Genomic DNA, 65191 nt, shown 5'->3' with positions numbered 1-65191 from the left:
CAAATAGGTCCGTATGAATTGAATGAAAGAACTTGATGGTAAAAAGCAAACAATATCGTGTGTAAAATTAAGACTCACATTTTTGTGTCACTATAAACCAGCACCACACAGAGAATATTCTGGATAGGATGACTCGTATGCACCGGGTGTTAAATTAGTCTTTTTCACATGTTTTGTGGTGATCTGTTTCTCTCATCCAGCATGCCCCGCTGTGGGCAGCTCAGCCGTAAATACTTAAAAACAACTGAGTCATCCTCACAGTAATTTTACACTTGAATTAGTTTTACAGTTTGTTAACACGATATGCTGCATACTTCATACATCATGTTAATATCTCTGTAAAAGCTTTATTTACATAAAGTGTTTTAAAGCTACAATTTATAGAATTATTAATGATTCAATTATTTACTAGCGCTTTATAGATCTGTCATAATCCATGAAATAACTTCTGGGGTTGCCAGTTTATGGAAAATCCTCCTGCAGTAAGATACCCGTCTTGTCTTTACATGTTTAATTTGTTCGAGACCTGTCCAATGTACTGTTTGTCTATCTTCTGGAAAGTGGTGCAGGACATTTGGGCCAAAATCTGTTTGATTAATATAATTTACGACCGTAGCCTAAATATAGTAACCACTTATTAACTTATACACAGTTTGCGTTTGACTAGCTGTTGATGTTGATATGTGTGTGGAACTTAAAGTAGTGAAAATGTAAAAGTAAGAACAATACAGCCAATGTGAAATTCTGGTGTTGTGTTTTTTTTTTTTGGTTTTAGGAGTCTCTCCTTATTCCTCCCTAAAAAAAAATTAAAAGTCAAACTAATAAGACAAGTAACGTGTACCATTGGAATGACACTGATAAAATTTTCACCTAAACAAACTCACAGCATTGTATCTGTGGTACGGTTTCCCTGCTTGTTTTAACACATTATTGAATCTGTATCAAACTGAGTGAAATATAAATATGAAAATGCTTTTTAATTGACGCCGCTTTATGGGAAGTCAGATACAAACTGTAGATATGTTGTGCATTGATTTATACATCGTGTACAGTGTGTAATGTTGTTCCAAACAGGACTCCTATTTTTTTATTTTAGAGAAACCTGAAGACAAATTATACTTACAGAAAATCACAAACATGAAAATGACTCACTCAAAACATCATCAACTGGCCCACACATATATGATCATACTACATAGAATGTCCCAAATTGCATTAGAAATATAAACTTGTAAAACTTTGAAATGTCTTCATTAAACTCACAGAGGTGACTGCAAAACCCGTCATTGATGAAGTGAATGGTGCTGTGGTAGACACAATCCAGATGTTGAAGGGAAGTGGAAACAAGCTCGGTTTTGGTCTAAGAATCCAATAAAATGTTTGGATTTCAAGGAGACCAACATGGGTTTTATTCTATTTAGCCAGATTCTTTAGTATTCTCAAAGCTGGACTGTATCGGTTAGATTTCCATTTAGTGCCTATTTAGAAATGGGAACATCAATGTGGCCTTGTACAATTTAGTATTTTTGGAGTTTAGATTTTGAAACTGAACCGAAAAGTCAAAGTTTTTAAAAGCAGCCTATAATCTGGAAAAGACCTGGTTTGGGGTGATGTGACAGTAAATATTATTTATGTACAGAGTAACAGTGGGCTTATAATATTAATTTGGACGATCTGTACGAGTCATGTTGGTCCTGATTTCAACCTACTCGAACCAGTTTGAAATAACAGGTAGATAAGCGAGTTTTCACCCGATTAAAAACAACACAGCAGTTGCAGCAGTTATTATGTTATGGCCAAGTCTGAAACCTGACTGCTGAAGGACATTATTATCCTCCAGGAAGCCGTGTAGATGAGTTGACAAAAAATTTGGACAGAGAGGACAAGCTTAGACATAGACTGATAGTCATTCAAGTCAGTGACCAGTCGACCATTTTTAACATTTGATATTACAGAAAGTATAATACATTTATACATGACATATTTTGCTTGCAGTCTCAGTCAAAACTGGTATCACCTTAGAAGGTGAACATTTTAACCTCAATCTATTGGCGTATAATGGAAGGTGAAATGAGAGATGGCTTGTCTAGCATCTTTCCACGGTGTCCTGACAGACAGAGAGACCTGAGTTGGCTTAAACACAGACAGGATACATCTTTTTTTGGACTAGGTACAGTTACAACACATGTTGGAGAAGGGTGGAGAGAAGTGTGATTGGAAGAAGGAAAATTTGTACAAGCAATGTGCGACACTAGACAGAAATCAAGTCATTGATCTGTGGATTTAGTGTTATGATTATATCATGATTGAGTGAAAGATTGAAATCTATTTTACAGATTAATTATCTGATATTGGCAGCTAAGAATTCACTTTTTATTTCTCACTTTTTAAAATTATATCTTGAACTTCTCCAGTTTCTTAAATAATTTTTGAGATATCATTTGAGGCTCAATAGTCATTTTAAGATGCCTTAGTTTGGTATGGTGGTTGCTTCCAGTGTAGATTGTGTTATTCCAGTATAGAAGCAAACAAATTTTACCCATGTGTACATTTGCTCTTTTATCATTCACTGAACTTTACAAGTCTGTTGTGACACTTTTATTGTTTAAGTAGGTTGATTGAGCAGATATTTGAGATCTTGGAGGACTATCTGAGATCGTTTAAATTTCCTCGCACTATAACCATTCCGTCAATGTACACGGCTTGATTTGATTTGATTTTTAACATATTAGTGCGTATTTTCTTTGGTAAACATCTAATTTTATTGAGTTATCATTAGAGAAATTAACAAATCATCCCATCAAATTTACCTGAAACCACAGTATCTTTTTCTTAAGATTTTCTGATGATATAATTCAATTCAAACTAATGCAATAAAATGAAATTACTTCGATGTATTTTAAAAAAGTGTGAGACGGTGAGTAAAATAGATTTGGATTTGGATCATTAAATCCAAAGTTTCACTTTTGCTATATTTAAGTGCAATTTAATTACTCTGTGGTTTGCCCTCTGTGCTCTTTCTCTCCTCTCTGTCTCTCCCAGCATGTGGTGATGGGCTCTGCAGTGGGACAGTACAGCACCATCACCATATCTGTGACTCTGGGTCTGATGCCAGCTCCCTCTTGCTCCCTCTACCCATTCTGATTATTCCTCTCTGACCTTTTCTTATGTGCATAGATGCGGTTGTTGAAGCATTTTGCTGACCTGATTTGTCCTTTTGTGTACATTATATATATTATACATAGTGAGGGCATGTTCCCAAGGTAGTTGATGCCATATCATTTTCTGTCCTTGTAGTACAAGGTTATGTGAGAACAAGATAGAGGAATGTACAAAAAAAATGTATACGTATACAGTAAAACACTTTAAATACTGCAGTGTGTTGAATTAATGCTGCGGCAGAGGTTGCACATAATGTTATTATTTGGTCACCAGCCAACGTAAAAAAAGTACAACATCAGTATTCTCTTTGAATGCAAAATTGTTGTGTTATGTCTTGAGTAAATCTGTTGATAGGTGATGGCACTTTCAGGACCTATCCCCTTAGTCTCTCTGCATCTTATTTTATTGAGTGTTTTGTGCTATGGCGTCCTCTAGTGTGGAAGTGGCACATAGTCCTGTGGTTGGTCTTGCAACTCAGGACATTGCTAGTCATACTGGGCCAAACTGCAGACTGGGCTTTTGGATCATGATTGATAACGATAACTAAACTATGGTCTTTAGAGCATGTTTTTAAATGGCACATGATTAGTCCTCTTTGAAGATTCATGTTTGTAGCCATTTCTTTAGTTGCTACAGCTCTGTGGTGGCGTTACTCCATGTGTCTTACTCATACTATACACTTTGTGCAGCAATGTTGTCTGGGATGATCCAACAGTTCCCTGTCCCAGAAGTGTCCTTAAAGTGATGAACTATTGCTGTATTTAGCTGACTTGTCACGTTCACATAATAACCGAGCATACAATAGATCCCCCTGTGATCACTAATTAGTTAAAGTGCCATAGTGGGGAAACAAATTAGCTTGCTTCTATCTGAGTTCTGTGTTGTTTTTTTTTTTCGTTTTTTTTTTCATGTTGCTGTCCTAATTATTTGTGTTCCCCTATGAATGACTAATTAATTTTTTGAATATAAAATGCTTGCCTATAATTCTCAAAAATGTGTGTAGTGCAACAAACATTTGTGCAAATAAGTACTTAAGTTCTTGTACTTTACTTGAGGACTTTGATTTGATTTTAGTTCTTTTTCTCTACAATCCCGGTGGATAATGTACTCCACTACATTTATTACACAGCTGTAGTTACTTTTAAAGATTTTACGTACAAAAACAGTTGATATTGTTTTTTTTTAAATGATATTGTGTTCTTGCAACTCGACCATATATGAAGCAGTTAAATCAGCTACCTGGACCAACTAGGGCTTCTTATACTGGTGCATCATAATTCGCTGACATAATGAACGGACAGCTGCCGAGCAGGAAGGACACTGAGGTGGCCACTGTTGACACCTGGTCTTTCATAACGCAATGACTGAGTCATAAACTTTCTGCTACTATCACACGCATTGAGAAAACAACGTTGACTTCAAAGCGGTGGGCTGCAGCTGACGTAGGCTCTGCGTTGTCCGCTTGTTCCCAATGGATTTGCGGGGCAAAAACGGAAGAGAAAAGACAAACTATTGGTCCTTGGCTCCCAACATCTGTGCAGCTGGCGTCGGACCTTGCAGCCCTTGTTGCATTAACTGTCAGCTCCGCATTACCTCACTCGTGGCCGGCCTGCCACTTACCCCTGCAGTTTAACTTTGGCGTGCATGCTCTCTCCCTCCCTCTCCCACAATCTCTCCACTCTCTCTCCCTTACCCTCTCCTTTCCTGCTATTACGTCCGCTGCTGGTAAAGACGCGGAGGCAAGGGAGGGGGTGGGGTGGAGGGTGAGGGTGGGAGTGGGTGGGGGGTGGGGTGGGGGTGTACAATTAAGAGCACATTGTAACGTCCTTGCGTTGCCTCCTGTGGCGGAAGAGGAGTGTGCCGTGAGCGCGAATGACCGTCGGTGGACGAGAAGAGGATAGACGGAGAAAGATAGGGCTAGAGAAAGAGAGAAAGAGAGGGGGAATCACTCAAGATGCCTCGTTTTAGCGTAATTTGTCCTGCAGACTGTGCCCTTCCGGCGTTTTGAGGGCTGCTGTGAGCCTGTAGAGAGAGGCTGGCTGGCAACGCTATGCTGCCTGACCCTGCTGTGTTGTGATAGCGTTGTCCGATTGTTTGGATTGAGGAAGGCTCCCATCAACCCAAATCAATGAGGATTCTGAGGCCATTCCTTCAGAAAGGAGCGCATATGCTGCAGTGTTTCTGTGGACAACGATCGAAGTCGACCACTATCACCAACGGTGAGAGACAAACATAGCACCATAGCTCTATAGCTGCCTTTGCCTTGCATGCTTTCTCTCTTGAGTGATGAAAAAGGAAAGGGGGGGATATATAGAGAGAGGGGAGGAAGAGGAGCGGGTGAGTGATTTAAAAAAAAAAAAAAAAAAAAAAAAAAAAACCCCGAGTGTGTGAGTATCATCTTCCGAGTCTGCAGTGGAGAGCCTCTCCTTGTGCTCCGCTCATCTGTCCCGAGTTTTGTGTGCAGTCTTCGCCCGCCGCCGATAGCTGCTTGCAGTCAGCGTCAAGCCGCACTACTCCGGAGAGGAGAGGAGAGGACAGGGCTCCGGATACTTTACCAGACCGAGCCAGATTTGCAGACGAGTGTGTTCCAGTGCTGCATCTGGAGCGGGCCAAAAAATGGACAATGCAGGGATCAAGTCATTAAACTTCAGGGGCCTGGAGAGGTAGCGCTCCTTTAGGGCCCGAAACAAGCGGCGTGTTTCAGCACCACGGATAGCGCCATAGCAGAAGCACGTCAGGGCAGGGGCACAAACTTTTCACGCCAGGGCGTCTTTTAATAGCTTTACATCAAACTCGATTGATTGATTACATCCTGTCCAAGTAATCCCTCTTGGCAGGACGCAGTAAAACTCACTTTAAAACTATCTAACTGCTTTAGTGGATCATTTGGATATCATTTGAAAAAATGGTTTCTCTTTTCTCCTAAGACCTCCAAGTAAAAGACCCTCGAAAGTCCCCAAACTTCACTTTGGCTTAAATGCACATCATAATACAGGCAGTGTGAGTGTATATCTCCATAAAGACAGCATTTCTCCTCTCCAGGGAAATAAAACATTCCCTTTTAACAGGACTTACTTTGTAATGGTTTCACAACAAAACATACTGACATAAAATCTGAACGACATGCACACACACAGGCCCATACACAGCCACCACACACCAGTGTGTGGCAACAATCCTAAGATCCCTGCCATGTCCTCTACTCATGTCTCAGGTAATTCCCTGCATTGCTGCTGTTGTTCACTCATAACATAACTCTTCTATCTCCAAAGACATTTAGAAATTCTTCAGTATTTCCAGAGCAAAACAGAAAGCTGTTTTGCCAGGAGACACATGCAACACCTTCTCCTGCCTCCTCCCATCACTTGCAATGCATAAGAATCTCAGCTGGGGCGGCTCTCAAATTCAGGACAGACAATTAGGAACTCCATCAAGCACAGTTGATTCCTCTGAGGTAGTTGGACCAAAAGCAGCATGCACACTGGGATCTGTAGGACTCGGATATAAAGTACTGTCAGGCCTTATCCTGCATCTCTGTTCACTGTTATATGAACCCTATGACCTCAATCAAAACTTTATGAGTCAGCTCGCAGGTGTTGACAGAAATGGATGCAAATTGTGAATGCAGGAGTTTGGTTAAAGCTTGACATGGCATTAAAGCTGTCAGCTAAAGCGTCTGTTCAAAGTTTGTTTTTTTTACAAACATGCCAGCGCTTTTACAATTCTAATCTTTGATTTAAATGTTTTTTTTTTTAAATGTATTTATTTATTTTTATGGTTGTTTATTTGGAACACCTACAGAGGAGTTTGGCATTAATGTTTCAAATTAGAGCTAAATTATGATGACCTCATACTTTTTGGATTTCAAGCAGACATTGCCCTGCCAGGCAGCAGTTGCTCACTCTCTGATACTTTAAGAAAACTCCATAATATTCTCCATAACTGAGCACCTTTCAAACAGACAGAGTAAATCACTGGTAAAACAATGAAGGATGACTCTTAACTTTAAAGAAGAATTGGCCAATACCCGCATTCGCTATCATTCTCTGCTCCAGTATACTTTGGCCGGCACAAGATCATGGAAAGCAGGAGGAGCAAAAAGTGTTTTGCTCTTTAGTTTCAGGCTCTGTGCCAAAATGACCTCCAACGTGTTTCCAGGTGAAAGATGTCTTTGAGAATAGGCTTAAATGTTTGCACCTGCTTCCCTTTGTAGTGTCAGATTTGCACCTGGCTCTTCTTGGATTACAGTTAACCCTCTAGGGGCTCCCCAGTCATGGAAATGTGCTGCCTTGAGCTACAACTTTGAAAAAAAAAAAAAAAAACGCAGTTGTTACAAATTCTGTTTTCACCTTTTAACAGCTTATATTATTATGTGACATTGCAGTAGCATACATATTCAAACAGCCCAGGTTATGAGGGCTGAAAATATGATATCAGTTACTTGCTTATATCTTTCTGAATGTATATATTTTTGGGGTTTTAAGGCACCAGTGTAATGAAACCAGTAGCCACAGAGGGTCCTAATATCATAGTTAAGATGTCTGAATGGTGGGCAGCATAAAAGATACAACCTTGTCATGAGTAGTTATACATGTTTCTTTTAATGACACCGTGAGGCTTTATAGTTCTCGTTTTCTCCGTCTTTTTGTCTGTGACTGACAAGTGATATAATATCAAGCTTCATTTTAAGAACTTTTGGGACAACTTGTAGTTCTTATATGGCTTCTTTTTAACACATCAGGGTGCGTTGTTTTGTAAAATTAGCTTTGATACACAAAAGGAGTTGCTTGGTTTGTGGCTTTCGTGTTCATAAGTAGGCCCAATAACATTTGTTTGGAATGCATGGATCTAGTCTTCGCCTCACATTTTGTTGCCTAAATTTTACTTTGTTTTGTTCATTCATACAGCTTGGTCTTTATGTATTACTAGCATATAGGCCCACCTGTCTTGTTTGCATGATGATTTGTGCTGGTAGTAGAAGTGTGATGAGCATCGTGAGCCACAAAATTGCTCATATTCTCTCACATTCCTGCTCCTTTGCCTCCTGCAGACTTGGCAAGAGAGTTTAGCAGACATTACACAATGAGAACTAGTTCCAGCTATTGTGAGTCAACAAATCTGTGAGGTATTTTAAGAACACACAGAAGTGACAAACTTCAGAGATTGGAAACATCCCCGAGTTTCTCTCTGAGCAGCTGTGGTTCATTCATTCTCCACAAAGGGGCGGCAGAGATAAAGAAGTTGCTCTGAACAAGTTACTGCTGTAGTGGTTGCACCGGATAGCAGGGTCACAGGGATGCTTCGGTTTATCTCAGATAATTTAGTGGTTATGCTATAGTATAACATTTTTAGATTTAACGTGAAAACCTTTTAGAAAACGTTGAAATTAAACTGTTTCTGTGAGTGAGCCAGCCAACCTCCAGAGTCAAAATCATTTCAACTGACAATCGAAATAATTGCTTGATGCTATCTGCAGTGCATTTCATAGCAGCAGTGTTTTATTGCTTGTGCACATATCTCTTCTGTAATGAAGTGAACATCAATTGTCTTGGGTAGAAGGAGGAAGCCTAGCAGATGCTCATTAGGGAATACTTTATCTTTTCCTGACAAAGATATATGTCCACGTCTGAACGCCACAAGGCCTCCTCCCTTTTCGGAGAAAACTCTCTTGATACACCAAACCACGAGCTGTTTTTTTTCCTGAGAAGTGTACAGTATATCACTCTCCTGCATGTCGTTTGGAGTGATGAATGTTCTATTGATATTATTATTGATATTTCTTTATGCTGCAGTGCACTCACTGGCAAATCAATAGGAATACAAAGCTAGATGAAAGGTTTTGATTTAGAATCTGACAGACTCCAACTTTTTTTTTTCCCAGTCCATCTTACTCTGGGAAAAAATAGTTTTATCTGCCCTCCATCTCTCTTCCTCTTTCTGTCCTCCTCTTTCACACACACACACACACACACACACACACACACACACACACACACACACACACACACACACACACACACACACACACACACACACACACACACACACACACACACACACACACACACACACACACACACGTAAGAAAGACACAAAGGACTAACCAGTGTATCAGCGCTTCACATTCAACTCCTCCATCTATCATATCCAAATCTTACATAAGGGGCACAGACAGCAGCAGTCAAAAGAAAATATCTCTCTCTCTCACTCTCTTTTACTTTGTCTCTCTGCCCCTCTCTTGCCATCCCTACAAATTCGGTTTGGAGAGCGAGTGTCAAACCAAGTCCTAGAAAAAGCCTCTAAATGTTTCATGCTGTTTCATCATGGGGGACGAGATAGGTTTGCTGTGCTGCTAAAGACTCATGTGTTCTTCTTCCCACAGTGTGTGTCTGTGTGTGTGTGTGTGTGTGTGTGTGTGTGCGTGCGTGCGTGTGTGTGTGTGTGTGTGTGTGATAGACATGAAGCCTGAGGCATGCTAATGTGACCTCAGACACATGTTGGTGCATACAAACCCGTGTTGCAGGTTATTTTCTAGGGTGCATTTTACATTGATTTACATGTACTCTGATGGTTTATCCTTAACCAGAAGTGATAGTCCCCTTAAGTAGAATGATGATTAATAAAATGCTGAAGTGTTGAAGACAGCTGCTGTGAAAACAATCCATTTTTGTATTGGACAGGTGACAAATTGAAGGTAAAACCAACATACCGCATTTAACAGCTTTAATGGGGCTTGGCATTGATTCAAGAAGTCTCTGGAACTCTACTGGAGCGATTTAACATCATAATTATAGCTAAAGATATTCCCTTATTTGGTGTTTTGATGATGTTGGTGGCGAGCCACATGCCCAACATGTTGATCCAAAATCTCCCATTTGGGTTGAGTTGACTGTGAAGGCCATAATAAATGACTTATGAAACCATTCAGTGAGCCCTCGTGCTCTACGGCTGGACGAGACCACTCCCATCAAGACAGAAATGTTTCATTATAAGATAAAGGTGCATCACTCAGAATAACTTTTGAATTGATTTGCAGTGACCCTCTCCTCAAATGGAGCCTCATCATGCCAGCACAATGCCCCCCTATACGAGCCACCATCTCCTTACTGTAGGCTTCGAGCATTCAGGTTTTTCCTTTAATTTATCACCCGTCTGTATATGATAGAAACACATGCAGAATACACTGTGCTCTCATGTTGTGTGCAGATGAACCAAGAGGTGTTTTAAAGGTGGTTTCTAAGGTTTAATGTTACAGTCTTGTTGATGGTGTTATTTGTAATGTTTCGTTGTATGGTGTCTATTTCATCTCCATTAGCCTTAAATCACATCAGTCCATGCGTCGTGTCACTGTCCGACTCTTCGGTTTGCCGTTTTGTGCTCATAGCGCCTTCGTGCTAAAAACCTGTTGTAATCCTTTTAGCCAGACTATATATGCTCTTCATGGCACCTGTGGCCATGGGGTTTTTACAAAATATAATGTCCCTTTAGTAGAAGCTGTGAGGGTAAGAGCCAAAGCTGATTAGGATTTATCATTTTATGCACAGTGCTTTCTTAAAAGTTTAATGCAGCCTTCTTGAAGTGGAATATTTGAATAGTGGTTTTGCAACTTCGGATTTGAGGTGTAATTAAGAGACGATTGTGAGATGACCTGATTTTGGATGCGCATGTTATCCCAAAGGACCAAGACTTACGTGCGCACGCACGCATTTCCCCCTCCAAAATACCTATTCCCTGCATTTACCCCCTTCCCTATTTTTGTGCTTTACATATTGTATAGGCTGTTCACAACCTTTCATCACAGAGACTGTCTATCTTTCCCTGTACCACTCCTGATCATTCCTAATACGAACCTCAATCACGTATGATTGCGTTAAAAGAGTTGGAGAGGGAGAGGGTGTGTGTGTGTGAGAGAGAGTGAGAGAGAGAGAGAGAGACAGAGACACAGAAAGAGAAGAGAGAGAGACAGAGAGAGAGAATGAGAGAGAGACAGAGAGGGAGAGAGACACACGGAGAGAGACACAGAGAGAGAGAGAGAGAATGAGAGCGAGCGAGAGAGAGAGAGAGAGAGAAAGCTGTGGACCGCGACCATTCACTCGCTGTCTGCGATGTAACACACCGACAGCATTCATTCGGGACGCGCTGGAAATAATGCTTAGGCCACTTTATTATTTGATGCGCTACAACAAAAAGCACTTTGGCGTTTGTGCGCCTCAACTAATTGTTGCTTTCCATAGAAGAATCGCTCCCTGCAGGTTTAAATTGCATCTCTGCAGCATCCTTGCAGAGTAGCCTCTGCCGCCGATTCCATTTTTTCCGACCGCATTTAGAGGTGCCATCGACGGAACCAGAGGAGACTGGGCTCACATATCTGGGCTCCTGCACCGCATTCCTGGACTAACGGGCGGACGGTCTCGCTCATCAACGTGCACGGAGTAAATAATAACGCAAAAAAAAAAAAAAAAAAGTTAGGATCCTCTCTCCAGCCACGCACGAGCGCTTTGCGCTTGGTTTTTAAGGTTGATGCGATTTTTTTTTTTAAAAGGCGTGAGGAATCCAGAAGAGAGGCTGGTGTGCAGATGAGGAATACGAACTCGTGCTCGTCAGACGCGGCGCTGTTCACCTGGAATACCTGAAGCTCTCCAATGACACGCAGCTGCTGCTGCATCAACTTATAAACACTGTTGCATGTTTTCACGGCTGATATTTCGGCCCCTGTGGCCGAGTCCCTTGATTTTATGTTTAATATAAGATCGGTCGCTGTTGATTCGAAGCCCTGAGTGCGATCAAAACTCGCAGCAGCTGAATTACATGCTACACTGTCCCCTCAAGAGGATGCTGCCTGAAGCGTAATGATGCCCGGGACTCGAAGGATTTTCTGATCAGGATGACATTTGGTTGAAACACTCGTGGACCCGAAGCACAGAATTAACTCTGTTCTTTTTTTTTTTTTTTTTTAATTTTTAAATTTATTTTTTGCACCAAGAAGCTGCATCAAGATCCGACCTCTGCCGAACTAGACTCTCGGTTCTTTAGACTCGGTTCGGGGAGATGGCCGCGATTGCCAGCTCCCTGATCCGGCAGAAACGCCAGGCGAGGGAGTCCAACAGCGACCGAGTCTCTACTTCGAAACGTCGTCCGAGCCCCAGCAAAGACCCCCGCTCTCTTTGCGAGAGACATTTCTTGGGGGTCTTCAGCAAAGTCCGTTTCTGCAGCGGCAAGAAAAGACCCGTTCGGCGGCGACCAGGTCAGTGCTGTAGATTTTTTTTTTTTTAAACCGATGTGTGTTATGTGTGTGTGTGGAAGTGGTTTTCCCCAACCCCCCACCGCACCCCGCCCCTCTTTGGAGCAGCAGAGGCATTACACTGCAGTCAAGGGCTTCAATCTGAACAGTAGGAGAAGGTAGATTTTCTCCGCGGTGCGAAAAATCCACCTGTTCCATTAGGTCTTCTTGTTGTCTGTCGATCCACTGCACGACACACACGACCCTACATACCGATCAGGAGCAGCCTCAATGTAGAGGGAACGATGTGACGTTACCCCTTTATTTGCTGTGACAGATTTCTGATCAGAATAATCAATTACCCTGAAACAAAACTGATGCCACTATTCCCCAGTCAAAGCTTGAGCAGCTTTTGTTCCAGCAACCATAAAGCCCATATTTAAGCCTTTGATTTTGCACACTTAATTTTTCACCCTCTCCTCCCACCCTGCCTTCACCCCTCCCTCCAAACATAAATACACATGCAACTTAAATGCACTCAAAAAGGCTGCTTTAAATTGCCCAATTTAATATTAATGCAGATTGGGGTACAGAGGGGAGATAAGTTGCACCGCAGTGCACCAAGGCTCTTTTCAGATTAAATGTTTTAATGGTAAATGTTTATTGCAGAGAGGGAGCTTTACTGCAGTGAAGGGAGGTATAGCTGTAGTGATTAAGAGCTACTCTGGCTGTATTGATATACTGTACATAGGCTCTGTTCCTACTACACTTCATGGTATTATACCCCCCCCCCCTTTATTTTTTTTATTCTGCTGTTTCTATCCTGGTGCACTGATAACAAGCCAGCGGTGCAAGTCACCCCCCTCGCCCCATCCAGATAGTTCTGTCGTGTGATGCACAAGAGTCAAGTCCACTCAGAGTCCAGCAGACAGACTGATGAGGAAGGAGGTAGGCGGACATCAATTTTTAAGGCAGAAAGGGAGGACAACGGAGTCACTCAGACAGACAGAGAGAATAAATTAAACCCTTGTTGTCTTGCAGACTGATCAAACAAACAATCTGAGTGCCAAAACTACCACACATTGCTTAAATAGAACCATAAGCAGACAGACAGACAGACAACAAAGCAGTCAGGCCTCCAGACACTGTTGGGCAGGTAGGTAACTTATTTCAGCTGACACATAACCAGACAGAAAGCAGGCGGATGCTGTATGTCCTCTAATTGATTCTCCTTATATTTCCACTGATGCCTTGCCATATATTTGCTTATAAACAGCTGATGCGCTGGAGAATTTATGAATTCTGCCTGTTTAAAAGACTGTTGTTTTTCCTTCTATCCTCCCCCCTTCGTAAGATGCACCCTCGAAACCTCCACAGGTGTCCCATAAGGGCTGCAGGCTAGGTCAGTAGCTCAGCCTCCATCCGTGTGTGCTGTGTTTCTTCTCGTCTCCACCCCATCTCGCGCCCATGTCGACTCCCCCTCGGCCAGGGAGGGGGGGAGGTGGGGAGGGACAGACAGAGAGGGAGGGAGGGCCTGGGGGCTTTCAACACCTGTCTGACAGCCGACGACCCTCTCCCTTGCTGATTCTCTTGTTTTTTTCTTTCATCCCTCCTTCTGTGTGGCTTTCTAGGACTTTTTAAGCTTAATTTCGTCACTGTTTCCTCTGCGAGCTAAAACATAGCCAGTCGTCTGTTGCTCCTGTGTCTCTTTTCTCTCTGCCTTCTTTCATTTTGTTTCTGCCTCATTCTCTTTGTCAGTCAATGTCGGATCAGTCTTTATCCTCGCTCCTCGTTCTATGTCTGTAAATATGTGTAGTAGCGGTTCTTATTGTAGTGTATTTTGTTGTACATGGATATGATGTGTTTCTCCCTGTCAAACACTATATCAGAACAGGCGATCATTCACCATCTCATGGTCATGACGCCATTTGTCAACGTACCTAAATGTTGTTGTCCTTCTGTATTGGTATGAAGTAAATCTATTGACGTTCTAATGGCCCATACACTTACAGGCTGATCTTGCGTATGTTGCAACATGTTTCATGCACCAACACAAGTTGCAAGCTCTGGAGTTTACCTGCACGCACACTACACGCTCTCTGCTAAATGATTGGAACTGATGAGCCGTCAGCAATTGCTCAGGCCCGTGCCGAAGCCTTAATTTACGGAAGTGTAGTTATCACATGTGATTTACTGATGTGTACACTCCCATGTGCTTTCACGCACACCTAAGCACACGCACAAGCAGGCGCACACCCACATTCTCTTCACCCAGCCCATGATGGATGATGAAGGGCCTGTCCCAGGAATTGATGGCTCTAACCAATGGGTAGGTGAGTTGGGGATTGATGGTCAGGGTGATGTACAGTTGAGTACAACGTGAACCCACTCTCACCGGGGTTCACTTAGCTTAGTCCTTCTCTGAGCTCTCTTCTCCGTGCACTTGTCTTGGTACAATATAAATAGAGCTCCTGCACTGTTAATTTTTGCAGTGATCAGCTTTCGAGCAAAGACTTAATCTGTTATTACTGCTGAAGACAGATCTGACTAAAACTATCTTTCTCTCTTGATACCAAAGTTTGGCAATGTTTCTTTCTCCCAAATCATTTGGTTGTTTTTTTTTGTGCCTGGCTGGACTGAAAGGAATTGCATGTCCTCCAAGTCTTGTTCTGACCTTGGAGGACTGTCAGGCTCACTCATATTCCTTTATTCCAGTCACATACATGATTTATCAGAACATGTATGCCTGCAAAGCAATCCACTGAAGGTTTATTCAGGCCCATAAATGGAAACTAATCACCAATTTAAATGTGACAAAATGCACAATTTGTTCCTTTTGTCAGACAGATTAAACTAAGGATTAGCATCTACATTACTGTCTGTTTTCACTGGAGCTTCTCTCAAAATCTCAGCCTTTGCAAAAAAAAAAAAAAAAATAGCACATTACTGCTCAGCTGTAGAGTTTAATTATTCACTGTGAAACTTAAGAAGAATATGACTATATTTCTTTCTCTTATCGGCACCGAAAATGAGTTTCATTGATCTCAAAGTGGTTTTCAAGACACAACATAGAAAACAACAGAGAAGCCAAAATACACAATCCAAGTCTGGCTTACACTGATGTTGCCATTCAACTGTCTTCTGTATGCTTTTTACACAAAATCAAAAGACCTGCTGGACATTCAACAAACCTTGGAGACTGAATGTACATTTTCCCTCAGATAAACATAGTTTCGTACACATCAACTTGTCCCTGGCACTGCCTGAGGCCGAGAGGCTTTCTTTGCCCTGAGCTAATCCTCGTTTCCACCTGCTCCCCTGAAGTGTGGAGCGCTTTGAGCAGCACTCTGGCAAGCTGACAAAAGTCATACCCTCCAAACTAGGAGGTCGGTTCAGGGTTACTGTAATGAATAAAAAATAAAAAATAAACTTTAGATCAGTTTGCTTTCGGTTAAGAAACCAGTTGGAGAGAAGCAGTTGCGTGTCAAAACCTGCCTGTCAAAGAGAGGGATTTTATTGAATGTCAATCACATTATCTCCGAAATGCACAGTTGCTTCATACCAAATAAAGAAACCACTGGCATGTCAGTGTGCATTAAGTGTGGTTTTTAAAAGGGTTTCCAAATGATTCAAACTCAGTCACTTTTCTGTTCTAGATGCAGTTAGTCACGATGAGAAAGTAACAACGTTCTCATTGATTTTCTGTTATGGTGCTTCGTTGTAAGGGCCTTCTAGTCGAACAGCCATCGTTTACCCTTTTATGGGATTATGTGGTGTCACAGATGATTCATGACAAACTGTCCATCACAGTATTATTGATATCCAACAGCTGGCAAGAGTTAAGCAAAAGACAGAAGTGTCTAGTCCTGTATATATATATTTTTTATTTGCAGGTAAATGTGGAGTCTGGATTGTGCCACAAGAATACAGATTCATATTATTTAATATAGTTAGAGATATATTTCATGATGTAATTTTTGGATTGTGTATACATTTTACAGTCAAAAAATCTGTTTTAAAGCCTTTAATCTCTATGACAAGAGTGCACACCAGTAAATGTTTGTAAATGCATTTGAAGACTAAATAAGTCTGCCGTTGTTCTGCTGGCACACTCCATTTTCCACAGCCAACTTGCTGTATTTTAATCAATTATACACTACATTTTATGTTTGTGACACATTTTCTTTGTGATGATTTCAGCATTTGAAATAGCTTGTGTGAAAACACTTAGCTGCAAGCAGAGGTACCAACTAAATTGTATCTTTTGGTCACGACTATGACACTGTTGTTCTGACATAATCTTGGTGGGGATGGGGCTGTCGCTTGGCCGACATTTTGTGTGTGCGTGCGTGTGTTGTGTGTGTGTGTGTGTGTGTGCGTTTCAGAGCCACAGCTGAAAGGCATCGTGACACGACTGTTCAGCCAGCAGGGCTTCTACCTGCAGATGCAGCCGGATGGAACCATCGATGGCAGCAAGGACGAGAACAGTGACAACAGTGAGTGGAGCATTATGGAGGCTACAGCTTCCAGCATAAAGCATTTAATGGCTATGAATCAGTGGGTTACGTAATATATGATCACATTTAAAATGCTTTATTATTTTTAATTCTTATGTAACATGTTATTTGGGCAACCTAAAGCACTCCAAAATTAGTGTATGACACCCTCACCAAATTGGATTTCCTGTACAAAAATGTACAGTTTTAAAGGGAACTGTTCAACAAATTTTACACAGCAGAATGCCCTCTTTTCTGCATCTGGTTATGCAATCGTAAGCATAGATATAAATGTGTCAAAACCTACTCAGATGGATTATGTATTCTTAGTCGGTTCTCTCAACATTATACCTTTCACGGTGTGTAAATAAAATATTTATGGAGCTTCTGGTTTTAAGATTTTGATACCAAAGTCAAATTAATTTCAGTATCCCTACCAAGGGCTAACTAAGTAAACCATTTCTACTGTATACACTTCATGATTGTAAGTGTCACATTGTGTTGATTGATATAGCTCCGCAGACTGCGTGTGATTATCGCAGCAGAATTTTCTTCCTGGAAAAAGCCATTGCCTGAAACAACTGTAGCCCCACCGCTTCACTCCTTGCCTCAAAGATCCCTCCCCGAGCCACTTTTTTGCAATATTTCACCACCGATCGACTTTCCATAGTGGACTACCAGTAGATAAATAGCCTCCAGGGTATAGGCCCCTAAAGCTTTCGCACCCCGTCCACCTCCACATAAAAGGAAACAGAGGAAAATCAGATGACTCTGGAGAGAGTCTTTTATATTAAAACATATAGGCGTTTGTAAGAGATTCCTATGAAGAATCAAAGAAGAGATATATGTCAACAGAGAATGGTCGTCAAAGCGATAATGATGACACTCCCAGTCTGGAGTGAAGCCGGACAGGAAACCAATCATGACCTTTCTTCTCTAAAACATCCTGCCAATCTTAAAGGAAGCCAGAGCCAAAGCTGCTGGACTGTAGCAGTCATGCGGTGAAAAGAACGGTCTCTCCCTGACACTCGTCGCTTTATATTTTACGAGAGGATAGATCTTCATTGAGGAGTACTTACAGCATAAAGGAAAAGGGCAAAAGGGATCACCGGAAGAAGTAAGAAACCCACATTCACATAATGCATTTCATTTGTGCTCCTTGAACCCATTGCTCTTTTTTGGAGGGCCTCTATTGTGTTGTAAAGGCTTTGGCTGGTGAGGTTTTGTTGAATGTGAGGGCTTCCCCACCTCTAGGTAATCCTCTAGTTAAGCAGTCTCACTGGCCCAGGGATGGAGAAATGCAGTGAATAATTCAGCCATAGCAAACTAAAAATACCACCTTCTCCGTTTGTACCCAATGAATAATTCTCTATATGAGATGCCTCATATGAGAGAGAAGAGGAGAGCAGGAGGTGCTGCAAGAGGAATTTGGAGGAGAGTTAAAAGAAAAAAGGCGGAGTGATTAAGAGGGATAGAAATGGACGAAGAGGTTTTGGTATTCAGCTCTTGCACTGAACTATTGATTGCCTGGCTGGATTATTAGAATAATAAATTCCCTCCACCCTTGAACCACGCCACCTTCTGACGTGCGGCATCCTCAGCAGTGGCAGACGGAATACAGTAATTTATTTTCAGAGGATGGTTCAGTGGAACCAATGGGATTGTGGAGCATGATGCCACCTGCATATACTAGGTGTGACCTGAGCTCAGAGTGCACTTCAATTCTATTTGTTATTATTTGTGATATTTCTGCATGGAATGACAACAAGTGCCGAGACAAGGACACAACTGGACAGAAAGTAGTTTTATTGGGAAAAATGCATGGAAAAGAAAATTAAATTCGGCTTTGATCAAATCATAGTTTTCAAATAGTCCAACCTAGGTGTAAAGTGAGAAGTGCTTGATAGAATAGAAAGTTGCTGCTTCCGGCCTCGATGTACAGTACAAGCACTGTACGTAAAATTACTTTAAGCATGACTGACTGGAAGAGCTACGCTTCTTTAACTGCCAGGGCTGCGTAACAGCGCTCCATTAAAATCAACATTCATGTTCAAATTTGAACAGTTATTAATTTGACTGTCATCAGTTGATCACCTGCAGTAATTACCTGCTCTCGCTGAGGCTTTAGGAAAAGACATCTGGTTTTGAGACACCTGCAGTATAAGGCACTCACCCTCCATCCATCCCTGATTCTCTGGGTCTGATTGATGGGATTAAGAGAGGCTTTTTTTCTTAGCTGAAGACTGAGTCATTAATTTACAGTTTATGGACAGGAGCAAAGGAAAAAAATTATCTTAAGACACTAATAAACCCCGTATAGAAGCACACGTACGAACACATATATGGCACAGTTTTTACCATCTCTCCCATCTATGGATTTGCGTTTCTCACTGGATTTGGAGACGTGCCTTTGGCATTTGAAGTTTGGCTCTGTGTCTTCGTAAACCTTTCCTGCAGGGTTTATGTCATGCTGCGCCAGTATTCTTCACATAAAATGCACTTCCCTTCGCCTACCTGCAGGATTTGCTTGTAGCCGATTACAGCTCCGCTGCAAGACTTGCCGTTGCAAGGATTTTGCTTTATTGGGCTGTTTGAAAACATGTTGTCAGGCCCTTTGATGATAGCAGATCCCCAGAAATCTCTTAACTCTCCCTGCACCAGCCCAGCTTTTCTCTTTTCTTGGTGAGAGAAAGGATTTAGGTTATTAAGGGGAGAGAAATCGCCTTCAGAATAGCCATCAGGTACTTTAACGCCAGTCAGTGCAGCTGTAATTATGGGATCCATCAACTGTTGGAGCTGAAAATAGAAATGCTGGACATTTAGAAGATAGCTGAATGACAGCTCCTGTCAGTTCTCAGATTTTTCTGGCAGGCAGATGAGAGTAGGGAGAGCATATTGTAATTATAGCAAAATAGTGTAGTAGCACATCATATTTTATGGCTTTTTTCCTCCCAATTTTCAAGCCAGGCTGAACTGTGGATGGTGCCTCTGACAGACATTGCCAGTCATCGGCGAGACAAAAGAAACAGCCATGAAAGGCTGAAGTGGAGAGAGGGAACAGACGCAGGAGAGAGAGAGATGACAGAAAATACAGAGAAGACAACAGATTGGAAAGCCTGAGAAAACAAATTGAAGGTGTTAATGGACTCATAATCTTCTTTTATATCCTAAATATCAGGTCATCAAGGGTATACATACTTGCTGGAGTGGTCAGTGTGTGTAACCTGCACCAGTGGCCTGAGGGCATATTTAAACCATTGGCAGGCGAAAGCAGCACGTCGATATTTATTGAGTGAAAATGAATCTGCTCGGAGGACAGACCCGTGTTGGCACGTCTCTTCTTGTCTCTGCCAGCTTTATCTGATAGTCCCCATCGGCACTTGCAGAACAATCATTCCAACAATACAGGGAATGCGCAGTATGTAAAGAGTGTCCTCACACTCTCACCAAACCAAAGCCAATGAAAGTCACAGTTCAGTCCTCAGATTCAGAAGAAACCGCCTGCTGAAAAATAGCATGGTATCCTAAATCAAAACACACTTTTCTCCAATGGTTTTGTCTGTTTCCCCATCAGAGATTTCTGTGTGTGATGTTTTAATGGTGCTCTCTTCACTGCTTCAAAGGTGATTCTATGTACTTTCATGCACTCGTCAGCATCCAATAATAATTGAATGAAAATGTGGCAACAACTGTGGGTACGTGTAGTTATATTACACAGCAACCTGCAGTGATATCCAATCAAACCGCACTCACACAGTGGTGATGTGGGAGATTGCTGACTTAAACTCTTAATGAATATTGTCTAAAAGTCTTCTGAACTTTAACATCAATTAGTATTTAGTTATGCATATTTGATGTTGCTGAGAAGACTTGAAAGCAAATTTCAGAGGCTTTAAAACTGGCTACTGTTGAGTTTACTGTTTACGCACTGCTATTATGTCTTTTCATATAAAGTCATAAATGTAAGTTTGTGTGTAATTACTTTGATTTGACAAAATATACATCATCAAGGACACTTTCATTCATCTAGCTAGATAGCTGTACAAAGATGCACAGATGCTCTGTCATCTCTTTTGCCATCATTTCTGTTAGCTGTCACCAGAAACTTTTGGATTTCTGCTTTAACATTAATGCCTCACGGTGAGGTGTGTCAGCGTTCCCGTTGTCCGCGTCCTGTGCTGTTCACTTTACTGCTGACAGATAGCCAAAGTACAGCGATCAGAGGCTGTCGTGTCTACAAGAGTTAAGTGAAAACTCAATTGTCCTATCCTGTCCTCTCTGTCCAGTGTCTCTCTTTTGTCTCGGCCTCTTTGTAACTGCCTGTCTCTCCCTTTCCTCCCCTCCCCACCTGTCCCTCACTCTGTCTGCTCTGCAGCCCTGTTTAATCTTATTCCTGTGGGTCTGAGAGTGGTGGCCATCCAGGGGGTGAAGAGTGGCTTCTACATTGCCATGAATGGCGAGGGCATGCTCTACAGCTCGGTAAGATAAAAGCCCTTGCTCCAGTGACGCCATTAGTTTGTGAGTGTTTGTGTGTTACCAGCATTTGTTCATTTACATGTGTTGTGTTTTGTTCTGTTTGTTGTCTGTTTTAATATCCCACTGCAGCAGAGAGTCAGCCCTTCCAAACCCTTTCATCTCTGCTCAATTCGAGAGCTCTTCAGTTGTGCCTTTGTGTTGCAGTGCAGCACTATCCCCCCCTTTGTTGTTGAAGCAGCACCGCACATGTTTTACATTTAATTTGACATCAAGTTCAGTTCTCAGCCCTTTTGAAAACTGCTTTTACTTCTTTTACAGGCTACTGACGGAAGCTCGTTATGTGGCAGCTATAAACGGAAACCGCCTCTGAGTTTCGTTGTCTTTTGATTTGGATGATGTTGCTTTGTTCAACTTTCGTCCTGATTTCTAGGAAGGATTCCTGCTGTCTTAAATGGATCCTACACTTCAAAAACATCCATTTTAAATTAGTGCAAGACAAGCTGAGAAATTATTTCACTTTTTTCACATTTAATAAATGTAGTGCATTACTATAAAAGTCCTACACTGGCAAAATGAAATCACCACATTAGCAGAAACTTCAAACTTGCAAGTATACATTGCAAAGATGGATATTTTATTTGCAGCGTGATATATGGGAAACATATAGGCCAGTGTGGGGAACACATGTACATGTCGGGGTGGACCTGTTTACGGATGTCAGCTGGAGAAAAGTCATGGCTGTTGCACTGAGGATGAAGATGTGTTTCGGGACCACGTCTGAGGAAAATGAGCTGTAGAGGGAGAGAGTATTTGCAAGAGAAATGGGGTGGGGGCATACACAGAGATATAGAGGCAGGAAGATTTCCCAGTTGGCATAGTTATATAACCTCTGGTGTTACTGAAGAAAAAGGATCGGAGGGCTGTGTTACCCACAAAGCTCTACTGTGGGTCTTGGTGATGGCCATCTGATTGCCAGGCAGCCATGATGAATGACTTGCAGGAGCTGGAATTCACAGACTGCCCATCAAAGTTTTTCTCTCTTAAAATACTCATAAAATACTTGAAGGGCCCAGTGAAGCCAGTGTCTGCTCTGTGGCAACTTACATTTATTGGTAAGGGGGCACTTTACAGCAAAGCAGACAAGAGAACAGTTTGAAGAAGAGATAAATGGTGTACATGATGCTCTTTCTAAACGTCCACTTGAATAGTTGTCCATCGTCTCATTTGGTGAATTCAGTGTCATTTTATCCGAACAACAGGCATTTTTACTCGGGACAACTTGATCACAACTCAGTGCCTCGACAAATGTATGAACCACTCATAAGTTCAGAGAAGGAAGTACAGTCAATGCGCAGAATGTTATGACTCACCTCAGTAGACGGAATCATTCATAACCAAAGGCTCATAAACAAGTGCGCAATTCACAGTCCCACTATGAGGCTTCTAATAACCCTCCACCCACGGATCTACGTATAATTAAAGTTAAATCGAGCCCAGACAGAATCTTTTAATTTATCAGAAATGACCCCCACACATACCGACCCTTCATGAAACCATAATTTGCATCAGAGTACATGATTCTTATTAATTACAAGTGATTCAGTACCTCAGTGTCAGACAGCAGCTTTCAGCATGACAAACATGACTTATCATTTTCACCATCATTTTTATGGGCGTAGGAGGAACAACTTTAACCTTTCTATCACATGGAGAGAGAGAGTGTTCATCAGAGGGCAATACATTTCTGCAGTAACAGTTGAAAGACCATTTTAATTAAAGGCAAAGAATGAGTGCACTCTCTGGCCATATGGAGGAGGTCCAGTTTCTCTGCTGTGAAGCAAGGGAAATTAGCAATGGTAAGCAGAATTGCGGGTGGTAGGCTGGATCACAGGGAGGCTTATAGACATTTGAGAGGCGCCGAATGCTCATAAACAGGCTAAATTAACATGCAAACTGTTTGGATGAAGGTACAGATCGTCTCTGTTTCCCTCTAATTCCAATTATTTACCTGTTTAATTTACCAACAAAGATTATGTGCATGATAGGCAATATGATAGGCACTCTTGAAAGTGTTTCAGGAAGACTCGTAAAGGGAAAATTTCTGTACTATATTCACACTTTTATGAGAGCTCTGGTGGTGCAATCACAGCTATAAAATAAGTCCTTCACTTTCATTCCTCATACTTACTCACATTTACTTTTATTATTATTTGTGCAGGTCTCTTATCGTTTTTTCCTCACCTCCCTCTCTTATACAGTACACTCTTCCTTCCCTCGCTCTCCTTCAAGGTTTCCATTACACTTGTCTGCCTCTTCCAAACTCTAAACTTTCTCACTGCTTGTTTGGTTGTCTTGTTTTGTCTTCCTTACATCTGAGAGCAGAGATGCATAGCTCTCTCCCTCGCCCCCCTGGGAGATAATTACTGAGGGATATCCTCCTACCTCTGTAACACTCCCTCCCTTTTCTTTTCCTCTCCATGCTTCTTTGCACAGTCTTGTTAGTGAGGGAATGCGACAAGCTTTATCATGTGTGTGTGTTTGAGATGATGCTGAGGAGTTGTATTGCAGCTTTGCGAAGCCTCAGTCTTTTATCTAGGTGTCAAGTGTCTTACCATTTTTTAGTTGTCAGTTTACTAATGCTGTTGATCAGCTACGACATACATTACAGACTACACATATTCTGGTTGCTGGTTGGCTCTTCTTGCTTGGCGTGCTCACCATTGAGGCTGTTGCTGATTGGAAGCTGATGTAGCTGAGGGTGAGCAGGGTGATAATGCTTATGTGGAGTGTTTAGCAATAAAGTGCGTGGGGGCTGAGCATCTACAATGAAGAGTTTCCTTCCATTATTTATAACACTCATTATGACCTACTTTACTACACAGCAGTAACCACTGTTTTCTCTCCGTTTCTATCTATCTATCTATCTATCTATCTATCTATCTATCTATCTATCTATCTATCTATCTATCTATCTATCTATCTATCTATCTATCTATCTATCTATCTATCTATCTATCTATCTATCTATCTATCTATCTATCTATCTATCTATCTATCTATCTATCTATCACGCACGCACGCACACACACAAACACACACAGGCATCTAAACTGTTCTGACTCTTTCTTTCAGTCGGCTACAAATTTTACTTTTTATTTATGTCACCGAAAAGAATGATAAGTTGCAGTAAAACCATCACTAGGGTCCCTGAGAGAGGAGTGAGAGAGAGAGAGAGAGAGAGAGAGAGAGAGAGTGAGTTTGGAAGGTCAGGGAGAGGTTCAGAATTTGTTTGAGTGACAAATGATAATGGACATTTGTAAGTAGGCTCTGCCTCTCTCCTGGGTCTTGCTCCTTTTCTGTCACCAGAACAAAAACGGCTCATCGACGTTTGCATGTGTTTTTGGGTGCGTTAGGACTGCAGCTAATTTGTAGCTATTATTTATATTTCTCATTGCTTGATTGCAACATAATACAAAAGACATTTTTTAGAAATACTTTTTTTAAGACCATTTCTGAATTTTCAGATTGTTTTTGAGGGGCTGGTAACAGTCTGTGTTTGGTGTTTTTGCTTGATAAATGGCTCAATACCTGTGAAAGTTTGGTGAATAATTGTTTATCACTTGACTGATGGATTACTTGAGCAGCTGCTTCCGTAATGGTGTGCATGCATATTGTGTAGTTGCATATATATGTTGACCAAATACTAATGAATGATGAGAAAAAAAGAGGAAGGTAAGGACATAAGGGAAATGAGTAGAGTACATTTTCTTTTCTCTTTGACCATTGGATCTATGTGTTTGGGATTTGAGACATTAACCATCAGTGTCTTCTTTGGAAGAAGATAAGGAAGGACAGAAAAACCCTTTTTGAAAAGTGATTGATTTTCTGATTGAGACAGAGAAAAAGATAAACAGGCAGAGGAGGGCAGGGATAGAAAAAGTGAGAAAGGTAGTTTTTCAGTTTAAGTAATGTCTAGACAATCCCGACCAGAATCTCTCCAAGAATAATAATAAGCTCCCTGGGAGTTCCATGGCAGGCCTGGGATTGTCACCAAAGCCAAAATCTCTAAGATACAATAGTGTTTCATGACCAAATTTAAATTGAGGACCTCCCCATATCCTATACATCTTTATCCAAAGTCAAAGGATGCCTGTCAGCAGCAGCTCCTGAGTGTGCAGCAGCTCCTGAGTGTACAGCAGGAGAGCTACCTCCCTCCTCAGATGGAGTCAGTAGCTGATTTGGATTCAGGATGCGTTCAGCTCAGTTCTGCTGTGGCAACCCAGTTTCATATCCATTACATCTTGTTATCCTTCTGCATGTTTCATTTTACATTTCAAATACTTGCACCCACACTTTCCACAATCCCCCAACACACACACACACACACACACACACACACACACACACACACACACACACACACACACACACACACACACACACACACACACACACACACACACACACACACACACACACACACACACACACACACATCTACCTGAATCACCACAGACTTTTATTGTTGTTTTGTCTGCGATTGACATTTTGTTGCAACTGGCTTTAAAATTAAGATGAGCTGAAATCCAGAAAAATGTTTGACAGCCACTATTACAAAAAGACAGCTGACATGAAAATATCTCATGGTGGAACAGCACTGCAGTGAGTTAAAGGTTCTCTGTGGAGTTTCTGAGCTCCAGTGGTGCAGTAGAGCTGTTCTTCGATGAGTGGGGGCTCCATTTTGTTTATTTCGAGCAGACATGCTAGGACACATATGCACGTGCAAATGCATGTGGATGATGCGATGCACACTCCTACCAATGATGCCACATTTTTCCCCCAATCAAGAAAGGGAGGCTACAGGCAAAAGCTATGCACAAATGCACTACCAAAGGCATGGAAGAAGAGGACTGTAAATTGCCATGTACATAATGCTGGATTTAAAAAAACTGAACTCAAGTTTGCAAATATCAAATGTAGACTAAAATGCAGTGCCTCCCTTTTATAGATATGGACATTTGTTGAGTTAACTAGTTATTAACATCGTGTTTGATTTAATGTGCAAGTTTAGTGAGTGTAATGTTAAAATTTGTCACTTGGTTCAGCATTGTTTTTACTCTTGTTTCACTATAAATTTGCATATCTAACCTATACCTTCAACATATCTGTGTATTGCATTCCCTGAATGCTTATAAAGCAGGAAATACAAACAAAATTGGGACCTGCTCATCAAATCATTGCAACACAGTGTTAAAGAAACTCCAAGAAACTCCTTTGAATTATTTATAAATATCATTGAAGATCTGTACCTATACAATGACATTTGCCTCTTTCAAACAGAAGAGGCTGTAAATTTAGATGACATTAAACCATTAAAAAAAATAAGGTATTACATTTTTGTGTGCTAAAACTGCCTAAACATTTATATTCAGTCTGCAGTTTCGTGGTGTTTGTCCGCTGGGTCTCAGGAGAACCTCCTTGTTTGTTTATCTTTAGCTCCACTCAGACCCCCTAATGGTTTCGTGTGAGCAGTCTCGCGTGCCGAGTTTCACTAACAAGCTTTTCTCCCTCAAATCACCACGGAATATAAATAAGCATCCCTGTAATTGGTTTACTGTCACCAAGCACAGCCTGTTAGCCCTGAAAATGTGGCACGTCTCTTTTAAAATTTTCCTTGTATTGTGGCAGTACCAACTTTGATTGATTATGTATTTCTGGCAGAGAAAGTGACAGGGACAACTTGTTGGTGTGCATTTTAATGTGTGTCCGCATTGGTGTTGCACCGAGTTTGTGTGCATGTGTGCACGTTTGCTAATGTGTGTTATTGTGCTTTGCCTTGGCTGTGTGGTTCTGTGGTTCATGTCCATTAAGGAGATCTCATTAATCACAAGAGACTCTGACCCCGTCTCTTCACCGCATATTTCCACTCAGTCATCCACAAACAAGGTACTCTGTCACAGATTTCAAAGTCACTTACATTCCACCCCTATCATTCCCAAGCCACAGCCAGGGGGCTTTCTAAATTGCCCCAAGACTTTTCATAGACAGTAACAGAGCGTCGTCCTTGTGGAGACATCTGGAGGGGGAATCTACAGCGTGTCAGCAAAGCAAAGTGGTTTATCGTGAAGGGTAGGATATTGGCGTGCACATATGTTTTTTCTGAAGGTGTGTACATGAGTGTGCTCGGCCTGATTTGAGCTCCAAACTAATGAAGAAGGGACAAACCCTGCTGGTGTGTAATGTATCACTGTCTGCCCCCTACCCACTCAAACACATATGTTCACTCACAAACACACACTCTGCCAGACAGCCACTACGTGACCCCCAGTGCCCCAACAGCGAGAGAGATGTCTGCTGTTTGACAGTGTGTCAGCAGGCCCAGATAAACTCAGCTGCCAGCTCTCCACAGAGCTTCGCCTCCCTCCCGCTGACCAGTGAGACGTTTCCACACCGCCGACCATATGACCTCACCTTCCCCGAGTCCTTTACACAGCCTGCTAAGCACTGCTGTGTCTTATAAATCAGCGGTCACACACACTGACTAATTTTGCTGAACTGCGCCGTGCCAAGCGAGCAAAAACATAGCTTCACATACCCTTACAACTGCCCTGATTTTAAATGGAGTGAATTTAAAGCTGCTCAAATATATATTTAAAGGACCAATGGATCAAATGACTGTGAGTAATGTAAAGATTTTGCTTATAGAAACAAACCCACAGTTTGACCATGTAGGATCTGCAGTTCCCCTCGACTTACCTGCTGAGCCCTAAACTGCACACATACAATATGTTCCTCAGCTATTTAGCAGTATAGAAGCCTGGTGTTTTTTTTAAAGAGCTGTTGTAAAGCAAAACAGACCTAAAAAGAAGAGTGAATATTAGACATGCGAGTTGCATGTGTAAATACGCTTGTTTATATATATATATATATATATATATCTATGTGTAATATGTAATTATTTTGTTTTACAGCTTAAACCCAAAAAGTGGCTGAAAAAGTGGCAGAAAATTTCATTAACACTTAACTTAGAGTTGTTTTCTGCGTAATGTGGGTTCCTGTGACTTTAAAGGGTCATTTCACCTGAAGTACAAAACCTCATATTTACTCATTATTGTGAAGAAATACATGTTTTAATTTGTCCAACTGAATCCTACACTGAAACTTCTGCCTCCAGTCGAATACAGTGTAGGTGAGGGGATTAAATTGGCACAAAAAAAAAAATCAGCTGCAACATTTCTGTGTAAGTGCCACTCTGACTTTGGTCAATCCACAGATATCACTGTAAACATATTTAATGACTTCTGATTCTTCAGTGCATGTTACCTGAAAACTACCTGGAGCAGTCATTTAATATAAAATCCCTTGTGTTGCCTTCATTCTTTATTCTTCTCTCCATCTATCTCTCTTTCTCTCTCTCTCTCACACACACACACACACACACACACACACACACACACACACACACACACACACACACACACACACACACACACACACACACACACATGCACACAAACACACACAAGCACACACAGTCACCTCCAGCGGGAAGCAGAATTGGGCTGTCAGTCAAATAGACAAACTTAAAAAGGCCACACAGAACCCTGGAGGTGATATTAATGAATGAAATACAGCACTGACACAAAGACACACACACACACACACACACACACACACACACACACACACACACACACACACACACACACACACACACACACACACACACACACACACACACACACGGTACAAAGTCTACCCAAACCGAGAACGGCCCAACATCCACCAAACCAGCTGTTCTGCATCATCTACATCTATTTTGGACACACACGACTTCCCCGCCCTTCAAACTGACTGGCGTTAGTTTTTAATTTAGCTTCATGCACTCAGGAAGCATTGAGACAAGGAGGAGAGCAGGGACGAGGAGTAAGGTTGATGAGGTTGGCGTCCACCTTGTCAGCACATGTTAATCAGCCCACCTGCTTCAATAAGTATAGATTTTGTTTCAGAAAAGTAAAGCTACACATTTTCCTACCTGTTTTAATCACAGTGCGACACATTATCCTCATTAAAAGTGAACAAATTACCAAAAAATTACTGCAGTTTAGGTCTGTTATGGATTAGAGAGTCAGGAGTATTGTTTCCTCTCCTCCGCTGTCATGGCAATAATCTGGCACCCTACTCAGTCCTGACAGTGTATCCAATATCTGGCTCTTTCCATTTTTTCCTTTCATTACTCTCCTCTTCCTGTGTGTCCCCTTGACTTTCTCCTTGACTTACTGGTCTGATGATGAGGCTGAGATAAAAATCTTCCATTGTTCACCGCTATTCTAATAAGACTATCATTTTCAGTACTTGGATTTTGTGTGTGTGTGTGTGTGTGTGTACAATATGTTTATTGACCTTGGCACCGTCTACATGCTAGTCATGAGAGCCAATATTGGCAGAGTGAAACGGACACAGCTTTCCTTTTTTTTTTTTTTTTTTCTCAAGCAAGACTTAATAAAAATCCTCCATCTGTTATGTTGCTGTTTATTTCTGTATGTGGCTTTTATATTGTTGTGAATACAAAGCAGTTGTAAATGTAGTGTGCACTGATAAATGCATTCCATAATATTGATAGCTATGTCCTTCACTCAAACCTTTTGCAGGAGATGTTCACACCAGAGTGTAAGTTCAAGGAGTCTGTTTTCGAGAACTACTACGTGATCTACTCGTCCACTGTGTACCGGCAGCAGGAGTCAGGCCGTGCCTGGTTCCTTGGCCTCACCAAGGAGGGACAAGTCATGAAAGGCAACCGGGTCAAGAAGACTAAGCCCTCATCGCACTTTGTGCCCAGGCCCATTGAAGGTATGAGACAACTTATAGAAAAAAATTTTGGGGAAAAAAAAAAGAGAACTTTTTAATGTTTTGTTTGTTCCCTTTCTTTGGTTATGCATGTGTAATTACATTCTAAAGCAATCTGAGAAATTTCTGGTTTATAACATATTTCTTTTCTGGTTTTCAAAGAGCTTTCCAAAGTTATAAAAAAAACCTAACATTTCAAACTTTTGAATCTTGGCTTGGCCTAAGACCTGAAGCCTACATTAACAACTGGGTGTGTGCGGTTTGAAATAAGTGGCCATCGAGGAGACACGGAAGGTCTGATGAAAAATATTATTGAGTGGCATTATGGGAAATCTTGGCTTATGTGGTTTTGGAGCTTGACCAATATCCAGTCGTCTACGTTTTGAGTTTCATTCGTTTTCAAATGTGTCTCTTGTGAGACTTTCAGCTTTATGAAGGTGCAATGCTAAATCACAGGAGTGCCTCTTTAAAAAGCTTGTGCAGTCTCAGGTACAAGAGAGAGGTGGGTAATGTAAAGCATTACACTCACCAGCTGTATGATATACAGTATTCATTAAACCAACCCCGGTTTTATAGTATCACACATAGGAAGGATCTTTGTTGTTGTGGGTACAGGCTTCTTTTTTAATGTCTTCTCTTGCATGTTGAGTGAGAGCAGTCCTCTGATATCTGATAGATAGTATCATGAAAATTTCTCAAGCAATATGATAAAAAATAAAAAGTGCTAACATGACCTAATTCCACTGTTTTATCCCTCTCAGCCTGGTGTAATTGTCCCAGCTTCACACCTGACCTTGTCTCTGTCTGCACATCCATCGCTTCAATCTGCTTCATTGTCCCCTTTCTGAGCTTCTCCTATCTTTGTCCTCTCCTCCTTTCTCCTTCCTCCTCTTTCCTTCCCTTTACATCTCTGCCACAGTTTGTATGTACAGGGAGCCATCACTGCATGAGATAGAGGACAAGCATCGCTCCCGGAAGAGCTCAGGGACTCCCACCATGAACGGAGGGAAAGCTGTCAATCAGGACTCCACATAGCACCTGGGGGAGGGGCTTCCAGCAGGGGGGAGTGGCCTCATCCTGACTCAGGGGAAGGGGCCATAGGAAAACTCACCGCCCCCCCCGCCCCCAAAATACGCACCACCATAACCTCTGAAAAAAAAAGAGTGTGTTGCGACGACGAGGAGCTATTACTGTACACCCAAGACAACAAAAACAAAAACTGAACTCTTGCCTGTGAAAACCTTTTAGATGAATTATGAAACCAGAAGATATATACATACATACACATATATACATACATATGTATATATATATGTATATTTATATGAAAAAAAAATAATTTTCAATCAGGACTTGACCAACATTTTATGCAAAAAAGAGAAAAAGCTGTGACAAACAAACAAAGGAATGGTGGTCTCCCTTCACACAAATACAATTATCTGTCATTTCCAATTTATGCTGTGAAAAACAAGCTTTAATACATGTTAAATTTTCATACATTGAGTTGATTTTCTAAAATGCTATTGCACTCTCATGCTTTATTGTGTTATTGTTGTCAATAATAACAATACCATTATCATTATAATCATTACTAATCTGTTGATTTTATCATGCCAGTTACTATCATGGTTATTCTGGCTTTTTTTTTTTTTTTTTTTGAGACTAAAGGAAGTATTTTCTGTTGTTGTTGTTGTTGTTGTTGTTGTTGCTGTTGTTGTTGCTGCTGCTGTTGTTGTTGTTGTTGTTGCTGCTGCTGCTTTTATGTTTTTTCTTTCAGTTTGATCTTGAATGCACTGTCACACCACTTGCTCTGGTGTGAGGGCAAGACTGACAGTACTGATAGTTCTCTGTGTTGTACTCCAATGGAAACAGAGTGGGATGTAATTTACTCAGGTGTGTACCGTAAGTTAGACTAATGTGACTGATAGGACACAAACTCCCCCATGTTGCCCTGCTGCGGCAGGACAGGACTGATACAAGCAATATAATAGAGAGCAGTCTACTATGTGTCGAAATGATACTAATGACAAGCTGACAACACTTCGCCATGGTTGGTGCGTTTGTTAGTAGAAAAAACTGACAAAGAAAGTTGTGTAAGTAGGTAAAGGTCAGAATCAAAGAAATCCTCTTTTGATATAGCTTCAATATAATCTTACAATTTGCTAGGATTATTATATTAGGTTATAAGCAAAGAGATGTCCAAACTTGTCAATAATGACAAAGAATAGTATCCTCTCCAAAAGCTGAGAGCAAGAGAATGACCAGCATCAGCACTACGAGCCATGGCCAAAAATGGTCACTTCACATTTGCACCTCAAAAACACAGACCCCTTTCACTGCTGTTACCTAACACAACGACTCTCAAAATATGATTATATACCTGTATTCATGCTCTTGAACTATATGGACAAATTATGAAATATTTGTTTAAAGACCTGCTGTTCTTTTTTTTAAGCAAGAGAAATAAATGGAAATTATTTTGGCAGGCCTGGCAGTGAGGGGTTGTGTTGACTAATTTTCAAAAAGTTGTACTATTTCTGTTACTTTTATCCTGAAATCCTTTGAGCTTTTTCAACATTGGTGGACAGGGTGCCTGACTGTTTAATAAACCACTGACCTGACATGTTGATATTTTCAATATAAGGTCACAATCATTAAGACTTTCCCACCACAATGGAAGCAGAATGTTTAATTGAGGAACCAGTTCATCTGGACTTAGTCGGGTTAGTGGAGAATGTCATATCATCTCGGTGAGGTTATCTTTTATTTTTTTATTTTTTCTGAAATGATAACGCATCCATCCTTCCTGGCTTTGCGACCCATCAAATGATCCTTTTTGCTGCATTGTGGGGGAAAGCGTCTCTTTCATAAATCAAGGTACTGACTGTAAAAAAGGCGAATTGACTGGTACACCACATACGCTGTGTACATGGCTGAGTTCATTCCTAATCCCCAATTAATTTGTCTAACTCAGGAAGTCCGACAGTTGTTCCGTGAATCGGGCCAGACATTAAGGCTGGCCGCTCATTGTCCAGCACTCGTTGCACAAAGGCTGGCACCGGTGTGGTGTGTAAGGCTTGGGGTCGAGGGTGTTTTTATCACTAAAGATAATATACAGCGAAGCTTAGCCATCTTAAGAAGGCCGATGAAGGAAATAGGCAAAAGAAAGCATGACCCGCATGAGTGTAGAAGTTGATGTAAGTTTGGTTTGAGGTGAGATCTAATAAAAGATTCTTTTAAATTTGGGGAGAATAGGTCCAAAACTTTTTTATGCAACGTTTGATCAGTATTTTAGCGAGAGTTTATACCTCTCTCCTATAACTGGTTGGAAACCATTTGCTAGATTGGTGGTATGTACTGTAAATAGCACACATTCAGTTGCACAGATCAAACCACAGCGATATATCATCATGGACCTGGGAGGGTCTTCTACCTGGGACCTGGGTCTACAGCTGATGCAAGTTACCTGCAAGAGCTAACGGTAGATTAGTTCAACTTCCACAGCACCTACAGCATAATGGTGATACATACAGTACATTAGACATGACATTGAAAGTCAACAGGCAAGACCAGCATATATAAGTATCTTTTTACAGAGGTTTATATTGGTGCAAATGAGATATGTGTGGACCTAAAGCAATGCATGAAATTGGATGTACTTCATGTCAACTGTTGATGGCAGAATGAAAGGATTTGAGGAAGGAATGTATAAGGCACGGAGGTAAAAATAGCTGATGTGAGAAAGCAGTAAAGCAAAGCACTTTTTTTGTGGGTTTATTGATGTATGAAAGGGTGAGCCAAGACTTTGGTTGTATGAGATGTTAACATACTTTAATATTTTTTATTTTTGCAGATGATTTCACTGCATTGGAACACGCTCATATATGCATTATGAATTGTGAGATGACATAAAAAATATGCATTGATAATAAAAATCAGAATGAAGTTAGTGATTGTTTAAGAATAAAGACTATGTTATGAAAAACAATCAACCTACGCCGTGATTGATTCAATGTGTTGTTGATCATGGCTGATTGTACCTATTTTTGCTGTTGTTGTAATGTAATGTCACTCTTTGCAGCAACAAGAGAAGCAGCAGAATAAGCAGACAAACTAAATCCATCAACATGGGTTTTTATGTGCTTCAAATTCACAAAATCCAATCCGTTCCCTCTATCATTCTCCAGGAGTGATTTATCTTCTCACTAGCCCCTAAATCCGATGTGTCATTTTGGGATGGCGCTCCTTCGCCCTTAATTCTCCCGTTGTCATGGAAACAGACCTTCCGTGCCGTCTGCAAGGAGAATGAGGAGGAGGAAGAGGAGGAGGAGGAGGATGATGAAGGTTCCCCTGACTTTCAGGATGTGGCTTCTATTCTCTCCTGCATGATGGCTGCAGCACAGAGCAGCAGGCTATTTTGTTCTCTTCTATTTTGGTGTTTCCTTCAGTTGCAGTAAACGGCTGAGAAGAGCTCAGGCCTGTAACCTGGGGGACAAGATGTATTCACAATGAAAAAGAGATCAAGAGACAAAAATAGAACGAAAGATAGAGAGAAGTTGAAGGCAAAAAAAAAAACTACAGCTCTCTCCATCTCCAGCATTCAAATGAGAATGTTATTTATTTTATTTTTTTTCCCTCAAAACTGCTGTAATTCACTCAAAACACACCAAATATGTTTTGTTTTTTTCATGCACTTCTTGCCGTTTGTGATTTCTCTACTGTTATTTATTGTTCATTTGTATTCACTTTAGAGCATTCGTTATCACGAAGAAAGCTTCGGCTTAATTGAAAACTCAGAAAAAAAGTCCACAGCTGTGCTCGTGGTTCCAAGAGGTTGTACTTACGCCCAGCAGTGCTTCAGTTAAGTGCTGATGCTTTTAGCTTATTCTTAGCATGTATCGTGCTTACCATGCTCACTATCTTAGTTTACCATGGTAGTATGCTAGCCGATAGTGACTTGCACTGAACACAAAATACAGCAGAGGCTGAATGCCAAGTTTTACAAGTATTGGATGAATTAAAATTTTGACCAGATGATGGAGCAAGATAAAAAGTCAAGGGCTTACCAAAGTTATTACATTTTATCCTGAGGGAGACATACATTGACGTCAGAACCAAATTTCAAAGTAATCCAATAGTTGTTGAAAAAGCATGTGTGACCTGATTATGGAATAGACAGATATCATCTAACATGTGTCCCAAATAAATGGGATAGTAAGGGGCTACTTAACTTACTGGCCAAACTGCAGCTTCTGCCACCTCTGGTGGCTGTAGTAAGTATTATTGCAGGAGCACTCAGGTGACAACTTTTAGCCAGGAGACCATTGTTTGTCCTTGTGTTAGTGTTGATTTATTTTATGTTAAGGTATGTAAGTCCCGAAACATTTTTAAGGAATGTGATGTTTGTATTGGCTTTGACTGCGTCACAATATTAATCATGCTTTTACTATTGTTACTGTCATCCCTGGTACTGTCCAATGTTCATAGAAAGACTGCTCCTGTTGCGCGCAAACGGAGTGAAGCACCATGATGCGCAAGGAGCCGTGGGAAGCAATTACCTTTGTGAGTAAGTTACGTTACTTAAAATCAAAATCAGCACCTGGGTGACCTAGGTGTCAAACACAGCGAGCAGGGGAGGTGGAGGGGAGGAACGATTTTTTACTCATTGTACTTTTCTTCGGTCTCAGACGTTTCGCCCCTTATGAAAGGAAATGCCAATCACAACGCGTCGCTCGGCTCCTACTTCATTGCAGTAGCTTCCAGAAGCATTTTAAGAGTCTCTGTTGCTAATTTATTGAGTTTGACGCAACATTTGATGTGTGCTGTCTGCTCAAGTCCATGGTGAAATCACAAATGAGCACGAACCACTGCTCACAAAAACATTCAGGTTTAACTTGGAACACTTAATCACAAAGGTTTAAATCACTTGAGAAAAAACATCTCAATAGAATGTGTTGTCCTGATCATGGCCTCTACCTTTCAAGTTAATTTTCACTATGGGCAAAAACAAGTCAAGGTCAAATATTTTAGACATCTGTGAGAGTTCGTCCAAAGCAGCCTCATCTGTTTGGATACACATTGGAAGGCCAAGAGGAGTGAACAGCTTGAAGGCTGCTCCTTTCAAGCTGACCTCTACTCCTTTTACACAACAGGTCTTCCACCGTCTTCCCTCCTTTCCTCTTGTGTGGAAGAGGCCACCTTCAACACATAATCCTACAAACTAGGGCAAGAACATATAAAATAATAAAATGAAAATGACTGAACGGTCGCATTTATATCACTTTTAAACTTTTGTCCAAACAAGGCCACAACAACCTCCAAATATGATTTGTGAGGTTAAGCTAGACAATGCAAAGGTTGCACAGGATACATGCCTCAAAACAATTTTGTTTTCAAAGACAAATATCTGATCGAACAGCCAGGAATCATTTTAGCCAACAAACTGGCCTCTGCCCAAAGCTTCACAGCAAAAGGGGCATACAGGATAACCGAGGGAACAAAATGTTGAGGAAACGGTTGGTTGATCTTGTCAGCAAACATTTCTTAATCTCTCCACAAGACAAAACAAATGCACATTACGAGGTATGTTAACAGTATGTCAGTAAAGACAACAGTTGGTTGGACATTGACGCAGAGCAAACATAATGAATTTATATTGCAGAGGTAATTTTCTGTCTTTGGTTGTGTTAAGTGTATGTTTACTGATTAAATGGTTATTTTGGCCCTTATACTGTTTTCCGTTTCAACAGAATTGGAACATTTCCATTATGTGCCAGCAGGATGGCAATGTTGGACCTCAGCAATATGATCCATGTTGTGATTCAATACAATTTATCTAGCAACAGTGCTAGCATTTGAGTTGGCATGTACATATGGATGTAGCTTCTGGAAAGTGAAGCCATATACTCAAGTGCCATAAAGTGCAATACCACTCAGTGCCCCTGGGGGCTGGCTCCAAAGGCCTCTGGTGTCATACACTAAATTCACTTGTTCTAATTAGTTTTTTCGAGGCCCATCTGAAAATAATCGGATAATAATTGAGATATTAGGCCTCAAAAAGCCTGCTTTAATTGACATGCCTGGAGGTCAGGTTTCCAGGAGGTGGGTGGTTCCTTGGTTTTCCATTTAGATCATTTCAAATCCGCTACTCACTCCTCAGTTCCTCCAAATATTCAAGATATTTCACTGAAAACAAACCTAAACATGTCAGTTTTAAACTTCTCCATCCATGATACCCATCAGAACACTATTTTCAAAAATTAAGAAAGTACAAAATATAGCCTATACCAATTGCTCTTTCTGCAGACTTAGTGAAACAACCCAACACTGTTTTTTTTTTAACAGTCCTTATGCATTGCAAAATTTCATATAAATTCTATAAAATATATATATATATATATTTTTTTATAAATTAAATGTTACAATATATACAAACTATTCCACACTCCACAAACCCCAAAGCCCTAACTGCTCTTAATATATCAAACTCTTTAATTCTTTGAACTGCTGAGCTCCTTTTTTTTTTTTTTCCTTCTTCTTCCAAATATGGTCACTTCTGGCTCCAAAAAACACAAAGATGGAAACGGCTGAAAACAGCAGTTCAAAGTGGCAAGGTAGGTTGCCATTTGGTTCTCTGTACGGCTTCCCTGTATCCACTCCGGCAAGCTGTTCTTTTATCTACATTTCTGCTATGAACGTGAGTTTTAAGTCAAGTGTTTGAAACTCTGGTGAGTTGAAAGCACGGTTTCTTTCTGCGAGTCTCTAGCCAGCCATAGTGAGGAGAGACCCTATTGTTGTTGAAGTTGGGAGTAATGGGAATGTTGTGCAGTGTTTCTAACGTACTTTGGTGCATATTGTGTGATTATATCGATGTTCTTTAAGGAACTCTTGTGCCGATAGGTAATTAATGCTCATCGATAAGCTAATCGCGGGCTTCTGTCACTGGTATGGAACAGCTGATAGCGTGGCGAAGCATTAAAGGTGTATTACGCGCAGTCTGTTGACATTAAAGCCATTTAGTTTCAGTGCGGTTAACGGACTAATGGTTGCAGTGAAACTGATTTTGCTTGATGAAATGTTCATGTTATGAAAGTTGGCTGTGATAATTCGATTCAAATTCAATGTTAGGGTAGAATATATTAAAGTTAGGAAGTGGAAAAAAAAAAGATAGATATTTTTTCGGTGCTAAAATACTAAATGTTTGCGTGTCTATGGTAATTCATTTTAAAGCAAAAATATCAATCTTGTCTCTAAGATATGGTAATTCATTTCATTGTTATTGAAGTGTATCATTTTAGTTATACATTATGAGATCAAGAAAGAAGTTAATGAGGTCACATTTTAGAAAGAGAACAGAGTAATTTATTATTGCTCTATTTGTGTAGGTTTTTTTTTTTTGGAACCGCCAGATATAATCTGGAGGATTCCTTGATGGTGAGCTCAGCCCAGTGAGACAGTGGGTGGTCATCGGATATCGGCTCTGTCGACGGAAGACGTCTGAGCAGCTAGATTCATTCATACAGACACCAGGTGAGAACACAAACACACTTTTAACTCTACCCGAGTAGAAGTGGTCATTGTAATTGTACATCCAATGCACACTGAAGGACAAAGAACTGAACAGTTTGCTTTAGGGCAATACAATTGTCTGCTGTTCAACGCATCAACTCCTCCTGTGAGTTACATAAGGCATACCACCCCTCAAACCGAGATACATGTGAGTGTCTCTATTATTATCATTGTTAGGGATGAGAGGCGCTACACGTGGTACTACATATTTTCATTCTCTCCTCTTTTGTCTCAAACCATCTGTGCTAACGTGGCAGAAGTGTTCTTGTATTTTAAAGGTCACAGCTGGTGCAGTTTACAACTTCTGATTTAAAAAAAAAAAAATCGCTTTTACAGGATTACACTAAATTACCTTTCAGAAGTTACATTTTATTTGTAACCAGTCGCTGCTTTCAAATTATATATGTTCTTTGTGCTGAGTATAAAACCTTAAAAGGAACGTTTTTTTTTTTTTTTTTTTTGTGGCTGTCCAGTCAATGTGGATGGTAAGTGTAGTCAATTAAAGAAATACATTTCTTTGCTAGTATATTTACAGAGAATGCAAATTTTGTTCTGCTTGCTGAGCGGTGCTGGCAGTGCCTACATATACCAGGATGTATTGTGTATTTTCACTTCACTCTTAATATTTTTTTATGCTCTTGTGAAAAACTTTAGGATTTTGTGCATAAAGGTCTCTGCAAATACATTTTTCGTACTTACTTAAAGGATGTATTGCGCAGAAGCCTCTGTCTCCTAACCCCCAAATCTTTCTAAATCCCAGTTCCCTTTACCAAGTCTCTCCCCTTTATAGCACCAACTCAACATAAATACAATAAGCAGCGAGATGATACTGTTTGCAGAGAGTAAAACGCAGGAAAGAAGGCAGTTCTTCCTCAGGAAGCACTAGTGCTGATCATATACTGTAGCATTAGCAGCTATCGTAAACACATACTATACAACTTGTTGAGACAGTCGCTTGTCCAATGTTGTCGTGTATCACCACCCTAGCTCACTTTGTTGGCCAAATTAGAACATGTGACATAAATATTGACGGTGATAATCTGCCATCTTGATCCTGCTGGTTTTAGTCGTCTTTTACAATTTATAGTCAGTATCCTAAAGAAGGTCTCCAGCACACCTATTTCCAAGTGAGGAAAACTTTAATACACGTTCACATTCGTTGGTGTCACGACAACCTCCAACAGAGACCGCCCGTGCTGAAATTCATTTCAGCAGAATGATACAGCTTCTGTTGGCATCGGAGGGAAATTAGAGCAAAGTCACCAGCAGTCGCTGTTTGCTTTCAGCAGTCAGTCTCTGGTAGGTCCCCATTGGCCATATTCTCTTGCACGGCTAATGCAGCCACAGTTGAGCCTCACTCTGCTGCGTGTCTTTGGCTGTAGACTCTGACTCAAAACAAATGCAACTGAATGCCCCGACTCAGCCAAAACACTGATATTTATTTTTGTCCATAACATCTGCACTGATGTTTTGTTGCCATTTTTGCTGTTGGAAACATAGCAAGTTGCAATTAAAGTGAAAAGAACGAGACTTTGTTTTTGAGTATCATCTAGGGCAGGGGTGTCAAACTCATTTTAGTTAAGGGGCCACATACGGCCCACTTTGATCTCAAGTGGGCCAGACCAGTAAAATCATAGCATAATAACGCATACATAACGACAATATTTCTCTATGTTTAAATCATTGGTGAAGGTTTTTGGATGATAAACCCTATTTTAAGGTCTTTCTACAATAAACTAGAAACATAAAGAGCAAAAACTCTGACATCAGCCCACTGTTTATCTGCCTGGGCTCTCCTCTGCAGATTCCCTAGCAGCGAGCGCTTCTTCCTCCGGAGCAGACGTCGCATCTACGCTGTTTTTGAAGCAATTACTGGATCGATTAAAACGATTACAAAACGTTTGTACTCATAAACCTCCATATTCTCATAGAAATGCAATTTATGTCTTTCTGTAATTTTCACACTTACCAAAGTCATCCGGCGGGCCGAGCTGGACCCCCGGCGGGCCGGATCCGGCTGTATGTTTTACACCCCTGATCTAGGGCATCCCCCTTGGCTACAAGACAGATAAATTAGCCATTAGTTCTTTCTTGCTCCCAGCCACGTCACTGTAAACGTCAAATCACCGTGATGATGTTGGTAGAACAACAGATTTTGTAGCTGCATCCCAAGATACACACTGAAGATTAACAACAACTGGTGTTGTTTTTCACACTGTATCCATAACTTGGATCGGTAAAGACGGGGTGGAAAATTGGCGACTTGGTCACTTGGTTTTAATACTAACTACCAAATGAAGTATTTGACTACAATAAATGCAAAGGTTTTGCATTTATCTCGGTCAACAATAGAGATATCTATTTATGGCCTCTGCAGTTATTTATACAAGCATGTACATGAGTTTGTTTATCTTTTCAGACTCATGAGTGCGCAGAAAACACTCGCCCTCCGTCTCCACCACTTTGTGTCCTTTTTGATATGTGCCGGTTCCTCTGGGACGCCACTTGTTTCTCTTTTTTCATGCTCCCAGCGAGAGAATGAGGGAACTCCTACTCAGAAGTGGGACGTTCAGTTCTGCTCATTAAAAATAATTGGTCTGTGTTCAATTAAGGCTCGGTGATGCCCCTTTGATCTCGCTGGCTCAGAATTTTTTATCTGATTGCCCAAGAGTGATAATAAATGTTTGAATGAAATGAGCTGTGATGGTTAAAACGACTGAATTCAATCTTCAGTTCTCTGCTGCACCACCTTGTGAGACAGTCCGCTGTCCTTAAAACAGATCACTTTACCTTTTCGCTGTCTTGCTTTCTCTGTGATTTGCTGCCTTTTGCTTCTCCTGTTTGCAGATAAGTACTGTTAGGTGTACTGTAAGCAAACATGCTCACTGAAACGAGAGGCATAAGACGCATAAAAGTTCAGGCACACTGTACACGTGCACCCACGCACATTATAAACCCACTCACCCTGCCGCCCACCCACACACACTTTGTACTTCTTACTCTCACACTCTCTATTACTTTATCGAAGGAGCTCTGCAGCATGAGCATGTTAATGTGCTGGCAGTAGTTCCTGTTACAGAGAAGCAGTTCTGTTGAATCCCAATAGCCTGGGGACAGAAAGGACACTAAGCCAAGCTTCGACTGCTGTTATGCTCTAACACTGTTACTTTAATAATTTTCTCACTCATCCCCTTACTCATCGTCTTTGCGTCCCTCTTCCCCCCCATTCCTCTGCTTTCTCACTTTCCTAATCTCTATTCCCTGTTCACCCCTCTATCCAATTTGATACATCTCCTCAATCGAGCCTTAATTTTCAACACGCTGCATCTATTCTAGTTTTCTCTAATCTCTGTATCCTACAGTTTCCTTTACCTGTCAGCGCTTAATACATTTATGTAATTCTCACAAAATTTGGCTTAGTTTGACATGCCTGCATAATATATACACTTTGGAGATCTATGCATTTTTTTTTAACAGAAGGGCCTACGGCATATGCATTTCTGCTGAGCTACCTAAACGTGTGATCATCAGCATACTTTATGCACACACATGGTTATCAGGAAATATGCAAGAGCATATGTGAATTGCACACAGATACCACACTTTCGTATTATTGCAGATATCTTGCAGAACGTGACAGTTCTACATGTAGGTAAAAAGTACTGATATGCTTTTATTAATAGTAGAACAATTTTAGGAACATCAAAGACGATGAAAGGTTGTCTGTAAAACAAATGGTTTATTGCTTTGCTGGTTTAGTATGATGATCGCTGAGATACGTCAAACATACTGCAGACATTTATTACATTTAAAGTCTAAACAGATCTAACAAGAGAACAGCCTCCTCTGCTGGAGTGAAAACAATGTGGCAGAGGGAAAACCTCAAACAGAAGAGGGGAAATATAGAAATGAATACTTTGATGTGTTTGATGAATGAATGGATAAAAGTAATCTTGGCTGATTTACATTTTCACAGATGCACAATCAAATACAACACTTATTTCCTCAGGTCAGCTGAGCACAGTCGGCCATCAAAGAAGCCTGCTGAGTTTTTCAGCCCTCTGCAGGGCTCATTTAACTGCGTCTCTCTCAGAAGCAGGACAAATAGGGCTTTGCAGCAGCAGCATTTCCACGGTGACTGTTCATGTGCTGATAATTAAATATTCAGTGACAGACTGTCAGAGGTACTTTAAATAATGCAGGCCCACAAGATTGTTCAACTAAGTGCCAGAAGTAAAAGTGGCTGGCTAAACGGATATGAATGTTTGGTACGGGTTGGAATAGTTCCACTTCTCAGAAACAGCCAATACATTGAGATTTACCACATTACATCACGTAGTTTACTTTGAATATTGAAATAAGTTCTACTGACATTTAGCGAGCATGAACAACATGAAGTCCGTGTTTACTTTTAAGACTTTAAATTAGCAATGAATTAAAGAGTATGTCAAGAGAAGAATTGCCACTTGGCTGCAAAAAGAAACTTGAGTTATCCATTTCATGATGTATGGCACTTCAGGGAGAATGAAGTTAGCAGGAAGCCCAGGATTTCCAGAAGAAGACTGTGCATGCACCTCTGTGAGCCTTGGTTGCGAAGCCACTACCCACTCCTCGTCGTTTCTTCTCCCGATTCTCCATGTCTTCGGGTTCTTGGAGGATATTCCCATTTTCAGATTTGAAGAGTTTATAAATCAAGTCTAATGGGCTCTGTTTCTTCATTGATTCCTGTGGAAGAAAACATTAACATTATGTTAATTCTTAACATCTACTGACTGGTACATATTTGTAAATGTGGAATTTTACCTCAGTAAGTTTGTTGTCTCATGAAATTGAAAAACCTGGCAAACTCTAAATCAGTTTATTGTCCAGCATGTTAAAGAATGTTGCATTTGTTGTTCGAAAAAGGAAAAGCAAGCAATCTCTAACCTGCAATTCTATGGCGGTGCAACTTGAAGGATAATAAAATGACTAGAAATCCGAGGCGTACAAATTTTAGATGACATGCAGTGTAATAGTAGCTGGGAGTAGGGGCCTGGTTTCAACCGCTGAGAGGAAGGATGGGATTTTGTGTTCCTCAAAACATACATGGGAAGGGTAAGAAGGAAAATAACGATATCTTACCTTCTTTTCTTGCAATTTGTTGAGCCATGACAATGAATCTTGCTGAAGCTGCAGGTTTTCAAATTCTTGCTCGATCTCTGTATTTTCCGCAATGCACAATGCAAAACACACGAGTACCAAAGTGCACAAGATTTGGGCCATCTTAGGTTCGACAATCGTCCCCTTTTTTCCACTTGTAGAAAGTAATTTTCTTGGTAAGACAACACGACATCTACTTCTGATGTGCACCTTGTGTGTACAACACTGAGACATCTGTTTTATAAGTACTACTTAAGCCCAAAAAAGGGAGGAGGAGAGTGCAGTTTATCTGCGTCAAGACATCCTCAATTTTCTGTTTGCCCCCGTCAGCGCACTGCAGCATGTACTCTGTAATTTACAGCAGTCATTAGCAGTGAGACAGAAGGTCTAAATAAGGAAGTTTTAAGCCTTCTGGTTCTACTTGGTGACATCATATACATACACCCACTGTGACTGGATCAGGGTGACCTTCACTTCAATTAGTGGTATAATTTGTTCAAAGGAGGCATCTTCAAAGAAAACCTCTGTCAATTATTAAGTGTTACGTGCACCCATATAAAATAATTAATTCATGATACTCACATGGACGAAACAATGATTTAATTAACTATGCTGTGCCGTAAATTCGAATCCACAGCGGAGCAGAAACATTGAGATATCCAGAGGCCATAAAGGTCAGCGTACCCTTTGTTGCACCCCGGTAAGCTCATTCTGTGAATCACTCTAATGAGATTTCTGCTCTGTTTAACTTTACAGTTCTACTGCATCTCAATTAAGTTGTGTTTTTCCCAGGTTGTAATGATTTTGTCATGGCACATGCTTTAAATATGCAGTTCCATGACGTGGAGTGAAAAAAAGCCCTCTTGTTGAAATGTTTAGCAGGCAGGTGTATGTTATTAGACTAAAGTAGTTTTTATTTGGATAAATTCTGTTAAAAGTAAAGACAAAGTGGGTGAAAATATTTTGTATGAATTCTGTTTGAAAGGAAAATAGATGAACATATACTCTCAACAAAGTTTTCCCCAAATGATAAGATGCTCACGCAAAACCTCTAACAGATATTGATCACTCAAAGGAAAGTATAATCCTCATCATCCATATCCGAAATCTTCTTTTTCTTTACATTTTCTTATGTACTGACATTTCAACTTGAATCTAACCTGTAAAGATATGAGCAGATGCCATTTCAGTCTGTGTGAGGCGTGTGGATGAAAGTAAAAGAATATGTCCTCCAAATGGGAGATGACCTTGAAGTGCATCAACCTTTCAACAAATCGCCATTCTAACCCAATTATAGAGGTGTAGAGGCTTGATAGAGCTGCCTCAACAATTAGTAAGTGCACTATCGGGAGCAGAATAATCCTGTTAAGAAGGCTACAGAGAGCACTTTACAGCAAGAGTGTTTCTATCCACGCTGACAACTGTCTGCACCAGGCCATGTAAGACTTGTCTAATTCAAGGTGGCATTCAGGGAGTGTGTGTTTTTTATAGCAGGACGTTCAGATGTGTTGGAATTAGAGTTTCGATAAGAAGAGATCCTGATCCAAAATACAAAAAAAAAATAATTAAATAGTCAGTTTGATACTTCATCCCAGGTTTTTAATTCTCACAAGAAACAGCTCTTCTTCGGCTGTTACTTGTGTTAGCTAGGTTTCTTACATAACCATATGAGGCTGTCTGTTATTTCTGACTCTGCGCAATCAATATCTTGGAATATCAGTGAACCGAAAAGCAGCAGCGTTTTGAACACACTGTTGTTTAGGTAATATGTTTGTGCCTTTTTGCCTCCATGGACTTTGCATTTGTTGATCACAGTGACAGATATGGGTGAGTGAGCTTGAATGACGGCTCCTTGGGGGCATATTGCTCCAGTGATAGTTTTCTGAGTGAATAGTGGAGAGAAATAAGATGTTGAAATACACAAGAGGATGGAAAGTCATGTCAGAAATTCATGTAGGCTACTGCGTTTATAATTTTTTTTTGTTTTTTGATTTAGGCTTCTTTCACACAATTGTTCACACTTGGACTCGGGATAAATTAACATACCATGAAAATATTAATTATTTTTCTTTATTTGTTTTCATGTTAATACAAAATACACATAGAGATGCAATGTAAAAAAAAAATGATAATAATAATTTTATAATATTTCCTAAGATCCAAATATGCTGAAGCTGCAGAGACAGCTCCATTTTGATTGCAGTGCTTTCTCCCCACAGTACATTTAGAAATGGATTGGAGTTGGAGGCAGTATGAGTCATAAAGTTTAATCTTTTCCATGCACCATTTAACATGCTGAAATTCAAAGAAATTCTTTTCGAGCTGGGCAACAAATTACTCCATATTTTTGACAATCCCAAAGCAAGTGCGTCACATTTACAACATGCAGATGTCAGAGGAACATGAATTTCATTAATTGTTACCTAATATTTTTGAAGTCTTTCACTGACTGGACTGCACTCGGAATGAAGTACTAAATGACACAATGGGTTAATCATTTTTCAGTAGTCTGGCTGTCGTTTGCACATATCAGGACATTGCATAAAAAAGTAAACCCACCATTTTAGTGTTTTGAGGGAAATTCCAATATGGGCAGCATAGGTGTTTTGCTCTTATCAATTATTAAAGTTTGGGTTTGTCTTGGTCACAGATGCCTTGTTTTCAACATGTCACTGGGTTGTTTTAATAATACCAGTAACATGATAGAAACAGCAGAAACCAAAAAGTGTTTGTGAAAAAGGAGAATGTAGTTGAAACAAGTAAAATGCTAATCTCTCTGTCATCTTTAGTATTCACACGATTCTACCTTTTATCCCTATTAGCTGCTACTAATAAGTGTACGACTGGAATAATTAGACACTTGTGGCACACTATGGTTGTAGGATATAATGGCTTTGTGTAATATACAACCACCATCAAGGATGATGGCCGTTTGGTTGAAGACTCTTAAACATGACATGGTTAGACCCGTTTGAAAAAGAATTGATACACCACGCACTATACAGTACGGCTTTATCTCACATTTCTCACATTATTTATCTTATAAAGGACAATGAAAAATTGTCTCCTTGACTGTCAAGTATGCCAAGTTGCTATAGTTTTCTGCAGACGTGACAACGGCTGATGACATTTTGAAGAGAAGGTCCCTTTACTGTCTGAGGAACTGGTTTACTGTAGGGGGAAAAAAAAACACACACGGGTGCAATGTTATGAAGGTAACAATAATAAATAAATAAATCCAAACCAAATTTGGGCTTCGGGCTGTATACTGGCTTGGTAAAAAGTAACATGTTAAAGTGATTCATGAGCAGTAAGTTACCAAATAATATGGTGCAATACAGAAGATATACTTCTGAGATTTGATTCAAACTATGGAGTGGAGACATCCACCACTGCCTAGACAGAAACGTGCACAGTTTACCTGAACATGTTGTTCGGGTCCAGAGAGGCCAGCCAGTAGCTATAGGAATCAGGGTAGTAGTTACACGTCCCCCTGCCGTGACACTCAATAAAGGGCACTCGGTGGAAATTTTCCAGACATGAGCCAGGAGAAACCAGAGGCTGAGAGGAACCTTCTGCTCCTGCACCCGTTTGCTAGAACAGGTGAAGATTAAAGTAGAAAAAACAGCTTGGGAAATGGCACATGACAATATCAAGGGATTTAGTAGAAAAAAAGAAAACAAAAGTCTATTTACCATGACAAATGAGTACCCAGTCCACAGAGATTCCCAGCCACTGGGACATTCTGGTATCCGAGTTGTCTGGCTGTGGATGGCTAGAACATTGGAGGTGGTTTCACACACTGAACACCTAAACCATAAATGCAAACAGACACCCTTATTAATGTTCCAAATGCAGGAGTGAAAGGGAACATTTTCTGCTCAAGTAAATCAGAATCAATTTTACTTTTCAATTACCAAAAAACCTTTATTCCAAGACCCCACCCTGAGCCCCATGCCACCGCTACACACAGAGGAAGAGTGAGATGCCAAAAAAAATCTGGCTCAACAAATGCCATTACACTTTGAAAACCCTCGCCGTCGCCTGTCTGTAACTATCATCTGGCCGGTGTTTGCGCTGGATGTCTGACATCAAACTTTGTCTGGTGACAAAGCTAGCCACTGGTACTCTCAAATGACTGTTTATTGGCTTGTAGACGTATGATATACCAGTTTTAGCTGTCAGAGTTTGCATAGCAAGCCATTTTCGTTTATTAATTTTGATGGAGTTCAACAGAACTTTTTGACTGCTGTCGAATTGTTTTCGGTGCCGCCACCAACTGGCGGAAGTAATGCATTACTACTTGGAGCCGGTAGAAACGGGGGAAATATGACAAGATTATAGTTTCATAAAATATTAGATGTTTTTTTTTTTTTTTTTTTTTCTAATGACTATTTAAAAAGTGGACAATCATGACCCATCCCTAGAAGATACAGTAATCTGTATATAAATGTGTGTGCGCGCACACTGTGGTCCCACCTGCTAATGTAAGAGGCTAGCTTTTCCCCTGTGATGGCAACCATGTTGACAGGCATTGGCGTGTCAGTGGACAACCAGTATGAGTAGTCATTGCGAGAAGCATAGCGGCAGGTACTTTCTGTGTCACAGAACAGGAAGGGCATGGTGGAGAAACGAGGGAGACAGCTCCCCATGGTGCCTGAGAGACAGTGTGAAATGTTGGCAAAGTGTCAGATGATGACCTAAGCAAAGACAGACTTTTTTTTTTACATTTATGATGCAGAATAGTCACATCATTTCTTGTTATGAAGGTTTCCATGCTCTTACCAAGGTCCTGACCATGAGCTCTCTCATTTCCATTGATGAATACAAAGGAGTATCCAGAGTAGATGTGGCTGGTCCCAAAAGGGCAGTCAGGGACATGGATGCTCTGACTGTGCTTGATGATCAGGAAACCATCAACATAATCTGAAACGGTCCTGCCGGGCAAACCTGGAGGACCCTTTTGGCCTGGGTTTCCAGGTCTGCCCTCTGGGCCTGCAGATTAAAGAACAACATGTAGAGTGAAATACCAAGTGATATCGTGTGGGCAATTTTGTTGAAGGAATTTTTTGGGGAAGGGGCGGGGGATGTTCCACAGTCTTTGTCACTGTTAACTTGAGCTGTTGGACCGACTGTTCGACTATGTACTGGCAGGAAACGTCTCTAAATACCTTGCAGGCGTGCCATCCACATAATGTAATACCCAACAAAGCTGAGGGTCATGTTGCAGATAGCTGAACTCGGACTTGAGAGAACCTGGATTATTTCAGGTTTTGAACCATGATGTGACAATAGGAATTTGCTCAGAGAAACATTAGAAAGAACACGCAAATACACATTTTAACCTACACACATGAACGCACTTGAACACACCTGTCAGTCCCGCGCTTCCTTTGTCTCCTTTATGGCCAGTAAATCCGGGCTGGCCAGGTGGGCTGAAACCAGGTGTTCCTTTGACACCTGTTGGGCCTGAGACAGAAAATGAAATGTTCAGTGTCACAGTGGTAATTGGTGAAATTGGCATACATTTTCAAAGAAACAAAAAATATTTGAACATAAAGGGATATGTAACATATCAAGGTAGGTAGGTAGGTAGGTAGGTAGGTATATACTTTATTAATCCCCGAGGGGAAATTTTTTCGCCACAACAGCATACATACAGGAGCAATAATAGAAACAATAGAATAAAATAATAATAGAATAGAATAATATAATAGAAAAGCAATAAAATAACACGAGAGAAAGAAAAAAACAAAAACAACTCCGAGCAAAGAGCAACACAATATTTCTGACAATAAATGCCCATTTATTAGTGGCAAGGTATCTAACTGGCTAAATTCAGTGCAGTATTATTGGCATTGCTTTAAATAATATGGCAAGAACTAAAACATACTAGCCTTCTAAAATCAGTTTGCAGAGATAAGATAAAAATCTGAACCTGGAGGGCCTGATGGTCCCGATGGACCCGGGTCCCCTTTTGGTCCTCGGTGGCCTGGTGGACCAGGTGGGCCAGGAGGTCCTGGTTCAACAATCCACTTGGTAATTCCTGGTTGACCTTTCAAGCCTGTAGGTATACAGCAGGACAAGTTAGAGAGCTACTTTCCAAAGTATATAATACCTGTGGTCCAAGGCTAATATTCTGCAATGTCTGGATTAGAATCAGTAAAATGTCAATCGTGTGTTATGTGTTCAAATATAAAAAAAAAGTGAAATATTTGTAATTCCCAGTAAGACAGACTTTTGCCATACCTGGATGTCCTGGGACACCAGGAGGACCAGGAGGACCAGGCGGGCCTGGGATGTATCCTGGGTCTCCTTTGTCACCTAAAACACAGTTCATAGAAAATTCCAAGGGAATTGGCTTGTCTTCACATTCTATTGCATAAATTGAGTTTATCGTCTATCAGAAAATAGTCAAATTAATCATCATGAATCCTCTTTTTTTTCTCTTCTCTAGTCTTTGTCCCCATTGCACATCATCTCTGTTGTGGAAACGTTAATCAGTTGTGGACTCTTACTCTTTTGTGGTAACAGATCATACTTTGTCTGGGGTAAGAATTCAAAGAGTGCATCTAATCTGTAGGCTAAAAATGAAATGATGGATTACCAGGCGGCCCTTGAAATCCAGGAGGACCAGAGTGACCTCTTGGCCCTGGGCCTCCAGGTCTGCCAATTGGACCCTGGGGAGGCAAATTATACAATGGAAGGTCAAAGATTAGACTTTACATATTGCACTGACAGTTTGAAGACTTGGAACTCTGTATAGCCATGACCAAAATATTAGAGGCTCAGTTTAATGTTCAGATGATTCCAAAGGAAAACCATGAAAGTGCTGTTGTTTTTTTTCTTTTTAGTTTGTGCTGCCAGCACACATTTTGTTATGTAAATTTTAAAACCTTGTCTTGAAAAGAAAATGACACCTTAGTGGAAAAAAAAGAGGCAAAAACAGTATATATCCAAAACACTGGACCTGCATCTCCTTTCTCCAGGCATTTGTCAAAATACCACCGCTATAATCACTTACAGGTGGTCCCCGAGGGCCTGGATCTCCTTGGGCCCCACTATAACCTGGACCTCCTGAAGGACCTGGGTCCCCTCTGTCTCCTTTTAACCCAGGCACTGTGGGACCCGGAGGGCCAGGTGGGCCTGGATAGCCTACAGTGAAATCAGACAGAGATTGGTAATAAAAGTTAAGAAAAACCAATGGACTGTACTACTTTAACATCAAAATGCATGTAGATTTTTATGAGCTAAGGTTAAAAACAAAGGCCTGATGATACAGATGTCTTTATAGTTGAGCATTTGTGGGCATAAAGGTAACTTGTCCGTATGGCGAGTGAATTATGTGAGAAAATATCCTTCAGACCTAAAACACCTTTGAATGCTATGCAGAAAAAAAGATACACGCCAACATCTGGTAATATCCAATTGCTAATTTTCCAAAGAGGGATTTCTTCATGAGCGCTTGGCATGCTAATGAGTCCTAAGATTGTAGACTTGAATTGCATGAATTACTTGCAGAAAATGGCTATACGAGTCCGTCCTCCAGTAATACATCCTCACCTCTGCTCCCGTGATTGCCAGGGTGGCCACGGTCTCCTTTAGAGCCAGGAACACATGCCCCTTCTCTTCCTGGTTGTCCTTTTGGACCTGATCTGCCAGGTGGACCTGGACGTCCTGTGTCCCCTATTGTTCCAGGACCACCGAAAATGGGCAGGCCAGGAGGACCAAGGTCTCCAGGATCACCTACAATACAGAGAGAGCAGTAAATACAAATTAGTAGTAAGGAATATGATTTTTTTTTTTTTTTTTGCATTGAGATTCACTGTAGTAACCCTGTAGTTTTGTAAGTAATAGTGTTTAAAACTCTTTATGAATTGTTTGATATTATGTACAAATCATCAGGGAATGAAATGCCTCCTTAAATATTAAATGTAATAATACTTACATGGGCAACATATGACACAATATCATGTCAAATGTTGAACCTGTTTCATTATCTGACTTGTAGTCAGTGGAGTATATTGCTTTTTAAGTAATTACAACATTTTGCGACATCAGAGGACTTCTTTCTGGACCGCTCCCAAGTTGAAGTAAAGCTTGTGCACCAAACTTAAGAAAGCAAGGCAAATTCTACTGGGTCCACTAAAATCCCCCAAAAACATCCAAATGAAGCTCGAATATACAAATAAATGAAAATGTCAAATAAAAAAAGAACTGCAAAAAGGTACTGCTCTGCAAAGGATAATGTCGTTGAACTGTGACTCACCGTTGGGACCTGGTTCACCGGGCCTCCCAGGCATCCCTTTTAAATTGACTACAGGGAAAAGAAACAAGGATAGGTGAGTTTTTACTGCAGCCATAACTTTGAGGGTACCATTAGCTGTGACAGAGATCTCTGCTCTGCATAAAACCATAGAGGACTTTACATGCAGGATTTGTCTTACTTGTGTCCCCCTTCTCCCCTCGTGGCCCGGGGAACCCATCACGGCCCTGGTCGCCTTTAGGACCTGGACCACCACCGACACCTGACTGGCCCCGGTCACCTGAGGCAAACGAATATAAAAAAAAATGGAAGGTAAGTAAAAAAAAGTTCAATTTGAATTGAATATAATGTATTAATGAAAAGTACTACCTGACCAATTCAAACCTTTCCTACAGTACCACAGCAGGTTACATTTTAAAATGTATTTTTTTAGTTTTTTTTACTGATTTGGTTATTTATTTATTGATTTTTGTTCTGTTTTGTTATTTTCCTATCTAGTAGAGGACAAAAGGGCTTTGCCTGGCTGTCCATTAGGTCCTGGTGGTCCTTTTCTTCCTGGAGGGCCATCTAAACCTTTTGGCCCTTGATAGCCTGGCGGACCTGGAATGGCAGGATGGGGATAGGAGTTCAGTGGATAGGTAAAGAAAGTGTGAAACAAAAGAACCTACAATCCATCATAAACGGCCTAATTTTCATGATCAGTGGCAGTAACCATTTTCTCCTCTAGATCCTGGGTTTCCTTTGTCTCCATGATATCCTGGTGGACCTGCTGGCCCCGCAAAACCAGGTTCTCCCTTCTGACCCTTCCTCACAAAATTACTTTCTGAACCTTTTTCCCCCTAAGGACAGGGATAAACATAAAGAGTGAGAGTGAGTGAGAGAGCAAAATAGTCATTTCAAATTTTAGACATTTTCTAGATTGGACTCTGTTTTTCTGCATCAGTTACAAAGACTTTTTAGATCAGTCATGACTACCTTTTGTCCTACTCGTCCAGGTGATCCATATCCATAGTATGGCTCGCCAGTAACTCCTTTATAACCAGGTGAACCTGGAGAACCATTGGAACCTGGCCCTCCAGGATATCCTGGATCTCCTTGTATTCCCTTGTACCCTGGAAAGATCAAACCGAACAGTTATTTTCTTCTAAACTTTGCCTACGGAGGTGTAAATGAAACATGACCAACAGTTGAGGGGATCGGTTTTGATGAGGATCATAGTTTGACTAACGGAAAAATGCAGAGAAAAGTCATGTGACAGCTCTTGTTTATTTTGCATTCATTTGGAAGCATCATACAGTTTTCTCCTTTATATGAAAATTATGCAGTGAAAGTAAAATTTACTGCTTAATATAATTGATTAAATGTTTTTTTTTTTTTTCTTCAAAACTAAATGTTAGTGTGAGTGTCAGTCGGCCGGTTTCAGTTGTAAGATGCTCCGTCCCACTAACATTAATATGTTGGTGATGGGGTAGTATTAACAAAATACATCTCTTTTGACTTGCAATACTAATTATAAAATGCAGATGCTTGCCTTTTGGGAATCTCAACTACAAGATAACTCTAGTATGTGCAAACTGTACACTGTCCAGGTGCTGCACTATGCCCTCATGGTTGAGTTCCACCTTTTTTGTCCCATCAACTTAACGTTATAAACGGAAGTTATTACAAATGTTTTTATTCATGACATTTGTAAATGGATTCAGCATTATACAAGGTAATACTCACGATTCTTGCGTATACTATTTCTATCACTAATTTGAGCCGAGACGACTTAACCTCAAATTTAAGGTGAGACAAACTTTCCCGTTTGAAAACATCATTCTAGTATTAAAGAAAACCAAACAAAATTTGAACGAACATCACTTTGCACAGTAAAGGTCAAATATCCGAGAGAACGATGGCCAACATTTTTTTTTTTAAGTTGATAGGAACTTTAACTTGTAACATTAGCGTTAATTTGTATGTAATCAATAAGTGTGTATGGCCCTTAACTAAAATGTAAGCCTTACCTGGAGGGCCAATAAATCCTGGGTCTCCTGGCTCTCCTTGAGGTCCTGGAATTCCTATAACCCCTAATCCATCAAAACCTGGATCACCTTGGGGACCTGGGAATATATAGACACACGGCAGAAATGCAGTTTAGAAAAAGATTTCAGCCAAAATACTGACAAATGAATCGCTATGAATGTGAAATTCATTTTAACCCTTTGGTCCGGGACGCCCTGATCCCCCATTGTGTCCTCTCTCCCCTTTCAGTCCAGTTCTTCCAGTATCTCCATTGGGACCAGGTAGACCAGGTTGACCTGACATAATACAGTTAAATTTAGAATGCTCTCTCCGTAATACAGGCGAAGCTACGCAGTTTAGCATACAGTACGTCTCTGGCAATGCTCTGTCTAAGAAAAATTGTATGTGCACTTAAAGAACAGAAGAGAAAAGGTCTCAAGTCTATTTATTTCAACTAACAAATTTTACAAAAGCAAATTCTCCAAAAACACTTCAATTATATTTTGTGAAACATCTCAATCTCACAGTTGGTTGTAAATTATTATTATTATTATTATTTTTTAATGAACAGACTTTACCTGGTTGGCCACGGTCTCCTTGTTCCCCAGTTATGTTCGAAGGTGGTAATTGAACCCCGGGAGGACCTGTCAAGCCTGGGACCCCATCAATTCCTGGGGAACCCGGGAAACCCCTGGCTCCATCTCGGCCAGGGTCACCTTTAAACAGTCATAAGGGCTTTAGATTCACCACTGCTGTGAATCACACATACAACCACAATGAACTTCCATATTGTTTCAGTTCTGGCATGAGACTTTGTGGCTTTGTTAATTTATGTATATTTAATACATGTGTGTAATAGATAGCTCTAAAGTTGATTGTGTTTGCATCTTTGTGTTACCTATTTGACCCGGTGGTCCTATAATGCCAGGTGGTCCTTCTGGTCCATGTCCTGTTATTCCATCTGGTCCAGGGTCTCCTCTCGGTCCTAACAAAACCCAACTGGATTGCTCAAAGACAAACTTTAACATTGTATAATTACAAAGGCTGTAGCCTAAGTTCTCATAAAAGTGTTGTATCATTTTTTTTTTAAAGTAAAAAGTGATGTTTTCTGATAAGACATTTTGTTGTCATTGACACAGTTAAGGTGGTGAATACTGATAAGTAAAATGTGAAAACATCGACTTCATGTCTATCACATATTGAAGAATTTAAACATCATTAAATGCGAGTTTTGGCCTGTCGGAGAAAAGAATATCACACCTGGTTGACCAGGCAGTCCAATTTCTCCCCTTTTCCCTTTTTGTCCTGCAAGCCCTTGTGGACCTTGGACTGATGGCCCCAGAAAACCGGGATCACCAGGAGGGCCAGGACGACCGAACCCAGGCAAACCTGCATTTCCCTTCTCCCCAGGCAAACCGTTAGGACCTGGGAAAAGTGAGATCGAGACAAAATCAAGGTGGAAAGCAGAGGAAATGAGTGAAAAATGTGCATGTATACTTTTTTTTTACAAATTATTTTACATTTGTTCAGCTGTATTGGGTTACTGGGATGATACGTAACGGATAGAGGATAACGTTTCCCTTTCCTTTATATTTCACCAGCTGACAATAAAGTACATCACATGACTTCAGTGTAAACTGACCTGTATGTCCTGGATAACCATTTGGTCCTGGTGGTCCTGCTGGTCCAGGTAAAGGAACTTTACAGTCTTTGCCGCCTGGCTCTCCTGGAATACCTACAGAACCTTTTCTTCCTGCAGGGAACATCAAATAATGAAGAATAAATTATGTTTTTATGCACATGTCTGATTCAACCATTCAATATTATCGAATTGTCTTATCTGTCTAAGGGGTACAGTTTTCTATTTAGTGTACGATAACCTTTTTCTCCTGGATATCCAGGATTGCCTCTTGATCTTTGCTCCCCAGGTGGGCCAGGGATCCCACCATCACCTGCTGGACCTGGAGCTCCATCTTCCCCGGGACGTCCTGGGGGGCCTGGAGGGCCAAGGTATCCTGGACCACCATCACCCTGGTAATAAAAAAAATATACAGTGCATTATTTATATGTTTACATTCCCACATGTCATTGTATGTCCAGTAGGACATTATATAGCAACAATTAAGGCTAACTGTTAAGACTTCTGACTTTAAAATACATAGACACATTGAAATCTGTTGTGAGACCGCTAGTAGCTTCCTGTGGTACTGAAACAGCTGTTTGTTTCTTTGGAAGAACTCTTCTTATTGTACACTGAATTCAATTTATTCCGTCTGTCAACTTTCATTATGCTTTTATAAACCATTTGTGCAGGCAAAAAGTGCTTCAAAGACACAAAATCTACCAATTAAATGGACGCTCCATACTTAGTAATATCTTTAGTGATGACTTTATTGTGCACATAAAAAGTTGAATCAGTAATCATTACATTGTTAAAAGTCCCACTTTCTGCTTGGCTTCTTAATCAAAATTTTGAAATACACTTATTGCTTCTTTTTTTTTTTTTTTTTTTTTTTTTTTTGTGCCAAGAGTTCAATGGAACTATTAATACCACTGTGGGATAAATACAAAGCCACAGGCAGCATCACTTAATGTGCTCACCAGTGTCTCAACAGCTCACTTAACATGTTTTTGTGTCTTTAAGATGTACAAAAAAAGTGTAAAAACAACATGTTGTGGTTTTATGGTCTCATTTTTGGCAAATCCTGATCATGTTTTGCTCAAGATAACATCTTATTCTGGATATTATCTGCTGGTAAAGAACATATTGATGGAGATGATCGACAATTATATATAGGTCAGAAATCTGGACACTGTATTGACCATGTAAATAGAGATACGGACCAGGTTTCTCATGTTCAATATAAGTCATATCCTGCATTCAAAACCAGGATACGATTTTGGCTTCTCCTGGTTGTCAGGCAACCTCACGATGATTACAAAACTCAGGAGAATTAGTGTGCTTTGGAAGTGCTGGTAGTCAGATTTTGTTACCTCTGGACAGATACAGGCAAGCTGTTTCCCCCATTTTTAGTCTTTAAGCTAAATAGTTGCTGACAGTAGCACCATATTTGCACATGGAGTGAGTGTTAATAATCATATCCTTTGTTTCTAGAGAAGAAAGCAGAAAAGTCTATTTCTCAAAATGATGATCCAATGCTATCAGATTCATTTTTCACTGTCTAATTTAACACCACAAACCGATTACACCATATCAGGAACACATTTTTCCTGTTTTTCAACTACATTCAGTATACATAGTGCAAAACCGTCATAGTCTGAATTACAATGGATGCATTCGGTTTTACCTTTTATTTAGCTTTCATGTAATGGCCAATATCGTGCTACAATGTACATATAAGGATATCTAGTACTGTATAGTGAACAATCAATCTAATAAATATTGTCTATGCTTCTGACCTTCAGTCCTGTACGACCAGGAACGCCTCGTGGACCCGGCCGACCAGGCGAGCCATGTCCTGGAGAGCCTGGGTCACCTGGCTGCCCCTTAGCACCTAAACAATACGAATAAAGTAGTAGAAAAAAATAATGATACATTTACAATACAGTAATACTAATAATTGACCTTGTGATCTGGGAAACTGGAATCTGTTATTTACAATGTGTTTTGCTTAACCTCAATTGTATTACCTTTCGGTCCTGGGATTCCAGGCCTTCCGGGAGTTGACATGTCACCGCTTTCTCCTTTCTGTCCTGGAAAACCTGTTCTTCCTGGGCTTCCTGGTCCCCCTTGATAACCTGAATGTTGGATAGTAAGTATGAGAGATGTTTCCTTTTCCTATTATATGGTCATTTAAAGACCATACATCAACACATACATGCATACTGTGTGTATATACGTACATAACTGAGCACACATACATGCATCCACATCCTTTGCCTATTAATCATTCCACCAAACATACAGCCACGCTTACCTGGGCTTCCATGTGAGCCTGGCTGACCCTTTAATCCTCGTGGTCCAGGAAGTCCTTTGATGATGATGAGACCAGATTCCCCTTTTTGGCCTACACATGAAGGAGAAAAACGGTCAACGGCAAGGCATGGCTGTCAGTCTGTCTAAATGCGTGTTTATATATCAATGTATTCTATTAAACTGCATATTGCTCCATGTGTTTCTTCACCTGGAATTCCAGGCTGTCCTGGAAAGCCAGGAATCCCATCATCTCCTTTATTTCCTGGAAGCCCAGCAGGTCCGTATCCCACTGGCCCAGGGTAGCCAACCGGTCCCGTTCTGCCTAAAGGCCCCGGTGGACCTGGGGGACCACGGTCTCCCTTCGTATCAGGGCCGGGATACTAGAAAGTGGACAGAGATTTTGTTCCGGCTATGACTGAAACTACTTACATTGAGGGCTCTTGCACATGGCATGACATTTAAGAAATGTGAAGCATCAAATGTGACACCTAATGGCAAAAAATAGCATGTTAAGTCTGTCAAAAACATCTCACCGAATCCCCTGGAGGTCCTTGATTGCCTTTTCGACCTGATAATCCAGGAGGCCCAGGGTGACCATCTGCACCAGGCCTGCCAGAATATCCTGGGTCTCCTTTTACTCCTTTTACCCCACGACTCCTGTCAGAATACAAGTCTCCCTTTTGTCCTGTAGGGCCTGGAAATCCAGTTTCACCAATGGGACCCTATGGAGGACATCTGTTTACAAGTGTTTGTAACAAAACAAACAAAAAGATACAGAAAACCCCGCTTTTAAGGTAGACTTTCTTACAGGTCCTCCAGGTGATCCTCTAGGTCCTGGGTAGCCTGGATCACCTTTTTCGCCTGGTCCTTGATTATTACCTGAGTGACAGACAAATGTCCATATTTCAGTTTTATACCACTACTACCACTAAAAGTGAATGTGGAATTTGATAAACTAAATCAGACAGAGTTCAATCTGCGTGTTTTCATGCAGTGAATGGTTTTACCAGGAGGGCCAGGTGGTCCGTGGGGACCCGGTGGTCCTGGAAGTCCAGGTGAACTACACTCATAACAAGGCTCCCCCTTTTCTCCTGTCGAATGGATGGATATTGCACTTTTTTTTTTTAGTCCAATTTTGGTCACTAAATATTACATTTAAATATCAAAAGACTTCCAGAAACCTTTAGCAACAACTGCACATAATCTACCAGTATTGGTAGAATGTGAAATTAGTTAATTGCTATTTATTTATGAACAGCATTTAATTACCCACCTTTCTTTCCAAATATCCCATCATATCCCATAGGTCCAGGCAGACCCTCCACTCCCTTCATTCCTGGGAGACCCTTGGTAATATTGACGTCTAAGAGCAATACAATAACAGTTAATTAGTTTCCCAATGTTTTCGGTGCTTTTCCGTTGTTACCTGAGAAATCCAACTTATCGGCTCATGACTGACTGATCAGAATTGTGCCTACCAAAAAAAAAAATTAAACCATTGTATCCAACCTAAATTACTGATGTCAGTTTGTGCCATGCTGGCTCATTTGTTAAATATATAAAGCCTTGTAAAAAAAAAAAAAAAAAAAATTCTCCCGAACATTTACAATAAAAGACGGAGATCATTGAAAACCTAGATGATGGAGGAAGAGAGTTATTGCTTCTTTTTTTTTTAAATTTAAAAAAAAAAAAAAAAAAATTATAGGTGAGATTCCATACGGCTGTTTTGGTATTCAGATGAGGCTATAATATTTTCACATACTTCTGTCTTCAGGGGGTCCAGGAGGGCCCTGATCCCCAGTGGGCCCCTGATCACCATGATCCCCATCTAGACCCGGTAGTCCTCTATAAATATCCCCAGGGTCACCACTGTCCCCTTTAGGGCCTGGAAATCCAGTGGGACCACGTGGCCCTGGCACATAAGACCCAGTCCCAGATCCATAACCTGTGCAAGGTAAAGTGAAAGACTGTGACCAAGATCATGTATATAGTGAAACCAACAGTCATACCTTTGTATACTGTAACTTTGAGATAAACGTTTAAAACATCTTAGTGATAGGTAGATACGAGAGATAAATAAGATGAAAATAGCTTCATTGCACACCTGGGAGTCCAACAGGTCCAGGATCTCCCACAGGACCTGAGAAAATAAAAGTAGCTTCTGTTGTTTCTGTATGTGCCTGCTGCAGGAAAGTAATTGCTGTTTTATTCAACCGTACTCCCATACAATTTGCTAGAAATACATTTTCGTAGGCACCGACTTTGCTGTTTGCTGCACTAATTCATTTGTCTCTTATTTCACTCTTTCTCATAGAACATCGTGTTCATCTACCTTGAGGACCAGCGAGCCCAGGTGTGCCCGGAGGTCCAGGATCTCCCATGTATCCTTTAAAGGGGTCAATCACAGGCCCATATATCTGTAAACAACACCACAAGAGGTGTGTTGGAAGAATAGGAATAGCTGGATTCATTTGTACTTTTATCATCAGCACATGCTCTGAAACTTTCAAAATGGATCTCTCCTTTGGCTTGTAAAAATCACAGTGAAAATACCAGCAAAAAAAATGACCAAATAAGGATTACAAAGCGAAAAGTTGAAATAAACTCACATCTCCAGGCGGTCCAGGGGGACCCCTATTTCCCTTTTCACCCTAAATATTGGAGTACACAAATGAAGCATCATACAAAGCTTTATTAACCCACCAACATTTACATTTTTTTTTTTTTTAAAGTAATGTAAAGTGAGAGATTATAACCAATATATTTAGGGAAACCACCAGCTATGCATCTTTACCCTGTGCCTTTTAAATACAAATTAGAAAAATAATCTGATTGATAGGTAATTAAAGAGATAACTAACCAGCCTTCCTGGTGTCCCTGGATATCCCGGTTCACCTTTTAGTCCAGGTCTTCCCTAAATAGAACTATATTGTATTCAAAAGCCACTCAGTGAGTACACACGCACACACACACACTCGCACACACACTCGCACACACACACACGCACACACACACACACTCGCACACACACTCGCACACATACACCATACACGCGTAACATAAAAACTTTGCACACTACACGCACACTCATTGCACAGTAACACAATACCCTAAATCCTGATTGTCCAGGATCCCCATCCTTCCCTGGCTTTCCCTGTAAGGAGAATGAAGTGCAGCAGTGAGGATTTAATAAGCCCTGCTTTGTCTTTACCAAGACCCTCATGCACGTTTTTGTAAATGTTCCCAATAAAAAAAGTTGCTTGTGGTTAGGCTGCGTTAAAAGCCATCTACAGTAGGGATTTACATATACATAAATAGATGAGCAGTGCTTCAGTTCAGGCTCATGTGAACATTTTTGTCAACAACAACAACAAAAAAAGACAACAGTTTTCAGATAACAACCTAGATGTCCTCGTTGTCTTTGTGTTAAATGACAAGCAGTAAAATTGGCCTTTTTAAGAAAACTCTGTCTATATCCTCTAAAAGGGTACAGGTAGCTCCAAGGATTGTTTAATGCCTATAGCACAATACATTAGCTTTTCAGGGTGAAGTATGATTATGTTAGGTCAGGCTAAGCTTCCAAAATCGCAGTCATGTGTGATGTCTTTGATGAACCAATGTTTAACAATTATTAGATATATTCAGAGAGAAAATGTCAGACTGACCATAGCCCTGTTGGCTCTTTTGAAGCTGAGTGTGTAATCAGGCTGAGATTTGGTGGTAGTACTTGAGGTGAACCCTTTTCCTTGTTTCATAGCAGTTGTTGTTGTAGGTCCTGTTTTTGGGTGGTGCAAGAGGATCTTTAAGGGGAGAGTGATAATACTGTGCAATTGAATTTGGATTTATGCTGTCTGCTGTTCTAACAAAAGAATTTGGATGGAATTATGAATATAGATAAATGATGAAGGTCCTCTTTTCTTTCCTCTCCTTCCCATATATAATGGCAAATAACAGAGTAAATGGTGAATCACTGCCCTCTGCTGATCATCCTTTTTCTTGAGCTATTCTGGTGGGAGTATCTGATTGATACTGGTAGGCCTTCAATGTAAAGTGAAGTAGTACAACATTTTATAAAGAGAGAAAAATATGGTGCAACATTCAAAAAACGCATTTTTAGTATACCACAAGTCATGTGTACTGCACAATCAGACCAGGCAGTTAAAAGGCCAGGATGAATGGAATAAAGTAGGTAGCTTACTTCTTGACCCGGGTGTCCTTTGTCACCCTTTTCTCCTTCTACAAAATTGCCATAACCAGGGTCTCCCTGATGGCAGATTAAAATAAGGACAATAATCAGAAAAGTAGTTTTATTTTAAAATGTGTCGATGTGTCATGTCAAATAGTGTCACTGGTGTGAAGAGGAACTTACTGGTTCACCCTTGCAGCCTTTATATCCTACGTTTCCTTTGTCTCCTTTTAGACCCTGAATGAGAACATAACTTCAGGTTATGATTTAGTAACTGTAGTGACAGGGCAATATACATTTAATAAAAATATGAATGCAACACTTTTTTTCCGTTCCCATTTTGCACATGTTGAAGTGAAAGGTCTCTGACTTCTTTTATGTGCACAAACGGTTTATTCCTCTTAAATTCTGTTCACACATTTTTTTTAAATTCATGTTAGTGAGCAATTCACCTTTGCCAAGATAATCCATCCTCCCGACAGTGTGCCACATGAAGATGAAGATGCTGATTACACAGCACGGTTATTTCATAGGTGTGGTTTGAACTGGACACATTGGAAGGCCATTTTTTTTTAGTTCAACTCACCAGCAGCCTCTCTCAGCAATCTTATTTTTTTTTTCCTTTTTCTTTTACTTATTCCATTTACTAAAATAAATGTGCCTTTTTGTATTGCTGGTGTTTTAAACTTTGACTAAATGAGGGTTGCTGTTCAATCAGCCAACAACATTTTTTGAAACTGTTGAGGTGATGAAGTGTGATGCCACTGAGTTTAATTTTAAGTTTGACGTGTGAAAACATGGTGAGAATAGCGTTGTCTCCAGTGCACATACTATTTCTCAATTGGGCTTTTATCAAGGCAGCCATGGCATTGTTTTACCATTTCCCCTATTTATACACTGTGTAAACACCACACTGAAGAATATATTTTTGCTATTGTTACTGTACCTTTAAGGCGTAACCCTCTGAAAAATACTCCTTAATGCGACCTGGTGGTCCTGGTAGGCCTGATGGGCCTTGTACCCCCTACATCAAAGAAATTAAGATCATCCTTAATGAAAAACACAATACACATAATGCTATGACAGAAATGGTTTGAAAGAAATATGGCACAATTTCATGCAATCTGTTCAACATCCTCTTGTCTTAAAAAAATGAAACTACCTTTCGTCCTTGCGGTCCTGCGACACTATTTATGCCTTCTTGTCCCTGCGGGGTCAAAGCAGGCAAATCAAACTTGGTTGCATAACTGACCCGATCTCAGAACTCCTTTTCGTCAGTCAGTTCCCACATTTAACACTCTGTAATGACTGCGTCCACTCATTGCTATAAAATGACATCCCAGATGTGATATATTCTTGTCACCGCCATTAACTGTCTGGGATTATTTCACAGGTAGCTTGGAGATGGCAGTGCATATCGATATTCACGCAACATTATTACTGATAAATGAGCACTGTGGCTAACCAGTGGTAGTAACTAAAGCAACAGTCAGGAATTTGTTTGACTTGATGGTATTAGTACTGATAACGGGACTAAAGGGGAAAAAAAAAGCCCTGCAGCAGTGATTCTACTCTTTAAGTACCTCGCACTCATTCTCACAATATAACCTGTGAAACGTGTACACGCGCATCCCAAGAAATATTCAGCAGCATTACCTTAGATCCTGGAGCTCCTTTACGACCAGGAAACCCCTGTTCATTAAGAAAATGGACAGTTATAACAAATTTTTCTAAAGTTTTAAATGCACTCAACCAAAAGAAACCACACTCACAGCAGATCCCGGTTGTCCAGGGTCCCCCAGTGGTCCACTGTCTCCAGGGAAACCTGGATCTCCCTGAAATTTAAGGGAAATTTTAGTTTAATAGAACGTATAACCGTGTGTGTGTGTGTGTGTGTGTGTGTGTGTGTGTGTGTGTGTGTGTGTGTGTGTGTGTGTGTGTGTGTATATGTATGATATATATACACACACACACACACACACATGTATGTATGCATGTATATATGTATGTGTAATGTTACCGTATTTCCCTTCCTCCCTGGTGTCCCAGGTGACCCTGGTTTTGAATAAACTGATACCCGAGATTCACCCTGTGAAATAGATGGATTCAAGATGTAATAATAATTCATAGGTGTTCATATTTTAGTTTTGTAGACTTTGTCAATCATCTGTACGCTTCTATGCACTTGAGACGCATGTATGTGCTCAGAAATAGAGTACACACATTTTCTTTCTTAGCGTTTGCTGTTTATAGATCAAAGGTTACAAATGGCAAACTGTTTCACAAAGATGTCCGCTTGTAAACAATTTCAATAAGCTTATGGGGCAATGTTAGTTCAAAGCATCCATTGCAATTACACAGACATGACAACACAGATTTAGAACTTTAAGTAGTTATATGCGGACAATTATTTGCCAAACTCACAAATCTTTTCAGTGTTGAGAATGGGACTTTTTTTTCTAAAGTATCATGGAGTCAAAGCTGTAATTTGGAAGACTGCAGGTTTTTGACACCCATCACACGCAATTTATATGAGCGGGCTAGTAAATGCTTATTGTCAGTCCACAGATATAGAGAGGTGACAGACTCTACATCCACACGTTACGGCAAAGCCTGCGATTCTTAACCTTAATGTCTGATGATTTGAAGGTCTGTTCATGCACACTCTGGTAACACTAAATGGTAGTGACTAATTGTTACGCCTTCAAATAAAAAATAACTGTTTTCAAAAGTTTTTGTCCAGATAATTGGCTTTGAGAATTAACACCATCCTTGTTGCAGATCAAAATGGAAGGACAGACTTGACAGTTACAAAGAAAAACAATGGAAAATCGTTCAACGAGTTATTGGTCTCACATGGACAAGGTACAAAATTAGTTCAGGGAGC

General features: G+C 40.6%; 3 protein-coding genes across 5 annotated transcripts in view; 1 reads left to right on the top strand and 2 right to left on the bottom strand.

Moving 5' to 3' along the window:
* The first annotated feature begins 4981 nt into the window (after positions 1 to 4981).
* Positions 4982 to 34189, top strand: fgf12a (fibroblast growth factor 12a). Of its 3 annotated transcripts, XM_069718340.1 has the most exons (6): positions 9592 to 12406; positions 13737 to 13784; positions 16768 to 16878; positions 21254 to 21357; positions 30006 to 30204; positions 31121 to 34189. In XM_069718340.1, exons 1-6 carry the CDS (start codon positions 12211 to 12213, stop codon positions 31234 to 31236), a joined length of 774 nt encoding a protein of 257 aa, XP_069574441.1. In that variant the 5' UTR covers positions 9592 to 12210; the 3' UTR covers positions 31237 to 34189. The 3 variants fall into 3 exon arrangements, with proteins under 3 accessions (XP_069574443.1, XP_069574441.1, XP_069574442.1); XM_069718342.1 differs by lacking the exons at positions 9592 to 12406; positions 13737 to 13784 and adding an exon at positions 4982 to 5381; XM_069718341.1 differs by lacking the exon at positions 13737 to 13784.
* An 8299-nt stretch (positions 34190 to 42488) lies between these two features.
* On the bottom strand, positions 42489 to 44119 carry LOC138632626 (somatostatin-1A-like). Its single transcript, XM_069718345.1, has 2 exons — positions 43891 to 44119; positions 42489 to 43494 (listed from the first exon to the last, which is right to left on the bottom strand). The coding sequence occupies exons 1-2, from the start codon at positions 44029 to 44031 to the stop codon at positions 43300 to 43302; spliced, it is 336 nt and encodes a 111-aa protein (XP_069574446.1). The 5' UTR covers positions 44032 to 44119; the 3' UTR covers positions 42489 to 43299.
* A 2881-nt stretch (positions 44120 to 47000) lies between these two features.
* The window catches only part of LOC138632638 (collagen alpha-1(IV) chain-like), a 22940-nt gene continuing 4749 nt past the window's right edge, over positions 47001 to 65191 (bottom strand). Inside the window, exons 9-49 of the mRNA XM_069718365.1 lie at positions 64077 to 64139; positions 63467 to 63511; positions 63251 to 63328; positions 62488 to 62541; positions 62317 to 62382; positions 61228 to 61272; positions 60979 to 61032; positions 60728 to 60769; positions 60451 to 60535; positions 59881 to 60063; positions 59392 to 59481; positions 59126 to 59209; positions 58927 to 58997; positions 58652 to 58840; positions 58327 to 58498; positions 58120 to 58209; positions 57833 to 57940; positions 57602 to 57696; positions 56062 to 56212; positions 55824 to 55934; positions 55442 to 55606; positions 55080 to 55166; positions 54760 to 54897; positions 54379 to 54477; positions 54184 to 54279; positions 53150 to 53286; positions 52887 to 53013; positions 52694 to 52774; positions 52356 to 52454; positions 52178 to 52225; positions 51472 to 51654; positions 50933 to 51063; positions 50516 to 50588; positions 50158 to 50232; positions 49847 to 49972; positions 49282 to 49377; positions 48694 to 48903; positions 48388 to 48565; positions 47604 to 47718; positions 47330 to 47502; positions 47001 to 47079 (exon numbers count right to left, since the gene is read on the bottom strand). Coding sequence (XP_069574466.1) covers positions 47001 to 47079; positions 47330 to 47502; positions 47604 to 47718; positions 48388 to 48565; positions 48694 to 48903; positions 49282 to 49377; positions 49847 to 49972; positions 50158 to 50232; positions 50516 to 50588; positions 50933 to 51063; positions 51472 to 51654; positions 52178 to 52225; positions 52356 to 52454; positions 52694 to 52774; positions 52887 to 53013; positions 53150 to 53286; positions 54184 to 54279; positions 54379 to 54477; positions 54760 to 54897; positions 55080 to 55166; positions 55442 to 55606; positions 55824 to 55934; positions 56062 to 56212; positions 57602 to 57696; positions 57833 to 57940; positions 58120 to 58209; positions 58327 to 58498; positions 58652 to 58840; positions 58927 to 58997; positions 59126 to 59209; positions 59392 to 59481; positions 59881 to 60063; positions 60451 to 60535; positions 60728 to 60769; positions 60979 to 61032; positions 61228 to 61272; positions 62317 to 62382; positions 62488 to 62541; positions 63251 to 63328; positions 63467 to 63511; positions 64077 to 64139 — 4392 coding nt within the window. The remainder of the gene's footprint in view (positions 47080 to 47329; positions 47503 to 47603; positions 47719 to 48387; positions 48566 to 48693; positions 48904 to 49281; positions 49378 to 49846; positions 49973 to 50157; positions 50233 to 50515; positions 50589 to 50932; positions 51064 to 51471; positions 51655 to 52177; positions 52226 to 52355; positions 52455 to 52693; positions 52775 to 52886; positions 53014 to 53149; positions 53287 to 54183; positions 54280 to 54378; positions 54478 to 54759; positions 54898 to 55079; positions 55167 to 55441; positions 55607 to 55823; positions 55935 to 56061; positions 56213 to 57601; positions 57697 to 57832; positions 57941 to 58119; positions 58210 to 58326; positions 58499 to 58651; positions 58841 to 58926; positions 58998 to 59125; positions 59210 to 59391; positions 59482 to 59880; positions 60064 to 60450; positions 60536 to 60727; positions 60770 to 60978; positions 61033 to 61227; positions 61273 to 62316; positions 62383 to 62487; positions 62542 to 63250; positions 63329 to 63466; positions 63512 to 64076; positions 64140 to 65191) is intronic.

This window comes from Brachyistius frenatus, unplaced genomic scaffold (genome assembly GCF_029030835.1).
Source record: "Brachyistius frenatus isolate BFR_SWC_R1_liver_20210118 unplaced genomic scaffold, ASM2903083v1 Contig_190, whole genome shotgun sequence".
Taxonomy (NCBI): Eukaryota; Metazoa; Chordata; class Actinopteri; family Embiotocidae; genus Brachyistius; species Brachyistius frenatus.
The sequence above is the reverse complement of the archived record's forward strand: the minus strand, read 5'-3'. Positions and strand labels throughout refer to the sequence as shown.

Coding starts and splice junctions, on each gene's coding strand:
- LOC138632626 (XM_069718345.1), bottom strand. CDS start 44,031: ATGGCCCAAATCTTGTGCACTTTGGTACTCGTGTGTTTTGCATTGTGC. Junction 43,495..43,890: donor ACAAATTGCAAGAAAAGAAG/GTAAGATATCGT, acceptor TTTCTTCCACAG/GAATCAATGAAGAAACAGAG.
- fgf12a (XM_069718340.1), top strand. CDS start 12,211: ATGGCCGCGATTGCCAGCTCCCTGATCCGGCAGAAACGCCAGGCGAGG. Junction 13,785..16,767: donor CCATAAGGGCTGCAGGCTAG/GTCAGTAGCTCA, acceptor TGTGCGTTTCAG/AGCCACAGCTGAAAGGCATC. Junction 16,879..21,253: donor GGACGAGAACAGTGACAACA/GTGAGTGGAGCA, acceptor TCTGCTCTGCAG/CCCTGTTTAATCTTATTCCT.